The 72,089-nt window shown below is 40.6% G+C and overlaps 1 long non-coding RNA gene across 1 annotated transcript; it reads left to right on the top strand.

Moving 5' to 3' along the window:
- Positions 1–5,019: 5,019 nt before the first annotated feature.
- Positions 5,020–54,824, top strand: LOC136881083 (uncharacterized). Its single transcript, XR_011018712.1, has 3 exons — positions 5,020–5,062; positions 12,513–12,770; positions 54,460–54,824. It is a non-coding gene; the product is annotated as an uncharacterized lncRNA (long non-coding RNA).
- Positions 54,825–72,089: the final 17,265 nt, after the last annotated feature.

Consider the following 72,089-nt stretch of genomic DNA (forward strand, 5'->3'; position numbering starts at 1 on the left):
GGTAAGTTCTATTCTTACTTCACCTGTTGCCTGTAACTAATGTAAAGGCATTTATAAGTATATATCTCCCCTAATCTACTAGCGCAATTGTTCCTTGATTAGCCTACTGTATTTACATCAACTTCGACTGCATCAGTGCTGCCTCTGTGGATCAGCGGTAGAGTGTCGGCCTCCGGATCCAAAGATAGCGGGTTCAAACCTGGCAGAGGTAGTCGGATTTTTTGAAGGGCGGAAAAAAGTCCATTCGACACTCCATGTCGTACGTTGTCGGCATGTAAAAGATCTCTGGTGACACATTTGGTGTTTACCCGACAAAATTCATTAAATCTCAGCCATAGACGCCCAAGAGAGTTTCGGTTTACTCGATCTGCCATCTAGTGGGGGCCTAGAGTAAAACGGAACGTCGAAATTGACGAGCAGACAGCCAGATGGCGTCAAATTGAAATGTCTGCACACGGTAGCTGAGGCCATACGATTATTATTATTATTATTATTATTATTATTATTATTATTATTATTATTATTATTATTAACTGCATCAGTAATATCTACTTCCTGTTATGTCAGAAGATAATTTTGAACACTGTGGAACCCTTAGTCATAAGCAGTTGGCTAAATAAATTATCATTAGTGCCTGTCTATGTTAAGGCGACACTCCGGAGATAAACATCGATATTTTGATCATTTTGGTGAAATTCTTTTATGAGTGAAATTGAAAGGATTGAGTTTCTTTTTTCTTGTCACGAAGTTATTTCGCTGAATCAAACAATTTATCATTGTAAAAAATCTTTGTTTGCCAGTTGTAATTTTACAATTAAATCCCATTTTTCTCCAATAATATTCTGCCAAATGTAACAAAATTTGTATTGTATATGTATCAGAACTATATTAAGAAACCTGCGTACGGAATTTTTGATCGCAGAATTTTTTCAAGTAGTAGGGATTTTAAAGTAAAAACGTAAAAATTACACGAACTTTAATACGATATCTCATTATATAAATTACGTACAAAAATATCGATACGTAGTGCTTTTAAAAGAAACAATAACGTGTTAATTAAATTTCATGAAAAAATGGAATTAAAAATTTCAAAATCAAAAATTTGTTTTGTAAAACTATTAATGTCCGCCTCTGTGGTGTAGTGGTTAGCGTGATTAGCTGCCACCCCCGGAGGCCCGGGTTCGATTCCCGGCTCTGCCACGAAATTTGAAAAGTGGTACGAGGGCTGGAACGGGGTCCACTCAGCCTCGGGAGGTCAATTGAGTAGAAGTGGGCTCGATTCCCACCTCAGCCATCCTGGAAGTGGTTTTCCGTGGTTTCCCACTTCTCCTCCAGGTTCCTAACTTAAGGCAACGGCCGCTTCCTTCTCTCTTCCTTTTCTATCCCTTCCAATCTTCCCTTCCCTCCACAAGGCCCCTGTTCAGCATAGCAGGTGAGGCCGCCTGGGCGAGGTACTGGTCATACTCCCGAGTTGTATCCCCGACCAAGAGTCTGAAGCTCCAGGACACTGCCCTTGAGGCGGTAGAGGTGGGATCCCTCGCTAAGTCCGAGGGAAAAACCGAACCTGGAGGGTAAACAGATGATGATGATGATGATGATGATAACTATTAATTTTATATGAAAAAATGTTCGTCATATCTCTACTTTTCTGTAGGTGACATTCCCAGAAATTTTCGTGAAAACCCATGCAATAGGTAAAAATATCTTATTACCTCCGCAGTGTCGCCTAAGATCACTGTTCATGTTAAATGGGGCGCACTGATGCCAGATTTTCTGCATGTACGAAGTTGTGACAAAACCCTTACACAGATTGTTTTTAGTGAATAATCTCGATATATCTGACATATCCATTTGTTGTATATAATTATGTCCTAGACGCAACTACACTTCAGTTATTTAGGCATGGTGCGTCAAAGTTCATTACTCTCTGTCTAACCTTCCTGTGTCATCATGCGAGAATTTTCGAGCAGTATTTTACTACAGCTCTCTTCTTATATACAATTTATTTTTCAGAGAAACACAGTATTTTCTACCAGCATCATCAATCAGCCCAAACGATAATTCTCCATCCACTTTGATCGTTGGTTTATTTATTCATCACATGAGAATTTAAGTGCAATAACACATATTTGCACAAATATAAAGTAATTGTGTAAAATTGAACTTGTGAAATATTCAGTCATAAATCATTATTACACCATCAGAAAGAGAAAAATATTTACAAGCCCACGCGATCATTCTAATAGTTTTGTCACTGTAGATTACTGGGAAATATACAAAATATCACGGAGTTAGAAAAGGACTAAACTAATTCGAGGACATACGAGGGCTAGGGAGAGGCAAATACTACTTCTACATCCATGCTCTCTTTAAAAGTACAGATGCATTGTAGTAGTAAGGGCGAAATTATCTTTCAGGACGAAGAAATCGGTGGTGAAAGTTATCTGGGGTGTGCATATCATTGATGATTGAGTGAAAAAACGTGGTATTACACCGGTCGCTGTCCGCCTCCATAACGTAATGGTTAGTGTTATTAGCTGCCCGGGTTCGATTCCCGGTACTGCCAGAAATTTTAGAATGCCAGGAGGGCTGGTATGTGGTTGAAATGGTATATGCAGCTCATCCCCACTGGGGTTGTGTCTGAAAAGAGCTGCACCACCTCAGGATGAGGATACGAGTTTACTTACTTACACCGGTCGCTCCACATAGTGTCGGCTACGAGGTATTATCCATGTTTCTGAAACAGGTGGATGATTTATACGTTATAGCAATATCTTTTGCGAGATATTATCCTGGACTCGAAATGTTGTGGAAACTTTAACCCGAATAGCACATCCATTACGAGGTATTATTCCAGTACCTGAATGTTGTGGGAGGTTTATACTTGAGCATAACATTGAATTCGAGGTATTATTCCAGTCCCTACATGTAGTGGGAAGTTTAAACCTGAACAACATATTCATTACGAGGTATTATTCCAGTTTCTAAATGTAGCGGGACTTATCTGAACAACATATCCATTACATGGTATTATTCAAGTCCCTACGTGTAGTAGGAAGTTTAAATCTGAACATCATATCCATTACGAGGTATTATTCCAGTTTCTAAATGTAGCGGGACTTATAAATCTGAACATCATATCCATTACGAGGTATTATTACATTATCTGAATGTTGTGGGAGGTTAAACTTGAGCAGCATATTCAATTAGAGGTATTATTCCAGTCCCTAAATGTTCTAGGAGGTGTAGTCTCAATAACATATCCATTACGACGTATTATTCCCATTCCTAAAGGTTGTGGGAGGTTTAAACCTGAACATCATATCCATTACGACGTATTATTCCCATTCCTAAAGGTTGTGGGAGGTTTAAACCTGAACAGCATATCCATTTCGAGATATTATACCCGTCCATAAATGTAGCGGGACTCAAACCTGAACAACATATCCATTGCGAGGTATTATTTCCGCCCCTAAATGTTGTGGAAGGTTTAAACCTGAACATCATATCCATTACGAGGTATTATTCCAGTTCCTAAATGTAGCGGAACTTATAAACCTGAACAACATATCCATTACGAGGTAATATCCCGGTCCCTAAGTACTGTGAGAGGTTTAAACTTGAACAGCATATTCAATTCGTGGTATTATTCCAGTCTCTAAATGTTGTGGGAGGTTTAAACCTGAGCATCACATTCATTAAGGGCCATTTTCTCCAAATCGAGTTAAACCTGGTATAAATTAAACCCGTTTAACTTTAGTACTTAGTTTAAACTTGCGTCCATTTTCTCCACCAATTTCTGACACTCGTTTAGTTGAAACGGGCGAGCTGTCGTTGGCGCTAACGTTAGCTGCACTGAAGGAATAGTCGAAGGCATGGTCGATTGGAATTGGCCAATCAGAGCCAAGTAATTCAATGACCGACATTTTTGTAATAATATCAGCTGTTTGTGGCGAATTAATGCTATCGTACGTAGTGAATAAAGAACAAATTCGGCGGGATATTAGCTTTACTGATAAATAAATTGTTTACATTTGTGCGAAGTGTTGTGTCATAATTTTACCTATTGCTGTCTACAATTTCTTGAAACGCACTTTTATTTCTTATTTTTCTCTGTCATACTTTACCATAAACAAGTACCGTGGGCCTAATACGTGTCTTTTGATGTCTGTATTGTCTTACGGAACACACGGGGACGTTGAAATATTAAAATCCTCGTCTTTCAGCAATAGGCCTACGGTATTCCTTTCCTCAGAAAATCAACATTTATGTGAACTTGAAGTAAATAAATTCCAAGCATTCTCGGGATCTATCTCCTATTAAAATCCATCGCCCTCGGCCGGGATCAATCTCACAAACCTTGGATCCAGCAGACAGACCACTTGATTCCATATTCGTTTATAACATAACCATGTTCGCGATATGTCGTACTGTATGCACAATACTCTTCTCCCTATAGCATGTTGAATACGCCACACACACCCAGCCCCCGAGACATTGGAATTAACCAATTAAGGTTCAAATACCCGACCTGACCGGGAATCAAACCTGGGACCCTCTGAACCGAAGGCCAATACGCCGACCATTCAGCCAACGAGTCGGAAACAACCTAAATAATGAAACAAGAAGAAGCTAACATGTTAACTGGACATGGGTCCATGAACGCTTTACTTCCATATCAGACTCAAGTTCTACAACTCTTAATACATTAATCGTGGGAACACACAGGAACAGAACGTGCCACACGAAACTCATTAGTATATGAATAATATTCAAAATGCATTCCGCTAGGATTGATACTTGGATCCAGGAATACATCAGTACACCCGGGATGCAACGCAAGAGTGGAATATTTTTTTAAATTTTATATCAGCTATTTTGTCCTCATTTCCCCAGTTTTCATTATTTTTATCTTAATTCTTTCAGGTGACTGCCGAATTGCAATGGAATGAAGAAACAACACCCCTAAATGCTACCACCTCCACTACTACTACTACTACTACTACTACTACTACTACTACTACTACTACAGAAAGTACTACAACGCCTCCTTCAAGGAAAGGTTTGTACTTTGAGTGTTTAGATTGTTAGCTCAAATAACGAACGTTGCCAAGGAATAGAAAAGTTGAATGCCCTTTGACCTTATACCCCAATACCCAATGTTAATGTTTCATTCATCATCGAGAAGATGGCATACAGGAGAATCACAACTCAACGCTTAGTTGTTACATAACTGAACTATACAAAATAGCCTCTTTAACACCATGAATGGGAGGGGTTCCATCGTTGAATTCTTCTGTGCTTTCGTTTGGGCGAAATTGACAGGAAGCTGTGAGCATCTCAAGTAGCATTCTATTGTGGGCAAACATGTCAACACACTCAATTGAGCGACCACAGATTTTAACGTCAATGATGTGAAAGCATTTGGTAAAATAGCAGTTTTCATACGATTCCAAATTATGGAGAAAATTTTTGTTCAAATTCTTCTAAAATCTCCCGCTATGTACCGTGGTGTGCAGCTAACTACCGTGTGGTAGCGGATTTCATCGCTAATAGCGTTAGAGCCATTTCCAATCAGAAGTGTGTTGGCACACTGTAAATACGGTAGCATGATGTGACTACTAGCTGTGATTTCAAGACTTTTTGTTCCGAACTTACGTATTACTCTATTTTGTATTATAAAGAAACTAGATATGTATTCTATTCATGAATTCATTTATTTATGCCATAGATGACTCACAAAATATTCGTCCATTAAAAGCTGGCCCACAGGTCTAAAAGAGGCATTTTACCACTGCCCTAGGGATAGGACTTCCTAGCTTCAAAAGTGAAAGACCTACTAACCATTGGTACTTCTCAGAAAACATACTTGAGACTGATGTCATTCCTCAACTCCACCCACACCCACACACACATCCACACACCAAGAATTAACAGCAGCCGTTCAACCAAAGAAACCTTCAAATGGTAACCAGTCAGTTGAAGCAAGGTCTACTTGCTGAGGGTAATGACTACCTTCATCAGTGGGAATGGATACCACTGCATTGCCTGCACATTCCTCAACGGCCACCTGCGAAACTGATGGATTGGCCGCGCTGGAAAAAATCGCCAAATTGTCTGCATTTAATCCCCATGTTAAGGGGTCGAACTGTTTGTTTTTTCCTTCGGGGTGCGTGGTGTACGCACCTCCACTTCCTGGAAACATGGGTTATCTCGAGAAACGCACCGAATACGCTGCGAAGTGTCCGGTCAGAGCTAGATGTTTGCCGAACGACAAGTAGGGAGGACCCCGGGAGAACGGCTTAATATGGGATGTCGTGTAACTGTAAGAAACAATGTGTGCCAAAGAAAACCAAAAGTACATATTGTACCTGTCCAAGGCTTCAGTACATAAACAAATTACAGTGGCTTATCAACATGATATTGGAATGAAGCACCTCTTATGAGCTTCGAACTCAGCCCACTATCGAAGTCTCATCTCCCCTTCTCGAATATTACGCTAGCTGAGCCGGAGAACATTACGAGTTGAATGGACCGTCCGATGGGGCGATAATCTTCTAATAACCTCCATAGTAGGGGAGTCAGGAATCCTGGCATAAGCTCCCGATTCATTTTATTTACCAGGTATCACTAACAGATGAATTATGTCTGTTCATCCTCCATGGTCAACATAAGACAGTTTTCACTCATTGATACCGTCTACATGATTTCTAACGACACTCAAAATCACACTGTACAGTAGTCGAAATTCACATCACATCATATAGAACGACGCATCACTGCTAGTACACGACCTGGCAAATCGAAGCGGGATGTGCTACATAGGACTATTACCATTAATTCCAGTACAACTTTGAAATGCCTCAGCTCGTATACTTCTTTTTTACAATTGGCTTTACGTCGCACCGATACAGATAGGTCTTATGGCGACGATGGGATAGGAAAGGATTAGGAGCGGGAAGGAAGCGGCCGTGGCCTTAATTAAGGAACAGCCCCAGCATTCACCTGGTGTGAAAACCGGAAACCATCTGCAAGGCTGTCGACGTTGAGGTTAGAACCCACTAATCTCCCGGTTGCAAGCTCACAGCTGCGCGCGCCTAACCGCACGGCCAACTCACCCGGTGCTCATATAGAATCGACCTTACGACCTGTTCATATGTACTTTGGGTGTTCTTTTAGGGTGTACTACCCATGTTCCCAGTACTTCCTGCACATTTCTTTAGACCACGCATAACTGACTTATTTATTTTATTTAGCGTATGATGAATACAATATTATATGCAATATGTACAGCAACCATCTCAAGTCATAACTAAAGTTCCATATCAAAAGTTGAGAGCCAGAAAAGAGCTTCGATTGAGACACAGTGTAAGTCCTCTATGGAGTCTCTATAAGTATGTAAAGGCCCTTCAATGAAAATATGCCAGCTTAACATCGAGGCCATAAGCAGAGCAAAGTGTGAACACTTAGCAATCATTCTCAAAGAACATCGCAGTCATAAATAACTCAAACAATATTTTTGGATTTTCTCAATATTTACCTGCATTTTTAGGAGATCTTGTGCTGACCAGTATTAACTCCATTGCGGCTGTTTTTTTAATGTACTACCGACCTCGATAGCTGCATTCGCTTAAGTGCGGCCAGTATCCAGTAATCGGGAGATAGTGGGTTCGAGCCCCACTGTCGGCAGCCATGAAAATGGTTTTCCGTGGTTTCCCATTTTCACACCAGGCAAATGCCGAGTCTGTACGTTAAGGCCACGGCTGCTTCCTTCCGTTTCCTAGGCCTTTCCTATCCCATCATCGCCATAAGACATATCTGTGTCGGTGCGACGTAAAACAAATAGAAAAAAAATTAAATGTACTGGCTGCTCAGAAACTTGCTCCGCAATATGTTGGTCTGCCGCACTTGGCAGGCTCATTCACAAAGTGAAAGAAAATTCACAATATGTATGAATGTTGTCGCACGTTTCATCAGTAAAACTTTTAAAAACGACCCTTCCCTGTTCCGAACACAGTGTTACTCGTATCATCGTGCTCTCTTGTAGTCTCTTTTTTTAACACTGTATTCGGGAGATAGTGGGTTCGAACCCCACTGTCGGCAGCCATGAAGATGGTTTTCCGTGGTTTCCCATTTTCACACCAGGCAAATGCTGGGGCTGTACCTTAATTAAAGCCACGGCCGCATCCTTCCCAGTCCTAGCCATTTCCCGTCCCATCGTTGCCATAAGACCTATCTGTGTCGGTGCGACGTAAAGCCAATAGCAAAGCTTTTTAACACTGCTAGTGTGATAGTTGCTGTTGCTGCTGGATATTTACATATAAGGCCATCCTGTTAGCAAGTAATGTATAAATTTGATCGCGCAAATAGCCCTTCAGGTTTAAATCGGACGATGTGGCGGCGAAGCACGGTAAACCAAAATAACACAAAAAAACTGTATACGTAAATGTAATATATTTAAGCGAAATCGTAACTTGCGCTTCCCACTGCGCGATCCACTCGCAGTCATGTGTCTTCTGAGAGGGTGTCGATGCAATTTTCTTTATAAAAATATATTACCGATACAAAATGTTACTTGTATAAAGTTCTACAACAACAGTGGTTTTTCCACCGTTTTCACTTTCCCCTAATCCTTATGCCGTATCCTCAATGGACGAGTTGGTCCTTGAAGTGCACTGTTCTCTGCATTCCGGAGGAAACTGTAAACAGAATGTCATACATGTGTCTATTGCTGTTAGAAAGCGCAGCGATGATAATCGTCAAATGTGTTCAGAATCCCTGTTAGTTCGTCAAGCGTATTACATGGCTGTTCTATTGCTATGCACCTGACTATACTGAATGGGTAAGCGCTAGAGATTCTTTTACCCTGAGATATGTCCAGAGCTCGCTCTCTCGCAACGTTTCTACAAATTCAGTACCAGGTTAGTATTCTGTTCCTGCAACTTTCAGTAACTTAACCGACATTATGTTGTTGCGTCTAGGTGTTTCGAATTGCATCCGACACCCTGCCCCCATAAGTGCTCACAAATTGGCTTAGGGTCGCGATCAGTCCGTGCTATGGATGGTATTATAAACTTATCGGCCTACAAGCGCAGGAGAAGGGTTTCAGCTAGCGACAACGACTGAGAATCAAATATCAGCTGAAATAAAAAATGTATTACCTCTTCGTGATGATAAAAGAGACACAAATAAACATTAATCCAAATTAATACTTAACATCATCATGTCCGCAGGACATTGTCGCAAGAATTAAGAGTTGGTCTGAAAATTCCCTTGAGATTTTTGTGAGTTATTGTGTTCAAAGCATGACCGACTACAATTATGATAAATAATCTTGCCACGACTATGCACGTACCAGACAAGTGATTTGGTAGTTCCCTTTGCACGAACTTCATAACACAAACGCTATGCAGACCTGAGTGGGGCCTATATCAAATATCAACTAGCCGAAACCCGTCAAAACATGATGGACAATGGGGTAAATATAATATACTGAAGGATTTCCAAATATAAGAACTTTTTTAAAATTAATTTTTGGCAGTATTGCAAACTTTAATGTAACGACAAAACTTCGCACTCTTGAAATTGCAGCATTTGACATGCCTGAAAACTGGCTGAGCTAAACTGAAACCTGCTCGTTCCAGTGTTTCCCCTTGAGATTTTCTCATCGTGATACAAAATGCCAGGCGAATTGAAAATTGCTGTCACTTGAAATAAAATTGGAGTGCTTTATTTGATGGAGATAAATCACCTCGAGGGATAATAGCTCTCTGCGTATTTCGAATGTACACTGCACTGATCGACCGTTGGGAATCAAAATGGTGGCTACTCCTATAAACGCTAATTGTACCGGGCGGTACACCTCCACGCCGCTAATTCAAACTTTGCGCCAGTTGAAACTCCTCTGCTGTAGGAAGTCTGAACTTTATCTACTGTATTAATTTTCAAGTTTCTCAGAAGATGTCACTACTTGGAAATTTTGAAGTTTCTGAACTGGGTCGTTTTCGACGTATTTTTGTTTTACCTGTAGTAAGAAGTGTGAACTTTCTCTTCTAGAGGACACTACTGAAGAACTACAATAGTGCACCCTAGTGCGAAGTGAAAGAACTGTTTTTTGGAGAAATTTTTATTTCAAAAGTTTGTTGCTTGTTAAATTTCTTTCTGTTATTGTTTAAGTTAGCTGTATAACCCTTTCCTTCCCCTTGTTTTGAATTTAGCCAATCCCGAATTTCTTTAATTAATTTATAACCAATCAGGTGTATCTTCCCCAGAGGGCATATATTGCTTAACCCTAGCCAATAAAGTTTTTGTGGCAGGGTGTTCTCATTCCTCAAACGCCTCGAACTTTCCGCGAGAGTATATAAACTGCTGATTTTAGGGTCTCCGGGCCACTTCAGTACCATCTTTCAGTGTGTAAAGTACATAGCAGGGGGCGGGAAGCGCCTCTTTCTTCGGCCAGCAGTTCAACAACAAGGTAATGGCCGTTTAATAACTTCTTTTCTTGCTAGCTCAGCAGTTTAACTCTCGGGGCGGGTCCGAAGCTTTTCCACCATGTAACTTTTCCCTAAAATGTAAAGACTCTTAGTATCTATTCTCTTTTAAGCTACATATTGGGATAGAGAGTGCTTAACCCTCTCGAGCTCCCACTCATATTGTTTTGAGATGAACTTATTTTTCACAACCGATTGTTCCTTAACGTAATGTAAATGGTTTCTTTCTAAAGTCACTTCTTTAGTATGGGATTAGCCCTTGCATTAACGGCCTAGTGCCAAATAGGTTTTAAACAAATGCATTAGGAGTGCAGATCGCCTCCTCTCAAGTTGGTATTTTAGAGGCCATCTAATTAACCTTTTCTCACTTAATAGGCCTCAGTAGGTTGGGTATTTTACCCCTGTGTTTATGTCCTTAGAGGACAGCTTGAAGGTGGAATTTGGTGTGGCCTTTGACAGGCTTAAATTTTGAGAGCGAGTTGCTCTTTCTTGAAAATTTTGTTTTCTGCGCGCCTCAAGGAGGCTTTACTGTGTAATTAGGAGCAAGTGCTCCTGGGTATGAATGGGGTTTTCTGCCCCTCTGTTGAAACTTGTGTTGGGGTAAAACTGGGCTAATTGCTCAAGAATTGTGAGTTCGGGGCTCGAAGCCCAAATCCTGTAAATACTGTAATTGTACTTTTGTTGCCTTGCTACTCTGTACCTGCCATTCTTGTTATTTCTGAATTTAAAAAAAAATATAACCTTGTTAAATTTTAAATTAACTTTAATTTCGCAGTTTGAGACCCGTTCACCCCCGCACCTTCTTTCACCTCTGCTAATCCACCAAATCACGGTAAAACTAATAATTAACACGAAGCCTTAAATTGAAGCAATTAATCATTAAGCCTCTGTATTTTTAAGCGCTTTAAGTGCGAAATGGTCTACGGTTAAAACAAGCAATCTTGACATTTGCATTGATTTGTTGGGGCACGTCAAGGATTTCATTAATATACTTGAAAGTTGCTCCAGGCTTACTTTGAACACAATATCGAAAAAAACAGAATAAAAAATTGGCACAATAGCAGTTTGTTCGTATTATGGTACAATACTTCTGGTTTCCATGTCAGTAAATTATGACACGAAGAACCGACGAACTTTCCTAACTACCGGAGTGTTACATTTACGACATGGAGAAAAGGACTTTTACATTTTTCCAACATCACTTCAAGTTAGCAAATATAGGGAGAGCTGCAAAGAGACAGTAGCATTTCAATAAAGAGATGAAGTACACTAAAGTTTCAATAGCTGTACTGTACATTTTCTGCCAAGATTGCAGGCGAATTTGAATCCGTCTCTCACGACAGCTCCTGTTATACCGTACACGGGTCTCATGTGGCATCACTGATGTGTTGCTGTCCAGCACCATAGTTTGGGCAATTTGTGCACTCGTCGATGATGTCAATAAAACTCTGTGCCATGCTAATAATGTGTGGCCATTATTACCTTTCTACCTCCAATATTCCGTGAAGAATTGCCTCGTCAAATGTTAACGTACTTTTGGGTCACCCTGTAAAATAGAGTACGTCACTGGTCATTGTTAATTCAAAAATTGATATTCTGACTTTCTGACTTCATGTCACACGTTCTACTAACCAGATAATTCAAATGGAAGTAACGAAGTCAGTGTTAGTCAAGCTGTTTTGCAATGGGGTTCCAGAGTTCGCTCACTAGAGATAATATACCTTCTTCGCCGCCTGAGGGCTTGTAACTGAATCAAGCCACTCTTTCTGCCAAGGGGCTTACCTCGTTCGTTCCCCTCTACAGCCCTGCCCCGGCTTGGACCACACTTCTTAGCGCTCCACGCTTCCAAATCCCGCGAACTTCCCCACACACTCTCTCGTGTATCCATTAATCCTTGGTTCATGCCCCTGTCGGATATAGTGTATCATAATAAAAGCTGCAGGCTAGGTAGGCAACACTTTCTACTACGAACTATGTATCCGAAGCACCCTGGTCGTAATATGTATCGTCTTCTGTTCATAGATTACTGCGCTTTCTACAATCCTCTGCCCGGCATTCAACATCGCTATCTCAGACTGCACAATTTCAAGAAGAATTGGGACGACGCACGTAAGACTTGTGAATTGGAAAATGCTTTCCTTGCTGTGCCCCGCTCTGGTTGGGAGATAGAACTGTACATGGACCACGTGAGCCGCCTGGGGTTGGCCGATGGGAGATATTTACATTACTGGATTGGACTGAGAAGAAATTATACAAATGATCCATTGACGACATCACAAGGTGAGAACTCATAATCACTTTGAAATCATCTACAGGTATAGAGGCTCATGTCTCTCAAGGTAATAGACAATTAAATATTTTTGAGGTGTACATGCCTGGAAAGGGGGGCGCTTACGCCTGACGTATTTGAGCACCTTCAAATAACATCGGACCGGGCCAGGATCGAACGTGCCAACTAGGGCCCAGGTGCCTTAACCTTTAAGCCACTCATTTCGGCTGATACCATAAGGCAATCAGCTATTGGGACCTATTGGTAATAGGGAGGTACATTCAGCGAAACATGATGGCCTATGGAGCGGTGATAAGGGAACAGGGAACTGGAAATCAAGTAGGGATAACATAAAATTGTTAGTGTTGAACTGTAGAAGTATTGTAAAGAAAGGCATAGAATTAAGTAATTTAATAGATATATATTTACCAGATATTGTACTAGGAGTTGAATCATGGCTGAGAAATGATATAACGGATGCAGAAATTTTCTCACGGCACTGGAGTGTGCGTCGTAGAGATAGGATAGGAATGGTGGGAGGGGGAGTGTTCATTATGGTGAAAGAAGAATTTGTAAGCTACGAAAAAGTTAAAGATGAGACACATGAAATTCTAGGTGTAAGGCTCATTTCTAAAGATAATAGGCAACTTGATATATTTGGAGTGTACAGATCGGGAAAGAGTAGCACTGACGCGGATTCGGAATTATTTGATAGGATAGTCGGCTATGTGGGAAACGACATGGAAAGAAATGTGATTGTAGCGGGAGATCTGAATTTGCTAGATGTCAATTGGGAAGGAAATGCGAACGACAGGAAGTATGACCAACAAATGGCAAATAAGTTAATATGGAAAGGACAGCTGATTCAGAAAGTGATGGAACCAACCAGAGGGAAAAATATCCTGGATGTCGTGCTGATAAAACCAGATGAGCTCTATAGGTAAACTGAAGTAATAGATGGTATTAGTGATCATGAAGCTGTTTTTGTGGTAGTTAAAAATAAATGTGATAGAAAGGAAGGTCTTAAAAGTAGGACTATTAGGCAGTACCATATGGCTGATAAAACAGGCATGAGGCAGTTTCTAAAAAGTAACTATGATCGGTGGAAAACGGTAAATAAAAATGTAAACAGACTCTGGGATGGGTTTAAAGAAATTGTTGAGGAATGCGAAAACAGGTTTGTACCTTTAACGGTGGTAAGGAATAGTAAAGACCCACCTTATTATAATAGAGAAAAAAGAGACTAAGAAGGAGGTGCAGACTGGAATGAAATAGAGTTAGAAATGGCTGTGGAAGTAAGAAGAAATTGAAGGAACTTACTAGAAAATTGAATCTAGCAAAGAAGGCAGCTAACGATAACATGATGGCAAGCATAATTGGTGGTCATACAAATTTTAGTGAAAAATGGAAGGGTATGTATCGGTATAAGGCAGAAACAGGCTCAAAGAAGGACATTCCAGGAATCATTAATGAACAAGGGGAGTGTGTATGCGAGGATCTTCAAAAGGCAGAAGTATTCAGTCAGCAGTATGTAAAGATTGTTGGTTACAAGGATAATGTCGAGATAGAGGAGGAGACTAAGGCCAAAGAAGTAATACAATTTACATATGATAACAATGACATTTACAATAAGTTACAAAAGTTGAAAAATAAAAAATCGGCTAAAATTGATCATATTTCTGGGGATATACTAAAGACAATGGGTTGGGATATAGTACCATATCTGAAGTACTTATCTGATTATTGTTTGGTCGGAGGAGCTATACCAGATGAATGGAGAGTTGCTATAGTAGCCCCTGTGTATAAAGGAAAGGGTGATAGACATAAAACTGAAAATTACAGGCCAGTAAGTTTGACATGCATTGTATGTAAGCTTTGGGAAGGCATTCTTTCTGATTATATTAGACATGTTTGTGAAATTAATAACTGGTTCGATAGAAGGCAATTCGGTTTTAGGAAAGGTTATTCCACTGAAGCTCAACTTGTAGGATTTCAGCAAGATATAGCAGATATCTTGGATGCTGGAGGTCAAATGGACTGTATCGCGATTGACCTGTCTAAAGCATTTGATAGCGTGGATCATGGGAGACTACTGGCAAAAATGAGTGCAATTGGACTAGACAAAAGAGTGACTGAATGGGTTGCTATATTTCTAGAAAATAGATCTCAAAGAATTAGAGTAGGTGAAGCTCTATCTGACCCTGTAATAATTAAGAGGGGAATTCCTCAAGGCAGTATTATCGGACCTTTATGTTTTCTTTTATATATAAATGATATGAGTAAAGGAGTGGAATCGGAGGTAAGGCTTTTTGCGGATGATGTTATTCTCTATAGAGTGATAAATAAGTTACAAGATTGTGAGCAACTGCAACGTGACCTCGAAAATGTTGATAAACGCGGTTAAAAGTCAGGTCGTGAGTTTCACAAATAGGAAAAGTCCTCTCAGTTTTAATTACTGCGTTGATGGTGTGAAAATTCCTTTTGGGGATCATTGTAAGTATCTAGGTGTTAATATAAGGAAAGATCTTCATTGGGGTAATCACATAAATATGATTGTAAATAAAGGGTATAGATCGTTGCACATGGTTATGAGGGTGTTTAGGGGTTGTAGTAAGGATGTAAAGGAGAGGGCATATAAGTCTCTGGTGTACCCGATGCATTTACTGGACGTATTAAAAATGGCGCCTACGGAAGGTAGAGGCCAGCCTAGGCAAAGAAATGTGTAATAGGGTATCGATATTGATATATGCTAGAAGGCCATGACTAACTTAAACCTACCACTATGAAGGCGGTGTACAATGGTGTAGAATCGATAGAATTGTTTTTTTTTTAAATAAGAAGGATCAAACAGATTATTATAAAAACTGACTTAAAAAATTGACGTGGTAAGGACAAGATATCCAGAACATCGTTCTCAAAAATAAGCAATATTTGCAATATCTAACGTGAAATTTTAAGCTGAGAGGACAGAAATAGTGAACGAAACGAAGAGATAAACGTTGAAATACCGTAAAGTGGGAATAAAATCCAGAAGCTTTGAAAAGTCCCTCCAAATACTTAGACGCAGTCATTTGGAAACAAGAAGTTGATTGAGACGTGAGAACTCGAGGTTTAGCTATATATTTAGTGGAAATAATAGCAAGGACAGCCTAAATAAAGAAGCAATCACTATAAAAAATATATATATTGTACCAGGAAGGCCTAGGTCCTGGTCCATATTAGTTGAAAGAAATGTTATTTCCAGCATTAAAGATCCGACCGACGTACGAACATCCATGTAAAGAATGTTCCAGTATGTGCCAGACCCTACGAGTACGCTAGGCGGAGTCAAGTGACGTCACCTGTCGCTCGAAGCTCACCTCCCCTAGAGATATTTCTCGAAAGAATTTTTCTTTTAACAGCTTTTTAACACCTTAACCAATTTCAACGGGACAAACGCTGAATTATAGCAAACATCATAAAAGTTAATCCCTGTAAATTTCAAATTAATTCATCAAACGGTTGTTGAGTTATAACAATTTAAAGTCTCAACGAAATTACGTAATTACGGTCACATGGCCGAGAGAGAGCTGCCACCCCTCCCTGCGCTGGTATCTATATATGTCAAGGCCAGATAGCCCGCAAACCAGTGCAGTACAGTACAGTACCGTACAAGGACAAGCAGACAACTGTGTGAGTGAGATAGTGAAGAGACCGGCCCGCGTACAGTATGTTCGCGCAGTCACGGTAGAAGTACTTTCGTCGTATCTCCAGAACGCGAAATTCTACCGCCGATAAAGGACGTCGCACTGCAGTTAGTATGTCGCGTCGCGATTACAAAATAATCCTAAAAAGACATTTAAGACTGTAACACGAGTGAACTTATTGGAGTACAAATATTAACTATTTCATTACGTGTGGACTTAGGCAACGTCAAGTAACATTAAACTTCTACAGAGCCTAATACTTAAGAATCACCAGAACTTATTTTTTTTCTCGAGTATTGCATTATATTTCTTTATTCACGTCACATCAATATTTTGAATGAAAAAGTAAGAACTTTTCTGAGTTAATATAACAGGATTAGCAGAAAATCTAACTTAATGACTGTGTTCACAGACTGTGCTTATCGACTTGCTTTCTTTTTTTTTTTTTCTTCAAGTGTGAACTGTGTGATTAAGAACGTTTCAATAACGACTGTAAATAGTATTTAGTACAGAAAGGACTGTGATTCTTCATACGCCATAAATAGTGTTCAACAGTGTAAGTGATAACCAGTCGCACTAAATGAATTTTCGTGTGCGAAACTCAACAGTTCCAGCTGTCATCACCTCATCGGGAACGTCAACATCGCCGATCCTGATTCTACATGGAACATTCCAGATGTCCATCTTTCGACATTTGGTAACAACAGTTCTTGTCATAAGTGAGTAACAAACTGACTAAACTTTTTCATTTATTTTGAACAGTGAAACTTCAGTGTCGCGTGTGAACAATTTCCATAATTTCTCAAAAGTGATAAATTTAATTTCAATTTCATTTCTCGTAGAAAGACTGTAGGATTTCAAGTGTGCTGTATAACGAGATTGACGAACTGAGAACTGAAAACTTTTAATAATTTCTCATATCCATTTACCATTATAAAAGTGTGCTTAGGTTTAAAAAGACTTTAGGTGGAAATTCACACATATGAAAGACTTTGAAACCAATGATATTTATGCCTTTTTTTTTTCAAGAAGATTATTTTCAACATTTAATTTCAATATAAATTTTGAGTCAACAATCATACCGCAGGGTGAGAAATTAATAAATTGTTTTGAAAAAAAAAATTATTTACCATCTATTATTCGCTCTGCGAGACTATCCTTCTCTGTATCGGCTCCAAAACCCAGTTCCACTCCCTGAGGTCCTACTCATGCCCTTTGCCCACAACTTTTCCTGGTACAGAGAGGATAGTATAATAATAGATGGCGCCGCAACTTCAAGGGCACGATTTTGGAGCCATACTATAATAATAGATGACATCGCAATTTCAAGGACTCGATTTTGAAGCCGTGCTATAATAATAAATGATGCACTTGCAATAATCGCAACATTCAGGGTTCGATTCAAGTCATTATATCTCGAGCACAGGATTTGACTGCAAAGAATTTGTTTTATTTGACTTATTCGAATATTCCGGAAACATGGATAACATACTTGCAGCAATCGAAGCTCTCAGGCTTAGCATTAATGATCAGAATGCTAAGATTGATAGGTCTAATAACCAGATAGCACAAATGAACACACAAATAGAGCGAATTAATACGCAAATGGTAGAGTCTAATAACCAATTGCAGACTCAAATGATCGAATCTAATTCCCAACTACAGGCTCAAAATACTCAAATTCAACAACAAATGCAGGCACAAAATACTCAACTTCAAGCGCAGTTAACTGAGTCAAATAGTAAGGTTGAAGACTTAACTTCTAAAATTGACAGGACCTTGGACACTAAGTTTGCTGAAGCGGATAAAGTCATTAACAAAAGACTCACTGAATCTAGTGCCCTTATCGAGCAACGATTCCGTGAAGCTGGAACTCGCCTCGAAAAGAAACTTACTGATTCTAGTGCACAAGTCGAAGCTACATTGAAAAACATGCGGGATCAGTTTGTTGAAAACTTAGAGTCTATTAAGGAAGAAATAAAGACAGAGGTCGTCAAGTCTTTAGACAAAGATCTTAGAAATGTTCTTCCTTCCGTTCAAGCATTTTCTACTGAACTCAAAGATTTACGAACTGAATTTCAAGAATCCCATGGTAACATCTCACAAACTCAAGCAAAGTTAGCCCAGGTGCAGGAAACCTTGCGAGATGCATTAAAGAGCGACGTGGGTAAATTACGAAGCGAGATAGGATTAATTAAGAGCACGCAAGGAGAACTCGACAAGCGTATTACAGGACAGCTAGATAGCACGCATACCCAGATAGCTGCTTTCTGTAAAGACGTACAAGTCATTAAAACTGACTTGAGAAATGAAATAAAAAGTTTAGACACCTCAATTAATTCTAAAATTAAAAATTTGTCCGAAGAAATGAATCAAATTAAACTTAAAGAACATACAACTGACGTCACAATTCCTGGTTCGTCGAGGGAAATACACAACACAACAACCCTTATTAAAGTACCAGATGACAAACCAGTCAAATTTTCAGGACGTGATGAATACACTGCTCGAGAATTTTTGTTAAATGTCGACGATTACCTGGAGGAAAATAGGGTAGAGGACGATAGGAAACTTCGAGTAGTATCCAAACTTCTAGAAGGACGGGCCTTATCATGGTTCATAGCTTTTAAGAGCAACTTTAAAAACTATGACGACTTTAAACAGGCACTTCTTAAACGCTTTTGGGATTCAGAAAGACAGCACCTTGTAAAGATGCAACTCTACTCTAGCAAATACAATACTTCAGTCAATACTTCCCGATATTCAGATTACTGCCTAATGCAATTAAAGAAGCTCCAGTTTTTAGATCCACCTTTGCCAGATATTGAACTTATTCAGATCCTGACACTTCAATATCCGCCTCATGTGCAAGAAATACTAGTCGCTGCCAACATTAAAACATTGGAGCATTTTGACGCTACTTTGCGTAGGTTAGATACGGCTAATACCCAATCTAGTCCGAAAACTAACAGGAGTCGAGAAGTAAATACGAATTCTGCGGAAATAAAACCGCCGGAGAGAGAGGAACCCAGGACACGTGAAGAAGGCAGATTAAGCCCTACTAACCCAACCAGATTCCGGAATTTTAGACGTCAGAGGAATCAAGATAGACACCCTTACCAACCTAGGAATACATGGAGACAGCGCGAAAGCACTCCTGAAGGAAACCGTGAGGCCAGACGACGAGAACTCGAAAGTAGATGGAAGGACACACGGGAATACATCAGGGAGAGAAACCGTAATCCTGATGAGCCTGGAGCTACATCCCTGGAATATCAACGTCAATTCGGACCAAGAGAACAAAGATCACCTGATCCTGACCCAACAGGCGCTATAAAAAAAACGCCGATCTCGCAATAGGGAGATTGACTACAGAACACGATGAGGACGAAACGTCAAATTATTGTACTGCTGTTATCAATTACTGGCATATTGACGATTCCGAATTACTATTCGAAGACGCACAAACACTAAGGCCAATTATTACACGTTCATTACCTGTCATAACAGTACGCACAGGCAACCTACAGGTGATTACGCTCATCGATTCTGGAGCGCAAGCTTCTTTAATTTCTGATAAGCTTGTAGACTCGCTTAAAGATCAGAACAATGTTTTGTTATTACCTGCAGCTCAAATTAAAGTAAGAGGGATAGTTCCTGATAAGATTGTTAAATGTAAATCCCAGGCATTTTTAGAGTTTGAAATTAACAGTCAGATGTTCGAACACATATTTTTGGTAGTATCACGTCTTAACTTCAACTTAATACTTGGATCAGATTTTATGATCAAATACAAAGGAACCATTGACTATGATGCCAACCTCGTAAGATTACAGAATAATTCCGTAGAACTACAGCTGGTAGGACGAGGTGACCTGGAAGTTCAAGAGAAGGAAGCCCGTTTTGAAGCAGCCGGTGGTGACATTATTAAGCCCGCTGTGAGCGAGGTTGCGCCAGCCGTAGCAGAAAGTAGAAAGGGTGACCAAAGTGAGGACGATGCAGAGTCCATATTCAATGAGAACTCCATTATAGGTCCGGATTATATAATGTCAATAGCCAGTGTGGTTGAAGACCCGGAAATTAAATTAAAATTGGAGGAGGCTAAAAATGACGTTCTACAGAAATTTGCATGTGTATTCGATGATAAGCCTGGAGAGATAGCTGACTATGAATATCATCTTGATGTAAATGACTTGTCTCCTTATCAGAAGAAACCATATCCCGTCCCGAGAAATATCGAGAAGAAGTTCGTAACTTAATTCATAAAATGACAAATGATGGGATAATTTCGCCTTGCGTAACTAAGTACTTGAAGCCATTGGCCATAGTACGTAAGCCTAACGGCAGTATTAGAATTGGACGGCACTTTCGAGGGTATATATAACTCAGCCAATTTAAAACAATATGTACCACAGGAAGAGTAAAGCCTGGAAAAGAAAATCCTGCGTATTTTCTTTTCGTCCAACCAAGGGGAAGATGTACCAGGAAGGCCTAGGTCCTGGTCCATATTAGTTGAAAGAAATGTTATTTCCAGCATTAAAGATCCGACCGACGTACGAACATCCATGTAAAGAATGTTCCAGTATGTGCCAGACCCTACGAGTACGCTAGGCGGAGTCAAGTGACGTCACCTGTCGCTCGAAGCTCACCTCCCCTAGAGATATTTCTCGAAAGAATTTTTCTTTTAACAGCTTTTTAACACCTTAACCAATTTCAACGGGACAAACGCTGAATTATAGCAAACATCATAAAAGTTAATCCCTGTAAATTTCAAATTAATTCATCAAACGGTTGTTGAGTTATAACAATTTAAAGTCTCAACGAAATTACGTAATTACGGTCACATGGCCGAGAGAGAGCTGCCACCCCTCCCTGCGCTGGTATCTATATATGTCAAGGCCAGATAGCCCGCAAACCAGTGCAGTACAGTACAGTACCGTACAAGGACAAGCAGACAACTGTGTGAGTGAGATAGTGAAGAGACCGGCCCGCGTACAGTATGTTCGCGCAGTCACGGTAGAAGTACTTTCGTCGTATCTCCAGAACGCGAAATTCTATCGCCGATAAAGGACGTCGCACTGCAGTTAGTATGTCGCGTCGCGATTACAAAATAATCCTAAAAAGACATTTAAGACTGTAACACGAGTGAACTTATTGGAGTACAAATATTAACTATTTCATTACGTGTGGACTTAGGCAACGTCAAGTAACATTAAACTTCTACAGAGCCTAATACTTAAGAATCACCAGAACTTATTTTTTTCTCGAGTATTGCATTATATTTCTTTATTCACGTCACATCAATATTTTGAATGAAAAAGTAAGAACTTTTCTGAGTTAATATAACAGGATTAGCAGAAAATCTAACTTAATGACTGTGTTCACAGACTGTGCTTATCGACTTGCTTTCTTTTTTTTTCTTCAAGTGTGAACTGTGTGATTAAGAACGTTTCAATAACGACTGTAAATAGTATTTAGTACAGAAAGGACTGTGATTCTTCATACGCCATAAATAGTGTTCAACAGTGTAAGTGATAACCAGTCGCACTAAATGAATTTTCGTGTGCGAAACTCAACAGTTCCAGCTGTCATCACCTCATCGGGAACGTCAACATCGCCGATCCTGATTCTACATGGAACATTCCAGATGTCCATCTTTCGACATTTGGTAACAACAGTTCTTGTCATAAGTGAGTAACAAACTGACTAAACTTTTTCATTTATTTTGAACAGTGAAACTTCAGTGTCGCGTGTGAACAATTTCCATAATTTCTCAAAAGTGATAAATTTAATTTCAATTTCATTTCTCGTAGAAAGACTGTAGGATTTCAAGTGTGCTGTATAACGAGATTGACGAACTGAGAACTGAAAACTTTTAATAATTTCTCATATCCATTTACCATTATAAAAGTGTGCTTAGGTTTAAAAAGACTTTAGGTGGAAATTCACACATATGAAAGACTTTGAAACCAATGATATTTATGCCATTTTTTTTTTCAAGAAGATTATTTTCAACATTTAATTTCAATATAAATTTTGAGTCAACAATCATACCGCAGGGTGAGAAATTAATAAATTGTTTTGAAAAAAAATTATTTACCATCTATTATTCGCTCTGCGAGACTATCCTTCTCTGTATCGGCTCCAAAACCCAGTTCCACTCCCTGAGGTCCTACTCATGCCCTTTGCCCACAACTTTTCCTGGTACAATATATTACGCATAACCATGATAAATTCATATTTTCCAGAATCGACGCATATTGTCTACTGTGTTCCTGAACAGATGATGGCTTGCTAAATCGGCATAGACCAACCTGGAGGGAGATGTCATCCTGGCTGTTAAAACCACCCGACCCGTGTGGAGGAGGTCACTCTACCTGAGATACCAGTGGTGGAGATCCTGCCCAATTCCCAATCCAAGGCCTACGACCAGACCGAAGAGCAACTAAGGCCCGAGATATTGAATGGCGAGCTAAGTAATAGTATTAAGTAGTATAATTTCTTATGTAGAGTATTACCAGTATATGCAATAGATCTGAATAGCCTAAGCGTGAGATAATTAAGTGTGCTGTGAATATAAGACAGTGCAGTGTGAAATATTTTAGACGATATCTTGTGACAGAATGGTAACGTGTTTACTACATTATTTTATCCAAGGATGAAGGAATACGATTTAAAAATGTGACATAGTGTAACAGCTGTTTTCAAAGAATCCCGGTTAGTTAGAAAGATCCATGAGTGATATAATACCAGTCAAACCCAGTTACGTCACAGAGGGATGCATGTTTGAATTGGTTAAGTTAAATTACCATACTCTTTGCTGTGTGAATATATTGAAAGAATAGACACTGAATTTGGGGTTATATGTTGGATTGTATGACAAAATGCGTTTTGAGGAACGAATTCTGCGCTATTGAAGAGATACGTATCGTTGTGTTTAATTAATATTGGAGGTTAAACGCGGTAATTATAGATGTTAAATGAATTAAATATGGGTTGAATTGAAGGTTAATAATGAGATAATGGAAGTGTATATGGTATTTTAAATGATATATTGCGCAGATTAACAGGGAGTAAAACGTATATGATTTATATAATGTGCGATGTAGGAGCACATGTAAAGCGTCTACGGAATATAAGTATGCCCCAGGAAGGAACTATAGCAAGGTATGGACAATAAAATTACGCATATTTTAATGAAGTGTGAAAGTGGTTTGACAATAATAACAACCGGTAATGGGTAAATGAATACATGATTGTATCATATTCTGAATGAATGGTAATTGCGTGGAAGATCAAACTTGTATGCAACTAGTATGATAATGTAGTGTTGAAATATCTTTGTGTAGGCATTTGCACATCTATATATGAAAAATGCTTATTGGCTATGTGTATATTGAACTGGAATACGTTACATAAGAAATTATCTAGCTAGAGTAGGGAAATTATTTGAGATTTACGTAAGATATCATCGATGTTTTGTTAATCTGAAATATTATTAGAGCGAATATTTAGATAGGAGCCGTAATTTAAGTGGCAATCGGACCGAGAAACTTAGTGCGTCATTCAATATTTCATTCTCTTCACTGTAGTCTGCACCAACGAACTCAGATAATTTTCAATGTAACTTAGGTCACTGATATTTGTATTCAGGACACTTTATTCAAATTCAGTTCATTTCCGCGATAACTTGAACAATGTTATGGTTGTATTTTTTGATGAGGGTGTATAATTAACACCGTGAGTGATGGAATAACTTATTGGTATACCAAATTTTGACCATGGTATGAAGACTGTGATGTAATATACTTAAGTGACCAGATGTAAATTTTAATAGGAAGATGAAACACAGCAACAATTCCTTTCAGGAATACGCGACCCAAAATGTTAAGATATGTAAACTTAGTTTAGGAGTAAGGCAGCGCTGACCTAGAATATTTGATTCAGTAATTAAAATATTTATTTATTAGGTTGATAATTGGAAGATTATGAGCAATATTTGACATTAACCATTTCTTTCGCGAATCTTGATAGTTTAATAAATGTGTTTCTTGATTAATTTTTATATAATGGAATGAGTTTTCATTTATAATGGTAGTCAGTAGTTGTACTTAGAGAGTAAGGTTCTCGTTATGCGGATATGTTGTTTTTTTTGAAAGGTTGACTGAAGTTTACGTTCACAAAATCTACTACTGAGCGTTGAATTACGTAATTCTGAACCGCGTATGATACCGTTACTTTCTCTTTGAACACACGTTAAACCAAAACATAGGAGGCATGAATACCCTGAGATATGTAACTGACTAGTTGGGAAATACTGTGGTTACCCTGACCCGTAGGGTGCACTGGTAAGACCCCAACTACAGTATGGTTCAAGTGTATGGAACCCTCACCAGGATTACCTGATTATAGAACTGGAAAAAATCCAAAGAAAAGCAGCTCGATTTGTTCTGGGTGATTTCCGACAAAAGAGTAGCGTTACAAAAATGTTGCAAAGTTTGGGTTGGGAAGAACTGAGAGAAAGATGAAGGGCTGCTCGACTAAGTGGTATGTTCCGAGCTGTCAGCGGAGAGATGGCGTGGAATGACATTAGTAGACGAATAAGTTTGAATGGGGTTTATAAAAGTAGGAAAGATCACAATATGAAGATAAAGTTGGAATTCAAGAGGACAAATGGGGGCAAATATTCAGTTATAGGAAGGGGAGTTAGGGATGGGAATAACATACCAAGGGAGACGTTCAATAAATTTCCAATTTCTTTGAAATCATTTAGAAAAAGGCTAGGAAAGCAACAGATAGGCAATCTGCCACCTGGGCGACTGCCCTAAATGCAGATCAGTATTGATTGATTGATTGATTGATTGATTGATTGATTGATTGATTGATTGATTGATTGATTGATTGATTGATTGATTGATTGATTGATTGACAGAAATGGAAGTTATTCGAGCGGCTGGTCCCAATTTACCGACTCATGATTGGGAAGACAATGTAAGTAACAGAAAGCGTGATGAATAAAAGGAAAATATGTTGATCTGTGAACGTCACCTGACTGAGAAAGTGATGGAACCAAGTATAGGGAAGAATATTATCGATGTGGTACTGACAAAACCAGAAGAACTCGGTAGAGAAACTGAAGTGAAAGATGGTATAAGTGATCGAGAATCTATTTCAGTCGTAATCTATACAAATACAGTTGTAGGAGATCCGCTGCCTGTAATTTCGTTTCATTTGCCAATTGTTAAGATATTTATCCGTTCTACTTCAACTCACGACCGAAACAGTGGTTTTCAGCTTTCGTGTCTGTTTGTTTGTCCGTTTTTTCCACCACCATGGCGAAACGGCTGGATAAATCTCAAAGACATTTCGTATTTAGAGTCCACTCATCCATTGGAAGGTTCAGATATTCATATGATTGAAAAATCACCGAATACCCTGGATATTTACTGTAAAAACCAAAACAGTTTTCTTCTATTTTTCTCATACTAACGATTTCCTCTAAAGTCCGTGGACTATATGTTAAACATCTAGTAGGGGAGCAGTGGGCGTTCAGAACACATCACCGCCACCGACTCCTCAGAGGCCTCCTCCACCACCTCCTCCTCACGCACTCGGGAGAGCCCTCCTCCGCCGCCACCGCCACATGTTCTCGGAAGCGGCCTCCTCCTCACACCGGCTAAGAGCGCGACCCTTACCTCACATCCGCCATCTTGGAGGAGCTTAACCTAACTTTTTATGCGTAACAGAGCTAGCCTAACTTCACGGAGGGGCTTAACTGCAGTTTTACAGCCGGCTGCCCTTCCTGACGCCTAAGAGCGTGAGCTTAACCTTACATCTGCTATCCTGGAGGGGCTTAACCTAACACAAGACAGCAAGCTTAACCTCATGGAGGGGGCTTAACCTCAGTTTTACGGCCGGATGCCCTTCCCGACGCCAATTGCACAAGATGGCGGCTATACATGACTCCTTATGAGACGCCTTAAGGGTGCTTGCGCAATATGGTGGCTGTAAGATGGCTGCTATACATAGGCTCTTATGAGACTCCCTTGGGATGCTTGCGCAAGATGGCGGCTACAAGTTGCTGGCTATACATGGCTCCTTATGAGACACCTTAAGGGTGCTTGCGCAAAATGGCGGCCGCAAGATGGCTGCTGCTCTTATTATACTCCCTTGGGATGCTTGCGCATGATGGCGGACACATGATAGCGGCTATACATGGCTCCTTATGAGACACCTGAAGGGTGCTTGCGCAAGATGGTAGCGACAAGATGGCTGCTATACATAGGCTCTTATGAGACTCCCTTGGGATGCTTGCGCAAGATGGTGGACACAAGATGGCGGCTATGAGACACCTTAAGGGTGCTTGCGCAAGTTAGCGGCTACAAGATGGCGGCTATACATAGCATTTTATGGGACTGCTTAAGGGTGTTTGCACAATCGTGCTGCTATCTTTAGCTACATACCTTTGAAATGTGGTGGCGGCAATTTGAAAAATTCTACGTGCTTTTTTTGACAGCTGTTATGCGCCATCATGCAGCGCAAACCTTAGTGCTGCACTCTTTAGCTACCTACCTTTGAAATGTGGTGCCGGCAATTTGAAAAATTATATTTGACAGCAACCATTTTTAATCAACAGAGCATCGTGCTGCTATAACTTTGAAATGTGGTTGCGAGCAAATTCCACATAACAGCTGTCATCCGCCATCTTGCTTCGCTAACCTTAGTGCTATCCTCTTTACGGCACTGCTGGTAATTTAAAAAATTCCACGTGCTTTCTTTGACAACTGTCATCCGCCATCTTGCATCGCAAACCTCAGTGCTGCCATCCTTAGCTACTACCTTTGAAATGTGGAGGCGGATAATTTGAAAAACTCTTTTTGACAGCAGCCATCTTTAATCAACAGAGCACCGTGCTGCTATACCTTTGAAATGTGGTGGTGGTGATTTGAAATTCTATTAAGCTGCTATATTTAGCTACATACCTTTGGCATGACCGTGACGTCACGACCACGTGCTCTTGTTGGGAAACAAAGCCACGTGCGTTTTTGATAGCTGTCTTCTTGACGGACCCTAACCTCACTTTGAAGGACAATAGAGCATCGCTAACCTCATCGCTGCCAATTTACGGCGCTAAACCTCAAGGCTGCCACTTTATGCATGTCGTAGCGCGGAATTTAAATTCCTACAACAGAATACTGCTGCCATCTTCAAAAGTTCAGTGTTTCAAGCACTTAAAACTATCAAGCAGATACTGATTTCTGTTAGGAAAACGCAACTCATTGCACCTCGGGGTTTTTATTAGGTAATTCTGATAAGACGTGGCCCTTGGGTTCCATTCCTTGTTATGTGTAGCTTTTCTTCAGTTCTGAACACAAAACCATTTACCAATAAAGATCAATTTGCTACACTTAACAAAGTAGAAGCGTTCTTACTGATAACAATCGCTGAGTGTGTTGCTGCTGTTAAAAGTGTACCTATTTCAGCTAACCCTTCCGGGAGGAGGAGGTGGGCGTGGTGAGGCGGTGGAGGAGCCCTTTTGCCCTTTACCCCATTAGCTCTTTAGCCCTTAAACCCATTACCCCTTTAGTCCATTAGCACTAGGAGGAGGAGGAGAAGGAGGACGCAATCAGGAGGAGGGGGTGGAGGAAGAGTCCTTTTTCATCCTTTTGCCATTATAATAAGCCCAGATGCCCTTCCTGACACAAACTTTACAATGTAAGTTCCTCAGCGAGAATCATTGTCTTTACAACTACTTACACGGTTTTAGAGTGTAAAACCCGGTGCCGGCACATAGCCTACTCCTGTCCAAGAAGCCTGCACAAGGCTTAACGTCTCCATCCGACAGATGAATCACCATGAACATCTTGTACCCGCAATCATTCTCGCTACTTCTGTTACTTTTCGGGAGATAGCGGGCTCGAACCCCTACTGTCGGCAGCCCTAAAAATAGCAAATGCTAGGTAGGGTGGCTAGCCGCTGCTAGCCCTCTCCTGCACGATCGTCAGTCTTCCTGCAACGTGTAATTACATGAAACATAAGGATATGACCGGATGCCCTTCCTGACGGCATAAGTTGGCAGGATTTGAATCGCGGTATCCATTATTTTATTTCTGTAAGTGTCTGACTTGCGTGTATGCAGGAACAAGGTCGTGCGTATTTTTTGCTGAGATAACATGCCACTTCCGATCACGTTCTAAGCAAGCAGAAACTCACAGTACTGCGTCCATTTAGTCTTACAACTTGGCTGTTTGAATTGGCTCAGTTATTATTCCTGAAAAGGAATATGTATTGTATAATAGCATTTTTCTCATTATCTTTCTATAATCCAGATTGTTATTAGTCCACATCACCTTTGGTCCTGGTTAGTCTGGAGAATTGAGGTTCTACTATACATAGATTGTAATCTTACTAGGTGTATAGTCAAAGATATACAGCATTACCTGCGATCCTCGGGCACTGAGCTGAGTCCCCCTGCCTGTTATCTTGGAGAGCGTGAACGGGATGTTGAGCTGAGTTGAAGAATTAGTCATCGGCCATTGAGCTGAGCTAATATCTACGGGATTTTCTCCTGCCTATTAGCGACCTCTTACGACTAGACTGTGCCTGGATCAAACCCGGAAACGCTAAAGTGCCAGAATTTACCCCTCAGAAGTTATGCCTGCACGACCGCACTAGGCTAGGATTGAACCTAGCAACGCCGAGGTGCTAGAACTTTGTCCCTCAAAAATTCTTCCGAGCACTTTCAGACTAAGCTAGAATCGAACTCGGAGACGCCAAAGTGTAAGACTTTAGTCCCTCAAAAGTTCTACCGACATAACGTATACTAGACTAAGCCAGATTCGAACCTGTTATGTTATAATGCTAGCGCTTCTAAGCTACACAGCCCTGCCCGGCAAGAGAGAGCAGGCTGCCGCTGTTACTTTTTACGCAGGCTGTAGGCGAGCAGTGAACTTTGTACTGGGCGAAACTCGCTGAAGCATCACATTCCGGCAATGTCCATGTGCTAACCGAATTGATGTAGCTTGTGTGAGTGTATGCTTTCAAGCTCACTCTAATACAACGCTTTAGTAAAACACATCCCCGATTTTTCTCTTGTTCGGAAAGGACGTACACATCGGTGCTAGAACTCTACAGTCTGCTTATTCGAAACCCGGTGCTGGTAAATACCTGATAATGCGTGAACTACACTAGGGAGCGGCTAGCTGCATCCCCGCTCCTACCCCTGTTTTACAGCCGGATGCCCTTCCTGACGCCGCAGGACAGGGATTCGACCGGTTGCCCTTCCTGACGTAACAAAACCGTTTTTTGCTAAGTCACTACCGTTTTGCTTGCACGAGAGCATGTCAGATGCAAGTCATGCTAAGCAGCATTCGCCTAAGGCTGTAGCTGCTTCAACATGCTTTAACTCGAATCCTAAAACAGATCCGTTGGATAGGGACCATCAACAAAGGAAATAGCGCATAACAATTTTTTTTGCTAGGGGCTTTACGTCGCACCGACACAGATAGGTCTTATGGCGACGATGGGATAGGAAAGGCCTAGAAGTTGGAAGGAAGCGGCCATGGCCTTAATTAAGGTACAGCCCCAGCATTTGCCTGGTGCGAAAATGGGAAACCACGGAAAACCATTTTCAGGACTGTCGATAGTGGGATTCGAACCTACTATCTCCCGGGTGCAAGCTCACAGCCGCGCGCCAATACGCGCACGGCCAACTCGCCCGGTACATAAAAAATTGCCTGCGTAAAGTAGCAAGCATATGGATTCAGCTAGCACTTTGTTGATGGTCGGTGTAAAATTGCCCGCTACCACATTTCAAAGGTACGTAGCTAAAGATAGCAGCTTAATAGAATTTCAAATCACCACCACCACATTTCAAAGGTATGTAGCTAAAGATAGCAGCACTATTGTGAAAGCACCCTTAAGCAGTCCAATAAAAAGCTATGTATAGCCGCCATCTTGTAGCCGCCAACTTGCGCAACCACCCTTAAGGTGTCTCATAGCCGCCATCTTGTGTCCACCATCTTGCGCAAGCATCCCAAGGGAGTCTCATAAGAGCCCATGTATAGCAGCCATCTTGTCGCTACCATCTTGCGCAAGCACCCTTAAGGCGTCTCATAAGGAGCCATGTGTAGCCGCCATCTTGTGTCCGCCATCTTGCGCAAGCATCCCAAGGGAGTATCATAAGAGCAGCATCTATCTTGCGGCCATCATCTTGCGCAATCACCCTTAAGGCGTCTCATAAGGAGCCATGTATAGCCGCCATCTTGTAGCCGCCATCTTGCGCTAGCATCGCAAGGGAGTCTCATAAGAGCCTATGTATAGCAGCCATCTTACAGCCACCATATTCCGCAAGCACCCTTAAGCCGTCTCATAAGGAGTCATGTATAGCCGCCATCTTGTGCAATTGACGTCGAGAAGGGCATCCAGCCGTAAAACTGAGGTTAAGCCCTTCTATGATGTTAGACTTGCTGTCTTTGTTAGGTTAAGCTCCTCCAAGATAGCAGATGTAAGGTTAAGCTCACTCTCTTAGGAGTCAGGAAGGGCAGCCGGCTGTAAAACTGCGGTTAAGCCCGTCCGTGAAGTTAGACTAGCTCTCTTACGCATAAAAAGGTTAAGCCCCTCCAAGATAGTGCATGTGAGGGTAGGGTCGCGCTCTTAGGAGTCAGGAAGGGCATCCGGCTGTAAACTGAGGTTAGGCCCATCCGTGAGGTTAGGCTAGCTCTCTTACGCATAAAAAGTTAGGTTAAGCCCCTCCACGATGGCGGATGTGTGGTTAGAGTCGCGCTCTTAGCCAGCGTGAGGAGGAGGCCGCTCCCGAGAGCATGTGGCGGTGGTGGGGGAGGAAGGCTCTCCGGAGAGCGTGGGGAGGAGGTGGCGGTGGAGGCCTCTGAGGAGGGCCGGTGGCGGTGGTGGGTTCAGAACGCCCACTGCTCCCCTACTACGTCTCTGCATTTTAAACAAATTCTGTTACGTACATAATTTTGCTCACACTTCAAATGACGCAAAAAATACTATTTTTGGCGAGTTTCATGCTTTGCGTTCAGTGAACGACAGATCGACAACGAACCTACCGGTTGCCATGGCAACGTCTCTGGCTCCTTTCTAGCAGGGAAGTAACATAGTGCCATTTTCAACATCATTCCTATAGACTCGTGGTTGTTACTTAGGCAGAAAGAGAGACATCAAGCTGCCATTCTAAGAGATATTTGCGGAATGCCGTTGGAGGTTGAAGTCGTCCTCGAATAGCACTAAGGGGAGCTGTTAATATTTGAACAGTGCCGTGGAGTTTAGCCTATTATTTTACACCGTAAGGTGTTTTCTAGCATTTCTATAATATATACTGTTTTTTCTTCTAATGCTGTTTTCCTATTTCACTTCTTGCCTCTGCCTGGCATATTTAGGCTTAAGTAATGTAGTAATTCGATGAGTACCAATAAATAAAATCATGAATAATAATATATAAATAATTGACATTACTCAAAAACTTCATAAAATACTTAAAATAAATTAAATTAATAAAAATATTTAAACGAAATGTCCGTAGTATGGGCGCCAGAGTTCACCAGAATGGATCCCTCGAATTTTCATAGAGCATGATAATTCTTTATATCCCAGGGCGTGTACATAATGCTGCGTGCCGGTACATCTGCTGCAGGCCTTACCTAACTTCCTGAAAACGACTAAATAGGTAGGAACTGCACCTAGGTTCATCAATAACTCCGCTGAATCTTAATAGCTAACTATATTCTTATCAAAAACCGTGCATGAGCACCTCATCAACACACACTATTATACATATAATACACACACAAAAAATTGCTGGAAGACTCCATACTTACAACAACAACAATAATGAATACAGTGGGAAAACGAAAGCGAGAACTAAGCCACCATTTGTAGTTAGTTCGTTGAACAATGTACATATATGTATATAAGAACCCTTCACTCTCTCTATATCAATACGACTTGCCAATTCTCATAATCGACATTTATAACATCACACAGATACTGTACCTCGTAATACAGTGTTCACAGACTTTAACACTTGTTGTAAAGATATATACATTTGAGCAACACACGCTTGTCGAACCTGAACATAAATTATGGAAAGTCTGAGATAGCTTTCACCAACATATACTGCCAGGCCGCCAAAAGTGCTGCAATACTTAATTTGTCTATCAACCACTTTCCACGAACATAACAAGACTACGTTCCACGAACGTTTGAAGTCCAGTTCATTGTAGCCGTGTCACTCCAGTACCGTGTATCAGCACCACTTCCTTCTCGTACAGCGTCAGCACTCCTTCTTGTCCGTACCGAGTGTCTGTTGTAGTTCCTTTCCGCTGTAATGTCCAAGTTTATATTGTACCCTGATGAGATAGGCCCTAGTTCATGATTTGATTTTGATATGAGAAATACAGATATATTGGAATATTAAATAAATACAGTGTCAGTTTTGTGTGGACGGGAGAATTTCAACATGATCGCGACAGTCCGGCGCCACGGTAAGCTTGTCATTAAGGGGAAGAAGGTTTCCTGGTCAAAAGATAAGAGGATTAAATCTAGAGCTCACAACAACAGAATAATTACTACAAGGAAGTGAAAGAGTATATATTTCGGACCAAGGGCGAGCAAGATGTATCACCAATACCGAGAATATGACGTACGGGTTTTGTCCACGCCCGAGGCATTTGGTGTGGCCACGTTTCACAGGGAGAGATTTCAAACTAACCAAAGCGGTGCTGACCAATGAGAAAATTTATCGTAAGCCCGCAGATGAACCAACATAAGAAAAACTCAGAGTGAACTCCAGTTAGCTTCTCCGATAACAATAATTAAATTATTCCAACCACATGATTGAATAGAGGGGATTTTTGTGATATCATTCCCATGTTGATTAATGGTAATCGTAATAAATTAAAGTATTGAATTCGTGGAAATGACCCACGCTATCTCGCCATTGGTCGAGATGAGCACGCCATCAGGGACGCCGAGTTAGCGCGCGAAAGGTGGAGGACAGAAATTAAGTGATATTTCCATGATCACCGAACGATAGGAGTTCAGAATACGACACATGAATGTGTATCGCCAGTGTATTAAGTAGGATAAAGCAAGAGATCCAAATCCACCTGCATATGCCGATTTAGGAAACCAACCCCCCTCTCCAGGAAGTGACCGCGGATGACCCCGGCGGGAAATCATATCGTCCATAAAAGTCCAGTAGCAGACCTCACATCACTCAGTTCTTACCAGCACTCAGTTCTTACCAGTCACCAGTCGTTATCGGTCACCAGTCGTGTCAGTCGTAATGAAGTAGTTGAGACTCTGACACGTTGACTCTGTAAGTCAGTACCTCGGGACGCATTCGAAGTCAGTTAGAGCTGAAAGTACGTGAATTATTAGGAGAATGTATACGAACAGTGAAATTATCCATAGTACCGAGTGTGTATAATCAGTACAATTGTACGTTGAATTTAATGGATGTCATGTGTGTAAATAATAAATAACTAACGGAACGCCGATAGTACCTTTGGAAGGCAGTGTGCGGAGCTTGAAGTAAACACCTCAAGATAGACGGTGAATAACTATCCGAGCAGGGAATTATAGGAGCTAGGCGATGATCAAGACGGCTTGAAAATAAACCAGGAAGTGCCGGTTGAAGACGCGATACGCGCCGGTTCAAATGAACGACATTTCGCCGTAATGTGTCACGACGTGTGTTTCGGGCGTATATGAAGAGTAGATTGTGCGAGTGTCATGGGTGTAGGAGCACCTATAAGTGTTTTTTTTGTTATTAATATTTTTGTGTAAAATAGTGTAATAAGGTATTAATCATGGGTAGTCACCCAGAAGTGTTTTATTGTGTCAAATTTGTATTGTGCGACATGATGAACGAGTAAATCACTATGGGGCCGTAAAGCCTATATCTCCTCCGCTACGAGACAATGGAATTCTACACAGGAATGAGTACACAATTTTGATATTTAGGGGATGTTATCGCGACTAAACGGGGTTCAGTGTAAATTAATTATGGTTACTTAACATGGTCCGCTTCCCGAGTCCATGATTTTTATTTTTTTGGTTAGACGGACGAACTAATTTATATTAACGTAATAATGGGTTAGATTAATTAATTTGAGTAATTGTTTGTTGTATATAATGTAAATATGGGATATATTTCTTTCAATTAATGCATGCTGTTTGTAATACTTTGAATTAAGTTCATTTCAAGTGTTAAATTCTTTTTTTGTGCTAACCCATTTATTTGAATTTCATTCACTGCGGTGATCATTTGTATTTTAATTAGGAATATTTTCTATTAGACATCCAGATTATGAAAGAGCCAGAGTACGTAAGATTTGTGTTGCGTACGGAAGGTCATTAAAATACTAATAATAATAATAATGTTTGTGAGTTGACAAAGGAAAGTAAAGTAGTAATAATAATAATAATATTTATGCGTTTGCGGGTTAAAGTCTAATAATAATAATGACAGTGCTTCGTGAGTTAGCCAGTGCAAATATAATAATCAATGTGGAGATGACATGTAGCGTTAAAGACTTTCATTCGCGTAGTCAGTTTGATTTTACGTAAATTTTTGATTTTTACGTTTTTGGACTTTATTTTTACCATTAAAAATTTTTTTGTTTAAAAGCAATAAAGGCACGTGAATTAGAATGGTCACGATATGTTAAAAGCCCAGAATGATTTGAGCCCATATTTAGAGTTGGAAGTCATGAGGGACGAATATCCGGCGTGAAATAAATTGAGCCGTATTGTTTGTAATGATGAAATAGATGAATCTCAAGGCCTAAGATGATATAAATGCATATGCCGCTGTTATTAGTGGTAGAATCCACGCACCGAGGATTATTTTATGAATTAAATGTTTGAAGAGTTCCGATGAAAGGAAATGGACTTCAAATTTGAAGGAATAGTTTAGCAATCGCCGGCATTGGAGGTATTTGCCCAGCCGCGATGTGCCATAGGTTGTGAGAGGTGTCTTGGGAGGACAGGTGTCCCCATTTAAAATTAACGGCAGTACGAAGTTGAAGGTACGGTCCCGAATACCGTGTGTTCCCGACCGATATAAAGCAGATATTAGTGGTTCATAACGGGATTTAACATATGTGACTAAATTCTAAAGAGTGGAAATTAAAATATCATCTTTCCATTTTTAATAATAATAATAACAATAATCATGCTCCAAGTGAATCTTGTCTTAAATCAAGTGCTTAGTGCCAAGATAAATCGGAATTGTAAAAGGGGTTATGCGTTAAACATATTAAGAGTGAACTACCGTGTAACAGGCGAAATAAAGTTTTTTTAAAAAAATAATAATAATAATAAATATTAAGAACAACTACTTTCTTTTTTTTTTTGAAGAATTTACTTTTTTTATTTTGGACATAATAATGATGTTGGGAGTAGAAATGAACGATTTGAGATTTTTAACTAATAATAATAATAAATCAAATATTTGAAGAAGGAGAAGAAGAATAACCAATGAAGCGATATTTTTTTATTTTATTTTGTTGATGAGAATAATAAGAGCGAGAAGTTGAAGTATGATAGCGAGGATGATTACGGGTTACGATAATCACGATTTCCACTATTAATAATAATAATAATAATAATAATAATAATAATAATTTATGAGGAAGCTGATCATTATATTGTGCGGATAAATTAGGAGGAAGAACGACCCTTTGTTTGAAACGTCGGCAAGGGCTGGCATATAATCATCCCGGATGACAAATGATAATAATCAAATACAGGATTATAATTGAAATTAATGATAATAATAAATTAATTGATGGTAGTCAAAGTATATGCTAATGATCAGATAAAGAATGGTAATGATATTATCTAATAATAATAGGAGGATATGCTAGGGACAGTCATCCTGTGTCGAACTGCTCCGAACCACATGTTGGGTTTTCACGGAGCGATTGTCAGCGGTAGATACGTAAATAACCCAGGGTCAGAGCAGAGTAATGAACCTTTCCGTACGTCTTGTCGTATTGACAAGTGTAAATATTAATGGAACGGCAGGTACGGGCTAGGAAAAGCGGCGGCCCGAAGGGGCTGGATGAAGGTCGCATTAAGCGAAAGATACCAACACCAATTAACGATATCTCGCCAAGCTTCTTTAATTACAAGTTCGGAAACTTTAACTGCTTTAAAAACATCAAGTAACAACAATTTACAATTAAGAGGATAATACCCGTATATACATTCAGAATTATTACAAAACACTAATGAGGGAGCCAGCCCTCTCTACCAGGTACAAGTTCACATGCATGCGTGAAGGGTTTCGCTTTGCAACTTTCCGAACATAATATGAAAGACCTTCTAATATTACAATAAGGTTGAGAATAAATTAAGCATGGCCTTCCGAATTCTTAACCAACGCAACGCCCGAAGGCACATAGAGAATCCGTAGTGGATTACAATAACGTAGAAAAGCAACACCTACTTAACCCCACAATGGAATGTTTCGGCCATGAAAATACTTTCTTTAAACTGAATCAAACACATCAACTAGAAATCTTAAATAAAGATCGAATCCAAAGCACAAAGTTCCTATCATTACACAGTGACAAGCCTCGTTTTTACCTCAGGCACCTTAAATTTCGACATCTTAAGGGGACAGTACAATAGCAAGATCCCTCTTTCTCTCTTACCTCCGCGCTAGCGTGCCGGGTTCGAGGGGCTAGAAGGCAAGCCCAGGAGATAACAGACTGCTCAGAGTGCCAACAGCCGAATCGCCCGGCCGGCCGAGGAGAACGACCGCGAGCCGAGCAGCGGTCACGTGGACCGAAACTCCCCTCTAGAAGAGAAGGGAGTTGCAGAGGGGCGCGAAGCAAGAGAGATAGAGAGAGCTCGGAAGGGAGGGAGGACTCTTCAGGGCGAGAATACTTCTACATTTCCCTGAAGACATGCGGAACGGGCAAAAATACATTTATTCCATAAGAGGGGCAAGGATAGGAAATAAAATACATGTAAATACATCAAATTACACAATACATCGTACAGCTTGCAAGCACATACACTGTAAAAACACTGGAGAAAGATAGTCTGGGAGGGGGATCACAGTTTACACGGTTCAGATCCTCCCCGCCTAAAAGCCGACGCCGGAGAAGATGAGAGTAGACCTTAAAAATATAATATAAATGCAGTTCTTCTAAAAAGAGTTCCATGCAGTTGGAAAATACTCCCAGTTCAAGGAGAATACATTCCCAAAATCACTTCAAAACTTCAAATTCAAATTTGAATAGAAATGCACATAAAGAGGTTCTGTGCCTTAAAAATTTCCTGTTACTAGGAGCAGACTTTTGTAGAATAACAAGTGGACTCGGAAGAAGGAATTTGAGCCACACCAAAAGTTCATAAGCGGCACAGGAACTTGGCGAATAAGTGACAGCGACGAATTTCCCACTCGGTCCTTCACATAGCTAGGTCGCAGCAGGTGAGCAACCAGAAAGAGTTGTGCGCCATAAGAACAGATAGGCACGAAGATAGGGGCTCCGAAGGCGTAACATGGTCCATGAGGAGCCGAAAAACAGGTCACAGCCAGGGCAAGACGTACCAACAGCTCCACCGAGGGGCCCTCTCAGAGAGCTCGGCAACAGGATGCACCAAATGACTGGAAAAATAACAGAGCCAACAGAAGTCTGTCCTTTTGCACTTTTCAAGGAAGGACCGGGGGTAGGTCGACAACGCCAGGCCGCATAAGGACCCGGCAGCAGCGCGGAGGTAAGGCGGGAAATCAAGAAGGGAGGGAGAGAAAGGCCGGAAGGGGCGTGACGTAAAAGGAAATACAAGAACAATTAATCAAAAGATACCGTTTAACAATGGTAAACATTTTAAAATACAACAAGATATCATCCTTAACTAAGGAAACCCTCCACAAGTGATTCGAAGCGAGGCGAACTTGGTGCAAATGGCACCGACAATTTAGGCAGGCTTGACTTGAGAGAGGTGGACTCTAAACACCCTCTCCGCCACGGGGTCCCTCAGGAGCAATGTGACAGGAGTCAAAAATTTAATGACAGTACAAGGCCCCCAAAAGCGGGGGGAGAGCTTACTCGAAGGTACAAAATTCTTCACAAAAACCTTATCACCGACGGCCAGGCTGACAGGTTTCCGCCCCTGATTGTAACGTTGCTGCTTCCTTAAATTAAAGACCTTAAGGTTAGCCATAGCACGTTTCCACGTAGCCCTAACATTAGGAGGATCGATATTCTCCGGCAACAGATCATTTATATTCCACAAATTTGACAAGGGTGAGTTAGGTATGAAACCAAACATGAGAGAAAACGGGGAGGACTTATGCGCCTCATGAACAGCAGTATTGAAAGCATAGGTTAACCAAGGAACAGTCGTATCCCACCTCCAAATATCTTCATGATGGAAGGCGATAAGCGCAGAGCGCAAATTACGGTTTACCCTCTCCGCGTACGACGGCTGAGGATAGTAAGCAGAGGTCGTAACGTGAGAGATAGAAAGGCCGAAACAGAATTTTTTAAAGCAATTGGACGTAAAAGCCCTCGCATTATCGGAAACTAAAACTTGACAAGGCCCAAACGAAGAAAAAATGTTTTTCAAACACCTTACCGTGGTGTCAGCAGTAGCAAGCTTGGTAGGAAACATCCAGGTAAAGCGAGTGAAAGCATCAACACAAACAAGAATGAACCTATTACCATCCCCTTTCGATTTGGGGAGGGGCCCAACGTAGTCTATAAACATACGCTGCATAGGGCGAGTAGCTTGAGAAGAAGATAGAAATCCGACCTTAGTATTCAGCGGTGGCTTGCTAATTTTACAAAGCTTGCAAGCTCTAACCAATTCGCGCACTTCACCATCCAATCCCTTCCAAATGAAATTCTCACGGATTTTCTCTCTTGTTTTAAAGACCCCGAGATGGCCCGCAAGGGGAGACTCATGAAAATATTTAAAAATCATGGGCACGAGAACGGCAGGTACCACCACCTTCATCCTTTTATCATGGCGAGCCGTACAACACAGAACTCCGTTCCGTAACTCGTAGGGAGCAACCGGTTTACCTAGCTCTAAATCTTGGATGATGGGTCCCAAGTAAGGGTCTTCTCTTTGAATTTTTCCAATGTCATGATACAATATGGGGGTATCTGACAGAAACGCCGCAGAAATCGGCAGGGCAAGGGACTCAACAGCAAAGGGTTGATCATCTTGAACCCCCTCGGGAGAGTACATACGGCTTAAAGAATCAGCCAAAATATTATCCGACCCCCGGATGTGGCGCACTTCGAACTGAAATGCAGAGATCCTGATCGCCCACCGGGCCAAACGGCCAGTTCTACGAGGACGACCCAGAACCCAGCTCAACGCCTGGTTGTCCGTTTCAAGTTGGAATTTAACGTGCTCTAAATACATCCGGAACTTCTCGAGGGCAAACAACACGGCTAAACCTTCAAGCTCGTACACCGAGTATTTAGATTCCTGGGCGGACAAGGTCCTGGATGCATAGGCAATCGGGCGTCTGCCAAATTCTGACTCCTGCAACAACACCGCGGCGACAGCGGATGCAGAAGCATCGGTTTGGACTATAAACGGTTTAGAAAAATCGGGCATGGCAAGAATAGGCGCGTTGGAGATGGCCAACTTAAGATCTTCAAAGGCGGCCTGCTGAGAGGGTCCCCAATCAAATTTAACCCCTTTCCGACGCAAGGAGTTAAGCGGGCTGGCACGCTTAGCGAAGTCCGGAATGAACTTGCGAAAAAAATTTATCATGCCGATAAACCGTGCTACGCCTTTCACATCCTTAGGGGGGGGGGGAAATTCACGAATGGACTGGGTACGAGAGAGGTCCACGGAAACACCGTCAGGCGAAACCACATGCCCAAGAAAAGACATTTGGGGCCTCGCAAAGGAGACCTTAGAAAGCTTGACGGTAAGGCCCGCCTCCCGAAGGCGCATCAACACTTCCTTAAGGTGCAACAGGTGCTCCTCGAAAGTTTCAGAATAGACCACAAGGTCATCCAGATAGTGATATAGGTAGTTAAATTTAATGTCCGAAAACAGCTTATCCAGAAGCCTAGTAAGAACGGCGGCGCCCGTCGATATGCCAAAAGGGACGCGCAAAAATTCATATAAATTCCAGTCTGTGGCAAATGCCGTCACATGCCGCGACTCAGGAGCCAAGGGGATCTGGTAGTAGGCTTGATTTAAATCCAAGATAGTAAAATATCGAGCCTTCCTAAACCAGGAGAAACAGGAGTGTAAATCGGGGAGCGGCACGGACTGCAACACAATTTTCTTATTGAGGACCCTATAATCCAGGACAGGCCTGAACCCGCCCTGAGGTTTAGGGACTAGGAAGATGGGCGAGGAATAAGCGGACGTAGATGGTTGAATAATCCCCTGGTCAAGCATCTTATCGATGGTCTCCTTGAGCGCCTTCATCTTAGGCGGGGACAAACGGTAAGGTGGAATCCTTACTGGAGTTGAATCAGAGAGTTCGATTTTATACTCCAAAAGATTGGTCACGCCCAATTCCTCAGAAAATACGTCCGAAAAGGTGTCGCACAACTCCCTCACACTCCGCGCCTGATCCTCAGGGAGATGGCTAAGATCACATACCATCTCCTCTTGAGGGGACGTAACCGACCGGAAAGAGACAGAATTAAATGAACCAAGGGGAATCTTTACCGATTGAGAGAATCTGAACCAACAAACCCCCTTTTGTAGGTCCAGAACCAATCCGGAGTAAGAAAAGAAATTTGTCCCAAGGATTACGGGACATGACAAATCCTTGGCTACATAAAAGGAGAACTTCCAAGAAAAGTTAGACACTCTAATTTTACTAGTGAAGCTACCTATAATATCGACCATAGAAGAATTGGCTGATACACAGGAAACAGAGACAGGAAGCAAGTCCGAAAACATACATATAGCTTTATGTGCGATATACCATTTCTCGCTGACCAAGGAAACTACACTCCCCGAGTCCAGCAAGGCCGATACAGGCTCGTTCCCCATTTCAACCTTAATGAAGGGAGCACTACCTTTCAAATCCGCAGAAATCCGTAAACACTCGGGCGGAAACGTATCACATAAAGGCTGAACAGAAGCACAACGAGGGCTGTCATCAACTGGCGGACCGTGAGGGACGGAAGCCCCCTTACCTAGTCAGCTTGACGCTGAAGTTCCAGCACAGTTCTTCGCAAAATGACCCGGACGCCCACACTTAAAACAAGCCAAATTGCTACTCCTATTAGGAACACTGGCATTAGCCGACGTGCCCACCGGGCGACGACCAGGAGTCCTAGTGGGACAACGGTTCCGCAAATGATCGCGTGATCCACACTCATAACACCTTCTCAGGTCTGCAGGCTTTCTGGAAGCGGGAGCGCCGGATACATAGGGCGATGAAGGACTACTTCCCGTACGCAAGGTGTCCGCATGACGAACTCTTTCCGCGGCGACGACCATTGCCTCCAACTCCGAAAAACTGCGGGGATGGGCCGCGAAACACAAACAAGAACGATACAAGGGGTTTATGCCCTCAACAATGGTCGAGACGATCTGCTCTTCTGAAAAATGGAGCGCGAAGACCCTGGCGTAATGTTTAATATCCAAAATGAAATCAGCCAACGACTCATCATTACGCTGGACTCTGAAGTAAAATTTCTGCACAAACGAATTTAACGCCCTAGCTGGAATAAAATGCGTCAATAAGTGCGCGTGGAATTGCTGAATAGTTTCCTGTTCCTTAATGGCCTTAACAATCCTATACGACAACTCACCACTCGCTAAGGGATAGATAATCTGCAATATATGAGTATGAGAAATTCCAAAAACCAGGGCATGGTCCAGGAATTCGACCAAGAAACGAAGGAAGGCTACAGTGTCGCTCGCCGAATTGACAGAGTAGTATGGGGCCCCCTTCAACATTAGCGTTAATGGATGAGGAATATTGGAGAATATAGACACATTTGACGGTGGGATAGATTGCAAAGGTTGCTGTTCTTGCTGTTCTCCAACCTCTCTATTCCCTATAGGTTTATCCGAATCATCTCCACCTACCACGGAGACCAAAACAGGTTTGGTTTTGCCTGCCAATTTCGTCAACCATAAGTCAGTTTTCTCCAACGAGCTAAGCGCTCTACCTTACAAGTCCTTGATTTGGGTCCTCAATTCATCCTTTAACTCCAATGACAAAATGTCCCTAATACGCTGAACATAATGCGTGAGGCGACCTTGAACTCTCCTCAACTGATGACTAGACACTACGTCGCTTTCCAAAAATTCCATAATTGAAGCAATATCAGTTAAATTAGTATCAATCAAGGACGCGGCACTGCCCACCTCGCCATCGGTATAACAGGGTACAACAACTGGCTTATCTAAGTTGGTTCGTAATAATGCTTCATCGTTCTTGACCGTACCTCGAGATTCAAGATTCCGAATGGTCAACTCATACAGTAATTCTTCCTTTCGGAGTGAGCCCGGATAAGCTACATCTCGAGTAGACATTTTGATAACTTAAGGGACAAAATGGGGCGCAACGTGGCGGAGGGACACCGAGAGACCCCCTCCCAAGCGATCAAGTACATTTACTAATACGACACCAGCCCCATACAACCCACGCTCAGCTACCAGCTGGAACGGCAGGTACGGGCTAGGAAAAGCGGCGGCCCGAAGGGGCTGGATGAAGGTCGCATTAAGCGAAAGATACCAACACCAATTAACGATATCTCGCCAAGCTTCTTTAATTACAAGTTCGGAAACTTTAACTGCTTTAAAAACATCAAGTAACAACAATTTACAATTAAGAGGATAATACCCGTATATACATTCAGAATTATTACAAAACACTAATGAGGGAGCCAGCCCTCTCTACCAGGTACAAGTTCACATGCATGCGTGAAGGGTTTCGCTTTGCAACTTTCCGAACATAATATGAAAGACCTTCTAATATTACAATAAGGTTGAGAATAAATTAAGCATGGCCTTCCGAATTCTTAACCAACGCAACGCCCGAAGGCACATAGAGAATCCGTAGTGGATTACAATAACGTAGAAAAGCAACACCTACTTAACCCCACAATGGAATGTTTCGGCCATGAAAATACTTTCTTTAAACTGAATCAAACACATCAACTAGAAATCTTAAATAAAGATCGAATCCAAAGCACAAAGTTCCTATCATTACACAGTGACAAGCCTCGTTTTTACCTCAGGCACCTTAAATTTCGACATCTTAAGGGGACAGTACAATAGCAAGATCCCTCTTTCTCTCTTACCTCCGCGCTAGCGTGCCGGGTTCGAGGGGCTAGAAGGCAAGCCCAGGAGATAACAGACTGCTCAGAGTGCCAACAGCCGAATCGCCCGGCCGGCCGAGGAGAACGACCGCGAGCCGAGCAGCGGTCACGTGGACCGAAACTCCCCTCTAGAAGAGAAGGGAGTTGCAGAGGGGCGCGAAGCAAGAGAGATAGAGAGAGCTCGGAAGGGAGGGAGGACTCTTCAGGGCGAGAATACTTCTACATTTCCCTGAAGACATGCGGAACGGGCAAAAATACATTTATTCCATGAGAGGGGCAAGGATAGGAAATAAAATACATGTAAATACATCAAATTACACAATACATAGTACAGCTTGCAAGCACATACACTGTAAAAACACTGGAGAAAGATAGTCTGGGAGGGGGATCACAGTTTACACGGTTCAATTAAAGTAGCTTTTGAGTTAATGAACTCTACCTGGTGTGTTTGTGAATCTGGAAATAATAGGCTAGAGTTTGTCCGTATTATAAATTCCCGTTTTTTCGAGGCGATAACATTTTCTACGGTGGGTGTCCGGCTCACCAGAATGTACATACCGGAAGTGTCTCATGTCCAAACGGAACGAGGAGACGACAGTAAAAAGTTACTGTCGTGCCTTCGTCACCGAAAGAAGATCTCCAGCGGTGAAACGTCCAATCATACGGCTGTGAATTCGATCCCCAGTAACCAATTGGGACGAATTCACCAGATGTTTTACACTACCAGAGTAGTGAGGTAAAATCCAAATATTATGTCATTTATTTTTCAGGATTAAAAGTGTCCCAATGTAAATTTGTCATCATGTGTAGTATGCAAAATAAGTGAATAAATTGCTCCTCATTGCAATTTCAATAGGAAACAGCTTCCATATCTTTTCATTGTAGTTAGTCCAGTATGCCCATGGAATTTAAGTTGTCACTTCCCAGTCCTATTGTGGAGTCAGAATTTTGTATCCATGAATGAGTCGTCCCCCGTAACCTTAAATTTTCATGCCCCGTTCATCCCTGTGTTCATTTGATGCGCCGATATATATATTTTTTGATATAAATTTTTTTTATTCGTTTTCGAACTGATCACCCCTGAGATAAATGCTAGTCTGGGACTCAGGAGGTGGGCGGGTGCATAATGGCGCCCAACGTAAAAGGGCCTATTGCATCATGTTTGAGCAACGTGTGACTTTAAATTTTTTTACGCAAAAAAAAACAAAAAAAAACATCCGAACTTTTTTTTGGTTGTTGTATTAACTACGATATCATTAGCGACCAGCTCAGTGCCCGATTTCATTATAAATAGGCCCAGTTGTTTAACTTCAATGTAAACCCAATCGGGATATTTAATTAAATTTTGACCGCATCACGGTTAAGTTAAATAGTGGTTTTTGATATGTCAAGTAGTAATTCATGTTAAAGTAAGGTTAGTTTCGAACGGGGCTAGACTTGATAATTATACAAGAGTAGTTTATTGCTATAAAGACTCATTAAATTAATAATTCCCTATTCTATGAAATTAAAATTTATTGTGATCTAGTGAGACTCCACATAAATGTAACTATCCATGGGCAGGAATTTTATATAGGCAAAATTTATTAGGAATACTGTATTTGGTAAAAATGTGACTGAGAACCAGATTCAAGTATTAATAAAAAGATAATGGAACTGTGTAAGTTAAATGTAAATTATTTCAAGACAGGTGACTTCAAGTTTTTTTATCGTGGTATTATCGATTGTTGTTGTTGTTGGCATAGTCTGGAGTGACTAATGATATGAATTTCACTCATAATAAGCACGTGATGGCAATTAATATGCAAATTTGAATTACGTTATATAAATTATTCGCTATGTGAAAGCGAAAAAAAAAATTGTTTTGGTTTTGAATTTGGAAATTTAAAAATTCTAGAAAATATTAACGAGGATATAACCGTATGATAGGGCCTAGACCCAACATTGTCGTAATCGTGTGCGATAGGATAAGAGGCTGATCGGCCCTCTTTTCTCATTTGATATAATGTCAGACGAAGGTGGGGAGCGTCCCCAAGGTGAACAGTTAGAAGGACAGGGAGAGGTGAAAGCTCTCACTTTGGAAGATTTGATGCGAGTTTTGGCTATAACTACGGAACAAATTCAGGCCGCTAATGTTTCTACTAAACAGGAACTGACATCTATAGTTCAGGCCGCTAATGTTTCTACTAAACAGGAACTGACATCTATAGTTCAGGCCGCTAATCTTTCTACTAAACAGGAACTGACATCTATACTTCAGGCCGCTAGTGTTTCTACTAGACAGGAACTGACGGAACAAATACATGCCGCTAATAGTTCGTTAGAAATTAAAGTGGACAAGGTGCAGGCCGCTAGCGTTTCTTTGGAAAATAAAGTCGATATGGTACAGGCCGCGTGTGAATTTAATAAAATAAAACTCACAGAACAAATAGCTGAGGTTCATGCCGCCAGTATATCACTAGGACAGGAATTACGGGACCGAATGACCCAAGTCCAGGAGGCGTGTCATTTCGCTAAGGACGAATTGAAAGGGCATATCGACTCTTGTATTATTAGTGTCAATGAAAAGGTTGACCGATTCAGGGATGAGGCGTTACTAGAACGTAACGAAATTAAGGAGAAATTAAAGGCCAGTATTCAGGAGATTTCAGCTCAGAGGTTGGTCGACCGCGAAGATTTAAAGGCGCACATCGAAGAGGTGAGGGGTGAATGTCGCAAGGAAAACGATATCATCCGAAGCCACGTGGAAAGTAAAGGTGCACATACTGCAAGTACTTTGGACAGGCACGAAAAGGGAATCGATGAGTTACGAGGTGAAACTGTTCGTACCCTAGTACTAGTAGCCGGTCTCAGAAATGAAATTCAGGATATAAAGACGAATTCGGAAGATCGTAGCCGTAGACTCACACAGTGTGAGGAGGCAAATATAGCATTGTTCAGAAAAACTGATGGGTTGGCGGAACAAAGCCAAACGATCGCTGACACAGAGGTCAGAATAGTGGAACAATTTAAGGTTCACACGGGGCAGAATTCAGTGTCCAAGCAAATGTCAGACAGTAATACTGAAAGGCTGGATGAGATTAGAAAGGATCTGGAACAGGTCAAGGCCAGGTTAGAACAGCCAGGGTCAGTTCAGGACTTCCATCTCCAGTACCGAGAGTTCGAGACCCCAGACAATCAGGGCTTTCATAAAAAGGAAGGCATGTCACAAGCTGATACGACCGGACTTAAGTTTGAAGTTGGAGACGGATCGTCATCATCATCGAATGCCCTTCCGACATCTGTGGTCCACGTCATCAAAATGTCAGACGACAAACCACCTAGATACGACGCTCGAGGACATATAACCCCTAAAGGCTTCATCCGCGAGATCACTAACTATATTAGTGAAAATAAAATTCCGGCGGAGCGGCAATTACGAACTGTAGAGAAGTTTTTGGACGGAGCACCTGCAATGTGGTTCAGGGCCTTCTTATACACATTCGAGGATTTCATAGGATTCCGACAGGCGTTTTTGCAAAAATTCTGGAGTATCCAAGAACAGCAAGATCTTAGGTTGGAGTTGTATTCTAGACGTTATTCAACATCGTCCCCAACTAAATATTCAGAGTATATCGTATCCCAATTTCATAAGATGCGGGAATTAGATAATCCGGTCAGTGAGACAGAACTCATTAGCGCTATCGGGAAGCAGTTACCATTTGAGGTCCAACGGATGATGATTGCGTCGAATATTCAGACTGCAGTGCAAGCGGAAGCTTTGTTACGTCAATTAGATCAGACCACGTATCACTCTAACCAGAGGCAACCCAGGCCTAGAGAGCAACAGATAAATAATGTTGAGAGGCAGACGGAAACTAGAACCATCAGTACTAGAAGTCAAGGAACGAGTACCGATCCAGAACCCAAGAGGATGTATGATCCAGGATGGAGACCTCGACAATGGAATCACGGAGGAGGATTTGCGGAAGGCAACTGGCAAACGAAGCATGTTAAATTCCATGACGAAAGGGGACACCGTGGATATCGCAATGGAAGGAGCGAAACTCAGCCGTACCACCGAAGAAATCAGAATAACCGAAGGCCTTACACGGAGGAATACCGTAGAAATGGGGAGGATCGACACCCAGAAACCCAGCAGTACCTCGATGAGCTGAAGAAGAGGAAATGGAAGGAGGCAATCCAAAATCATGACCGAAAGGATGACAAGCCATGTAGTGTTTGGGACCGAGACGATGGGAAACCATACATAGAGGCGACGATACAAACTATGGAGGAGTTACATCAGGAGACCAAGCAATATTTAGAAGACAAATGGAAGAAGGAGGCAAATGGTGGTCGCAACGGGGAAAGGAACGCGCCGTTGTCACATTCTCAATATGGTAGCCAGCTAAATCCAAACGCCCCTAGATTCGGGGACGAACGACAACTCGGTGCTAGGAGGAAAACGACAGAGTTTCAATAAAGCAGAGGACGACCAAGAAGAAGATGAGGACGAAGGAGAGGATGATGAAGAAGAAGACGGAAGAGAAGAAGTAGTCCAGCTGATCCATAGGCAAATAGAAGCAAGACCATGCCCAGAATGCGGAGAGATCGACAGTGATGTCCAAGAGTTTGTTAACAGGATCCACCTGATTCAACGAGAGAATGAAGAATTGAGACTCAATAACCAGAATCTGCGGGACGAGATCAGTCACCATTGAAAAGGAACGAAAGCAGTAATCAAATCATGATGAAAGTATGATGCGGATATAAAAAAAAAATCTCATGATTATCACAAGATTTTTTTTACCGAGCAACGGGAAAATGTACCCTGATGAGATAGGCCCTAGTTCATGATTTGATTTTGATATGAGAAATACAGATATATTGGAATATTAAATAAATACAGTGTCAGTTTTGTGTGGACGGGAGAATTTCAACATGATCGCGACAGTCCGGCGCCACGGTAAGCTTGTCATTAAGGGGAAGAAGGTTTCCTGGTCAAAAGATAAGAGGATTAAATCTAGAGCTCACAACAACAGAATAATTACTACAAGGAAGTGAAAGAGTATATATTTCGGACCAAGGGCGAGCAAGATGTATCACCAATACCGAGAATATGACGTACGGGTTTTGTCCACGCCCGAGGCATTTGGTGTGGCCACGTTTCACAGGGAGAGATTTCAAACTAACCAAAGCGGTGCTGACCAATGAGAAAATTTATCGTAAGCCCGCAGATGAACCAACATAAGAAAAACTCAGAGTGAACTCCAGTTAGCTTCTCCGATAACAATAATTAAATTATTCCAACCACATGATTGAATAGAGGGGATTTTTGTGATATCATTCCCATGTTGATTAATGGTAATCGTAATAAATTAAAGTATTGAATTCGTGGAAATGACCCATGCTATCTCGCCATTGGTCGAGATGAGCACGCCATCAGGGATGCCGAGTTAGCGCGCGAAAGGTGGAGGACAGAAATTAAGTGATATTTCCATGATCACCGAACGATAGGAGTTCAGAATACGACACATGAATGTGTATCGCCAGTGTATTAAGTAGGATAAAGCAAGAGATCCAAATCCACCTGCATATGCCGATTTAGGAAACCAACCCCCCTCTCCAGGAAGTGACCGCGGATGACCCCGGCGGGAAATCATATCGTCCATAAAAGTCCAGTAGCAGACCTCACATCACTCAGTTCTTACCAGCACTCAGTTCTTACCAGTCACCAGTCGTTATCGGTCACCAGTCGTGTCAGTCGTAATGAAGTAGTTGAGACTCTGACACGTTGACTCTGTAAGTCAGTACCTCGGGACGCATTCGAAGTCAGTTAGAGCTGAAAGTACGTGAATTATTAGGAGAATGTATACGAACAGTGAAATTATCCATAGTACCGAGTGTGTATAATCAGTACAATTGTACGTTGAATTTAATGGATGTCATGTGTGTAAATAATAAATAACTAACGGAACGCCGATAGTACCTTTGGAAGGCAGTGTGCGGAGCTTGAAGTAAACACCTCAAGATAGACGGTGAATAACTATCCGAGCAGGGAATTATAGGAGCTAGGCGATGATCAAGACGGCTTGAAAATAAACCAGGAAGTGCCGGTTGAAGACGCGATACGCGCCGGTTCAAATGAACGACATTTCGCCGTAATGTGTCACGACGTGTGTTTCGGGCGTATATGAAGAGTAGATTGTGCGAGTGTCATGGGTCTAGGAGCACCTATAAGTGTTTTTTTTGTTATTAATATTTTTGTGTAAAATAGTGTAATAAGGTATTAATCATGGGTAGTCACCCAGAAGTGTTTTATTGTGTCAAATTTGTATTGTGCGACATGATGAACGAGTAAATCACTATGGGGCCGTAAAGCCTATATCTCCTCCGCTACGAGACAATGGAATTCTACACAGGAATGAGTACACAATTTTGATATTTAGGGGATGTTATCGCGACTAAACGGGGTTCAGTGTAAATTAATTATGGTTACTTAACATGGTCCGCTTCCCGAGTCCATGATTTTTATTTTTTTGGTTAGACGGACGAACTAATTTATATTAACGTAATAATGGGTTAGATTAATTAATTTGAGTAATTGTTTGTTGTATATAATGTAAATATGGGATATATTTCTTTCAATTAATGCATGCTGTTTGTAATACTTTGAATTAAGTTCATTTCAAGTGTTAAATTCTTTTTTTGTGCTAACCCATTTATTTGAATTTCATTCACTGCGGTGATCATTTGTATTTTAATTAGGAATATTTTCTATTAGACATCCAGATTATGAAAGAGCCAGAGTATGTAAGATTTGTGTTGCGTACGGAAGGTCATTAAAATACTAATAATAATAATAATGTTTGTGAGTTGACAAAGGAAAGTAAAGTAGTAATAATAATAATAATATTTATGCGTTTGCGGGTTAAAGTCTAATAATAATAATGACAGTGCTTCGTGAGTTAGCCAGTGCAAATATAATAATCAATGTGGAGATGACATGTAGCGTTAAAGACTTTCATTCGCGTAGTCAGTTTGATTTTACGTAAATTTTTGATTTTTACGTTTTTGGACTTTATTTTTACCATTGAAATTTTTTTTGTTTAAAAGCAATAAAGGCTCGTGAATTAGAATGGTCACGATATGTTAAAAGCCCAGAATGATTTGAGCCCATATTTAGAGTTGGAAGTCATGAGGGACGAATATCCGGCGTGAAATAAATTGAGCCGTATTGTTTGTAATGATGAAATAGATGAATCTCAAGGCCTAAGATGATATAAATGCATATGCCGGTGTTATTAGTGGTAGAATCCACGCACCGAGGATTATTTTATGAATTAAATGTTTGAAGAGTTCCGATGAAAGGAAATGGACTTCAAATTTGAAGGAATAGTTTAGCAATCGCCGGCATTGGAGGTATTTGCCCAGCCGCGATGTGCCATAGGTTGTGAAAGGTGTCTTGGGAGGACAGGTGTCCCCATTTAAAATTAACGGCAGTACGAAGTTGAAGGTACGGTCCCGAATACCGTGTGTTCCCGACCGATATAAAGCAGATATTAGTGGTTCATAACGGGATTTAACATATGTGACTAAATTCTAAAGAGTGGAAATTAAAATATCATCTTTCCATTTTTAATAATAATAATAATAACAATAATCATGCTCCAAGTGAATCTTGTCTTAAATCAAGTGCTTAGTGCCAAGATAAATCGGAATTGTAAAAGGGGTTATGCGTTAAACATATTAAGAGTGAACTACCGTGTAACAGGCGAAATAAAGTTTTTTTAAAAAAATAATAATAATAATAAATATTAAGAAAAACTACTTTCTTTTTTTTTTTTTTGAAGAATTTACTTTTTTTATTTTGGACATAATAATGATGTTGGGAGTAGAAATGAACGATTTGAGATTTTTAACTAATAATAATAATAAATAAAATATTTGAAGAAGGAGAAGAAGAATAACCAATGAAGCGATATTTTTTTATTTTATTTTGTTGATGAGAATAATAAGAGCGAGAAGTTGAAGTATGATAGCGAGGATGATTACGGGTTACGATAATCACGATTTCCACTATTAATAATAATAATAATAATAATAATAATAATAATAATTTATGAGGAAGCTGATCATTATATTGTGCGGATAAATTAGGAGGAAGAACGACCCTTTGTTTGAAACGTCGGCAAGGGCTGGCATATAATCATCCCGGATGACAAATGATAATAATCAAATACAGGATTATAATTGAAATTAATGATAATAATAAATTAATTGATGGTAGTCAAAGTATATGCTAATGATCAGATAAAGAATGGTAATGATATTATCTAATAATAATAGGAGGATATGCTAGGGACAGTCATCCTGTGTCGAACTGCTCCGAACCACATGTTGGGTTTTCACGGAGCGATTGTCAGCGGTAGATACGTAAATAACCCAGGGTCAGAGCAGAGTAATGAACCTTTCCGTACGTCTTGTCGTATTGACAAGTGTAAATATTAAAGTAGCTTTTGAGTTAATGAACTCTACCTGGTGTGTTTGTGAATCTGGAAATAATAGGCTAGAGTTTGTCCGTATTATAAATTCCCGTTTTTTCGAGGCGATAACATTTTCTACGGTGGGTGTCCGGCTCACCAGAATGTACATACCGGAAGTGTCTCATGTCCAAACGGAACGAGGAGACGACAGTAAAAAGTTACTGTCGTGCCTTCGTCACCGAAAGAAGATCTCCAGCGGTGAAACGTCCAATCATACGGCTGTGAATTCGATCCCCAGTAACCAATTGGGACGAATTCACCAGATGTTTTACACTACCAGAGTAGTGAGGTAAAATCCAAATATTATGTCATTTATTTTTCAGGATTAAAAGTGTCCCAATGTAAATTTGTCATCATGTGTAGTATGCAAAATAAGTGAATAAATTGCTCCTCATTGCAATTTCAATAGGAAACAGCTTCCATATCTTTTCATTGTAGTTAGTCCAGTATGCCCATGGAATTTAAGTTGTCACTTCCCAGTCCTATTGTGGAGTCAGAATTTTGTATCCATGAATGAGTCGTCCCCCGTAACCTTAAATTTTCATGCCCCGTTCATCCCTGTGTTCATTTGATGCGCCGATATATATATATTTTGATATAAATTTTTTTTTATTCGTTTTCGAACTGATCACCCCTGAGATAAATGCTAGTCTGGGACTCAGGAGGTGGGCGGGTGCAATATAAACATCCGCTTCTCCCTTCCTCTCAGATGATACGCCGCGATAGATCCTCGCCAGCCAATCATGGTAGATCCTCTTGTCAAGATCATGCCCTGAACTACTTCTTGGTCTCATGACAGAAACAAACTCTCTGGTGTTTTACATGAGCCATAGAACTGTCCTAGTACAACAACAAGCTCAACTCATCAGACTGGGATGCCTGCATGAGTCATACAAATTACCAGAGTCCAATATAGCAATGTTTCCCCAGTACAAAACAAATTACTCATACCTACATATGTGGATATCTCCCAGCTTACAATATAAATGACAAAATATACAATTGAAATACTGATGATAATAATAATAATACTCATAATAATAATAACAATAATAATAATAATAATATATCGAATACAGACAATAAATCTCTCACTTCTACATATAGTGCGAGGGTGTGATATATGTACTATCACAGTAATAACATCATAAATCATCATCTTATCTGTTTACCAAAGGATCCCTGCGCTAAATTTCTCCTCTGTTATTGCCTTCTTAAATCCGTAACTCATATCATCACAATTTAGTGAGGGACATTTCATTTTCCTATATATCCACTCGATATTTACGTATTTGTCCTATCCGGCTGTCCTCAGTTACAGTCCTATTTTCTATTTATTTCTACATTCTTAACTCTATTACTTTCTTCCATAATTACTTTGTATGTATGTGAATGTCAATCCCGAAGCCTGGACACTCTTTCTTAAAGGAAAAATTCCAAGCTGTTCAAATTTATAATATTTTTGCTCCGAAAAACATCTAAATATGGAGGCAATTTTCATGACTGTAACTGCTGGCTAACCGGTAAGTCGGATTACACAATCGCTGCTGTATTTGGAGAGATCTTCAACTTTGGTCCTTTGACTTATTGTCCTATCTCGATTCCTTATATATTACAAGGCGCTGCATTTCTCTATTTTAATCACATCTCTCCAACACGATTGTGCATGGCATTACAATAAAGACTCTCCGTCACTGTTGCGAATGGCAGTTACCAAGTGAGCCTGCCGTCGAATTAGCAACTCCTGAACTCGCTTGTGAATAGCAGTAGGAAATGTGGACTCCCATTATCATCAAAACTACACCAATGCGCACCTTACATCGGAAACAATGTATGGCGTTTTCCCTGTTTTGTTTCTCGGACAACGCTAAAAGGCTTGCAAAATAATATAATTTTACTCACTGCGTGTACAGTAATTTGCTTAGTAATTCGTATACAAGGTAGAGTACTGTAGCGAAGAAAAGGTACATTTGCTAGTTCTCTTATATTTTCATGGCATATTATATCATTATTATTATTGTAAGGCTACTAGTATAGTCAATTATATTTCCATATTTCATACATTTGACGTCTCGATAATATGAGGCCTTTTTATTAGTACTAAGGTGGTCAGTAGGGACATTATATCCATGCTGATGCCAACAGAACTATTATTCAATTCAAATGAATTTGTTTCAGGTGACACACTGACGTACGAAGAACTCAACCTATCTTGTTCTAATTGTCATTCTGCTCGGTCTAGTCCTGGCTGCTGGTGTTTAAATAGTGGAGTAATTATTCCTAAAAATTGTGTTCAAGAAAAGTTCTCCTTCCTTTGCGAGAAAGAGAATTGCCGTTAAGGAAGAAGACCGGGACTGTTTGGATCTAAATTATTATATCATTCAGCAGCAAACATGGAACACCAGAATCATCAAGAAATAATGTCATCGTTATCACTAAATAAATGCCTACATTATGCATTATAAAACATTTATTTCACATTAAGTTTCCCAAGATATTTTAGAAACAATAATTCCAATGTATACTACTAAAATAAAAGCACAATGAGAAATGTATAGTTATTTTTCGAAATATACCTTGACTTGTAATAAAATAAATTATTATTATTATTATTATTATTATTATTATTATTATTATTATTATTATTATTATTATTATATTTACCTTTATTAATAGTGGCGAAGTTAGGACTCATGGTCCTCTCTTACACATAACCACACTTTTTAGAATTGTACATCTATATATATATATAAAGCAAGATGTCCTGACTGACTGACTGACTGACTGACTGACTGACTGACTGATAATCAACGCACAGCAAAACCTACTGGGGATAAATGAAAGAAAAATTTGAGGACATGTTCCTACCATGGTGTAGATGCGCACTAAGAAAGGATTTTCAAAAATTGCTATTTTAAAGGGGTGAAAAGGGGTGAAATGTGATTTTATATTTTTGTTGAATATCTCCGTTTTTGTGAAAAAATTGTACTTATATTCATTCAAATATTTCTCTTCTTATAGCATAAATACTATTTTAAAAGTAAGTTTTAAAATTCCAATTTTAAAGGGGTGAAAAGTGGTGAAATATGGTTTTACATTTGTGTTCAATATCTCCGTTTTTGTGAAAAATATTGTACATATTTATTCATTCAATCTTCGAAATCATCTCAGTAGTACAGCAAAAATCTTGCATTTCTTGCAAAGTCAACGGAAATATATTTCTTTTCAAGATTTTAAATTTCATTTAATAGCGAACTCTGAATACACGTGAAACTTTTCAATTCCGGCCGAAGCCGGGACGGGAAAACACATCATTTACGTCTTACATTTCTTACGGAAGTTGATGAACGCATGGGATTGGCACGGTGGCTAAATTCAATGTTAGTGCTGTAATTATTTTATGAGATATAGCTGAGTAGCTCGCAGCAGATAAGTGATGACGATGGAGGAGAATATTGGGTATACACATTATAAAAATATCCCTGGTTTGTTTTAAAGCTACGGGAAGAATTTTTAATGAAAATGAAATTTTGACAGCGCAAACTGAATTCCATACAAACCTATTTTACCAGCACGTACATTAAAATATTAGGGTTTTTAATGGAAACTAAAATAGTATGAAGTATGAAGCTTCTGACGTCTATATACGCTGACTGGTCAAAAACTCACGAAAAGGGGTGTCCCATTAGAAAATATGCCGTGTATGACCCCTGAGCGTTGCTCCTAGTTGCGGCGTAGCTGAACAGTTTGTCACAGGCACCAGTGTCGTGAAGATGGCAACACGTCGCGAGTTAACCGACTTTGAACGTGGGATGATCACTGGGGCACAGCGAATGGGTAGTAGCATTACGGAGATTATACGCGAATTCGGGCTGCCGAGGTCAACAGTGTCGACGGTGGAACTTCATTGTCGCAGAGAGAATGGTACCACCCGCGTAAATCGCCGCACGGGAAGACCACAGGTGTTTAACGAAACATACTGGGCGATTCACGGGCTACCACCCAATTGAATGTTAGGATTCGGGGAGCCATTTTTACCAGAACTGTAAGCAGGCAACTGCATCGCATAGGCTTCACCAGCCGACGACCAACTCGTGTCTCTTTGCTGATACCTCAACACAGAGCTCAACAACGTACATGGAAGCACGAACATCGGCAATGGACCATGAAACACTAATGGCGTGTGGTATGGTCCGAAGAATCCAGGTTTCCGTTGTATCGAGCTGATGGGAGTAAAGGAGTGTGTCGTATGCCCCTATGAAGCTAAGAATCCTGTGTGCCAAGAAGATTGTATCTAGGTGGGAGGTGGCTCTGTTCTGGTCTGGGCGGCGTTCTCATGCCCGCAATTAGACCCAGACATCCATCTACAGGGAGCTTTGACAGATGCACGTTATGTGGACATTCTTTCAGACCATCTGCATCTCTTTCTGGCCCTAGAGTACCCAATTGGAGATGCCATGTTTCAACACGACAATGCGCTCTGTGGTGGCACGCAGGTGGTTGAAGGAGCACTCCAGTAAAGTTACGACCATGGATTGGCCCTCCAAATCCCCCGATCTTAATCCAATCGAGCATTTTGGGGATGCTGTCGATGCCGGTGTACGCTCCATGAACCCCGCACCAACTTCACAAGACCAAAAGTGAGTAGCAGTGGAAGATGCGCGAGTCCCGAAACCCCCAGAACGATTGCAACACCTTGTAGAGTAGATGGCTCAACGTATCGCTGTTGACCGCTCGGGGAGGAGCAACCTGTTATTAATAAGTAGGCACTAAAGTGATAAGTTCACGTTAGTCGTTTCTAAATCCCATCCGAGCCGCAGAGGAGGACGTAAACATCTCACCCGTAACGCAGAAGTTCGCTTTCAGTCGTTTTCGGGTAAATAACTATCACTCACACAAACGATGAAAGAGCCGTATTCCTGTTCAGTAACTCTGATATTCTAACGACCGAGCTCGATACCTGCAGTCGCTTAAGTGTGGCCAGTATCCAGTATTCGAGAAATAGTGCGTTCGAACTCCACTCTCGGCAGCCCTGAAGATACTTTTCCGTGGTTTCCCATTTTCAAAAAGTAAATTCTGGGCTGTACCTTAATTAAGGCCATGACCACTTTCTTCCCACTTCTAGCGGTTTCCTTTCCCATCGTCGCTATAAAACATATCTGTGTCGGTGCGACGTATAGCAACTTGTAAATAAAAAGATATTCTAATGTCTTAAATGATAATTTACAGAGTTTCATTGCAATCACATCCTTCAATATGCCACGCTCCACTTAAGAGTGCAACAAAATATTACTCTTGATTAAATATGTATATATTAACTTACAGCTGATTGACTTTTAATAGTATGTTCAATATACCTTTCGTGTTTTAGGCAACGTGTATAAGACTTTCCAAGTGTTTATATTAATTTAAGCGATTTTCTGTGCAAATTTTGTTCATAGTAAGTAATATCTAGCATGGTACATAAAAGTATTCACATGTGAATTTGTTATCACCTGTTATGCTACGCATATTAAACTGAAGTGCGGTGGAAGTTATCCTCCACATGGAATCCATCAGTGCCTAGCAGAAACTCTGAATGGGAGGATGATGCTCACGTTGCTATTCACAATAACCTGATCCATCAAGAAAGCCAAAACAAGTTACTGTTTCTTCAAAACACGTCAATGGAGAAGTACGCATCAGCTAATTTACAGCATAAAGTATTGTCCTATTTTTGATCCATAATGTAAAGCTATGTATTTCCTTTCTCACACATTTTAACTAAATACCTTTCATTTACTAATACTACTAAATGTTTTCATTCACCCCTAAAGGGGGAGGACCGGGTGAGTTGGCCGTGCACGTAGAGGCGCGCGGCTGTGAGCTTGCATCCGGGAGATCGTGGGTTCGAGCCCCACAGTCGGCAGCCCTGAAGATGGTTTTCCGTGGTTTCCCATTTCACATCAGGCAAATGCTGGGGCTGTACCTTAATTAAGGCCACGGCCGCTCCCTTCCAACTCCTAGGCCCTTCCTGTCCCATCGTCGCCATAAGACCTATCTGTGTCGGTGCGACGTAAAGCAACTAGCAAAAAGAAAGGGGGGAGGCGGGTCTGTTAGACGGTGTCTCCGTCTCTAAGGCCAGGAGATTCGTATCGGAGAAGAAATGTTGTAAAAGTGAGCGAGTTGGCGGCCGTGGCTTATTCTAGGAACTGTCCCGGCATTCACCTGAGTGCAGGAGCATGGAAAACCACGGAAACCCATTCTCAGGACAGCCGATGATGGGTACCGCCACCTCTCTGTCCCTGGAATACAGAGCCCAGGCCCCTCCTCTGCCCGGTTGGCCGGTCGGAGTGCACAGCTGTCGGACCACAGACTAGCCGTGGCTAATTGTGGGTAGAGACCCACACGGCAACCGCCGGCCTCATAGTATTTCTTCACTATACATATGTCTACATATACTGCCCTTGGCTCTGAAGTCTATTGTGCATAGGCACCAAAGGGTAGAACTACATAGTCTGCCTCTATTGACTTATGCCACTCGGTTGTATTTAATTTTCTCAATATTTATAGCTATTTATTGAATGGAAATGAACATTATATAACATTTATACGATTACTAGAAACTAAAAACTGGCGTGTGTCTGTGAGGCATCGATACACATGGTACCATTGCAAAATATTTTTAATACCATACAGTCATAAATCCTTTTACGCAGACCTGATATCAGTATGAATCACAGCAAAGAAAATATATTATGATATATCATAATATTATCAACTGATTTCTTTCAATTCGTTGTAACTATTTACAGCAAATTTGTAGGCAATCGTGTGCTCTGATGCACTGACAAATGTATCCAGAATAAGCCTGATGCTGAAAGTGTTAAAGAAATGATTTCAGTACGTATTAAATTTAATAAAGAATAATGTAATATAGGTAGTTAATACTAAGAGTACCGTCCTACATTCTGCATTTCATTCGATCACAATTTGTTGCTGGTCACCACAGAAATGTCCACAGTGTTATGTTATAAAGTACCCAAGATTTTAAAAGTGCGGAGACTGCTGCACCTACATATAGTTCACTCTGATCACGGTCCAGTTCACCTTCCATGATGGCATCACAAGAAACAGCACAGTTGAACTTCCTTCATCACCCGACGTCACCATCATCACATAACGGGTGCCAAGTGATTCGTTACACTGTACAAGAATTAGCTGCCATTATTTGTACCGACATGCAAAGGAAGGTTGTACTTCATCCTAATCCAATCTCATCCGTAAGAGTAATAATACGCCTCTAATTTCGTAAGCGTACTGGTAAGCGAGCTACACGTGCAGACTAAAGCGGTGTTTACATTAGCGTAGTACACGCTTGCACAGAAATGGTGCGCCGATATAAACAAAGCATGGCGTCCCCCCACATTCACTCTTAACGCATTGCTGAACGCAGACAGCCTGCTACAAGACTGTTGTAATTAAAACTATGGCTTCAAAAGTACACCTTCAATCCCTTCCCTCATTTTCAGTACTGGAATGGGGCACTGTTGATTGTTCATGTCGGGAAATCATTTTTGTGCATGGGTATACCACAGCTGCTACAGGCGTAAAATTAGGCTAGCCATGATCACGCTTCGTGTAAACAATGGGACCGGGAATCCGCAGGTGTGAACAGAAGCGTCACCTCTGCAATCAGGCGTATTAAGTAATGAGCGAGTTTGAACTTTTTTCACCTCAACGCAGCGTACTCACAGCAGGTTTGCCAGTATAGCCAGTATCTAGATCTGGCAATTTCTAACATTGCTCTTGCCACAAATTTTAAAAAATGTCACTAATAGCATCTTGGCCTATTTCCTTCCCTAACTTCTCCATTTCTAACTTTACTTTGGGGGTATTTAATGCGATTTTCAATGCATTTTCAAATTTCAGAATTGCTAGTTTGAATATTTTCTGAAATTCAAGAACTAATCCTTATGTTAATGATAATAAATATATATGAACAGCCCAGCAAAACTCTGATTCAGCTTCTTTCACATGTTGGTCTCCTTTGTCTGCATAGCGTATCGTGGTTGTTCAGTTGAGAGAATGAATTAAAAAGGAAAATATAAGAGATAAGTGTGTAAATTTTACAACAAAAATGTATATAAATTCAAAATCGGCTGCCTGAGAACATCGAAATCCTCCGGGAAAAACAACAGCTAAATGTGAATAACATCTTAATAACAGTTGAAGAGAGGTTTTTTTTTTTTTTTTTTTTTTTTTTTTTTTTTTTTTTTTTTGCTTTACGTCGCACCGACACAGATAGGTCTTATGGCGACGATGGGACAGAGGGAAGGGTTAGGAGTGGGAAGGAAGCGGCCATGGCCTTAATTAAGGAACAGCCCCACCATTTGCCTGGTGTGAAAATGGGAAACCACGGAAAAACATCTTCAGGGCTGCCGACAGTGGGGTTTGAACCTACTATCTCCCGAATACTGGATACTGGCCGCACTTAAGCGACTGCAGCTATCGAGCTCGGTAGTTGAAGAGTCAATCACATATTTAACTTCAGGATTTAACAGGAGTATTGACAACATTGAAAATCGGTGGAGGAATATGTTTCAAATAAGTTCTCCATGACTTTTCTTCATTCATATTCAGAAGTCGAGTGTGCGTTCAATCAGGTAAACCTTCTTAAACACAAACGAAAACAAGAGTCAAGGATTTGGACTAAGCCCTGGTTGTCTTTTTCATATGAGTTCCCATCGGAAGTTTTTCGACTAATTGGAATAAGCAGTGCAGCTTCAAAAGATAGCAAACTTATTCCGCAATATCCATCGCTGCTGGGGATCTTCTTTTAAAACAAGGGAGGTGAGAAGAGGAATGGAGTGGCCGTTAGCCAGATCAAACGGGACCACTCCTTTGGAAGCGGCAGCCGTATTGTTCGGCACCACGGCTGGCTGAGAACCAGTGTGAGCTAGTTGCTAGTCATAAGTTTGTATTCACCCAGTGAGTTACATGCGACAAGTTGCCTGCTGATATTTCAGGCGTTCGAATAAGACATTTATTCAGAGTGCAAAATAAAAAGATCCAGTGAACAAAAACTGGACAACATTTCACCAAAGTTATGCAGTTCAAAGGACAATAATGCTCACAGTTGGACTGTGATTCTGTGATTGCAATGCTTCTTCTTGTCAGTTTAGGGTCCGTGATCGGCTTGAGTTTGATGAAACTTTCAGTTTTATATGTTACAATGTTGTATACAGTGTAGTATATTATAATCAGGGGCTTTGTGCCTGAACAAGGAGAAAACACAGTTTTAACCGCATTCTCCTTATTCAGTAGCGCGCGATTGTGCCGAATTGGCATGGCATCAAGGGCTTCCCCATTCTGCGAAATCGACTCACTTTCTCCACAGGCTAGCTGTGGTGAAGTCTCTCAATTACTCTTCTCACCTCCCTGTTTAAAACTAAACACAGGTATTTTCTCAAGTTCCCGTGTAGAACGTCTTTCAGCAAAGGTAAAGCTGTACTTTTGTTTAGCTATGAGAATGTAAAAAGAATATTTTTTGTAAAGTAAAAATGCTACAAGTGACTAACTAAAATAACAATTAAGGAAAAATGTTTAGGAAGTTCCAAGGTATCGTGCTCAATATCACTTTTTGTCATGGTAGCCACGTTTTGTCTCAATGCTGAGAATGAAGACGACACAAAATGAACCGTTATCTTTTCCTTTGCAAACGTCGGTAATATGTCAGCCCTGCCAAAATAATATCAGTGATGTCTTTAAGACAGCCGTTTTCTGAGGTAATTGTAAATGTGTAGCGTCTGATCTAAAGGTGCTATTTCAACCTTAAGAATGTTGTGGGAAAATAGCAAGAAAGGTAATAAAATATAAATCACCTGGAACATGCTCGCGTTTGGTACAACTTTTAACTACTATTATGCATGTGGACTAAATATTGCTTTATTTTTTGGAAGTGGAAGTAACACCATTTGAACACACACTCCTCAATTGTAATTTTACTGAGTTTGTTATTGATATTAAATATAAACATTACTCAGGAAACTAATTCAGACCAGTTATGTTTCCTTACACTGTTACAATCACTGCATGAACGTACTCTGAAACAAAAATATTCCAGACCAACTCGAGTCGAAAGTACTGTGTACTGTCCTGTAGTCCACTCAGATGGCTTGTATAGACCTGAACCCTAGCCGTCATCAAATTAAATATAACGACTAGTTGCCGTCGTAGAAATGACAATCCTGAGACGGACATCTGACCAGACACTGCATGGCCATATCACAAATGACGAAGTTCGCAGGTGACATGGAGTGCCACTAGTCGCTGGAAATATCACAGAAAGCCGTTTATGATGTTACAAGCTTGTTCTGCACATCGAATGGAAACTGCAAAGGTGGGAAACAGTAGTTTCGCTTTGCAAAGTAGATGAGAAAGGGCTAGCAGTAAGCATTGGCTACACATTCTGCAGCATGATCTCTAGTTGAAAATGCCTACACCCTGATCAGGTACACAATCGTGTGAATTGGCGACAGAGAGCGAAAACAGCGAACTCCGACAGCATATGGAACAAAGAGAAAAGGTAGAAGAAGAAAATACACACATACTTCTTCATTTTAGACTATTAAACATTTCAAATTTCAGTCTGGAAGATTCTGTGAATTAACACGCCTCCACAATCATCTGCCTGTAACTACCTGAGTTGCCTTGTACTGTCACATTCCTCTTTAAATCATTAGAAACTGAGTCCAACCATCGTCGCCTTGGTTTATCTCTACTCTCTTACCTCAATCACCGAGTTCATTATTCTATTAGGTAACCTATCCTCCTCCATTCTTCTCACGTGACCTCAGCAGAAAATCCAACCAGTTCAGTCCTAACTTAGGCTTTATCCACTTTATTTCCCACTATTTTGTACCAGATATCGTTAGCTCACATACATTTCACTGAAGTCCTGCAAATGCGTTGTTTAGAACAACATGTTTTTCGTTCTCCCGGCAAAATAGTAAATTTTAGCTAGGACCGATTCAATTGCTTGACACGTAGGCTTCGTGGGGTGACATCACGAATTGTACACCCACCATCATTAGAATTTCGGAAGATTAAGGATCTGGTAACGTTTGGGCGAATATTTTGGCCAACCCCGAGCACGGAGAAGAGATAAGGGAGGGAAAATGTAATCGTAGGGCCTGTTAAGTATTTAGATAATAAAATGACTGTGTTTTTCTTAAGCCTCAAAAGGTACGGCACAGGGACAAATTAATGAAGAGGATGGATGTTGACGATAAATACACAAACAATTAAAACAAATGCCATAAAACACCTCAACTTGTGAAATAACGGGCTACACGCCCTGGCATTATTCAAATATTAACAGCCACGCTTAACAGTATTCGAAGACGATTGTAACGCCCTACGGGGTAAAGCAAATATCCTGCAGAATGGCAGTTTGAATCCCCTTTCTCCCTGTATCGAACGCACCAGGAGTTTACACCGATGATGTCGAAAATAGCATTACGATACTTCCCTGCTAGCAAGAAGAATGAGACGTTGCCATGGCAACCGGTAGATTCGCTGTCGATGTGCGCGACTCTCCGTTACTCGAGGCAGAACATAAAAGTGGTACAAAATATTTCCTCCTTCATTTAAAGCGTAAACGAAATTATGTACACAACACAAATGACTTAATATGAAGGGACGTTTCATGTATACTCTACAGATTTGACAGCAAATCAACAGTGTTTGAGAAAACATGGTATAAAACTTTTGGTCTTCCTATAATCCCTGCAGTCCATCCAGTGATTTTTAAATAGAATGCATATTAAAACCTGCTCCTGGAGGAGTAAACTGTACATAAATACGAAATACCCTGTCCATGTGATTTTGGAACAAACACACACACACACACACAGACAAAGAGAAACAAAAGCTAAGAACCACTGATATGAACTCGAATTGACTTAAAACGGATACATATCTCAAACATGGCTAAATAAGCAGACAACGCGCAACCTTCAACTATATTGGTACAGATTTATATTTCTTGGTTGTGTAATAGTTATTCTGTTTCTTTACGCACAAATCGACATCAGAATTGGTCCGATCAGATTACTCGTTCACTCACATTAGCGGTTCAAATCAAAGGTTTGCGGCGCATCTCCCTCCACAGCAATGCGATAAGATTTTCTATGAAGCGTGCTGTCCAAAGGGAGATGTATGTAATGCTACATTTACGTTTAAGGTAATTGCTATGTATCCGAGAAAGAAATTAGCGTGAATCTCACTCTCAACTAAAGGTCGCTTGAGAAATCTGCAATTAAGAAAAACTCTCGAAATAAGTAAACTCGAAGTCATTAATGTACACTGATATTAACAATAGGATTCCATAGAAATTTCTCAGATGGATACATTAAAATGCACTTAATTAACGGAAATTGAATTTAAATGGAAATTCGGTATGTTACTATTACTTTCCAACTATCAGCCTCGTTAGCTAAATGTTAATAGTTGTGGCTTTCGGTCCAGATGATCCCCGATTCAATTCCCCGCCGGGACGGGAATTTTAATCGCGTTTGGTTAATTCGTCTAGCTCGTAGTTGGGTTTACGTAATCGACTTAATGCATTTTTCAATTACATTTTACAGATCATAGCACCAATCTCCAAAAAGCAGTTAATAATGAATACATCTCTCCACATAGAGTTGGCATCAAGAAGAGAATCCGGCCGTGAAAATGGGCTTAAGGACATTAGTCCACATCCAAGAAAACGGGAGAGGGAAAAGCCTAGAAAGAAAGGAAGAAAATTTGTTATTTTCTCTTTTTTGCTACTGGCTTAACGTCACACTAACACATCCAACATATTGGGTGACGGAAGGAGGGTAAAGGTCAATTATTGGGAAGTAAGCAACCGTCGCCTTCATTAAGGTGCAGGTGTGGAAACGGGAAACCACAAAAAAGATCTTCAGGTCTGCCGACAATGGGATTTGAACCTTCCATCTTCCGAATGTAAGCTTACAGCTGCGCCAACCCGCTCGGTGAGTACCAATTAACATTACATTGTTATCATAATTTTGGTGATGTTAGAATGTGGAATACTTCTTGTAAGCTGACGCGATTCGAACCCGCAATCAGTTGAAGAGTTAGATATGGAGGGCAGCCATGATCTACTCAGTATATAGCCGTCGCCTTTGTTAAAATTATTCCGGTTTTTAGCAATGATTGTAGGTAAAAATATTTTTCTTTACAAGTGATAGTTGATTCAAAAATGATTTTATGGTCAGTATGTATGGCATTTTCTGCCACAGCAGACTTCTCTGGCTGGCAAGGACGTAAGTGCGTGCGATGTTCCTTAAACGTCATTGCTCTCTTTCTGCATGTTTGGCCAACATAAAGCGATCCATAGGAGCAAGGAATCATACATATTCCTGTACAGTATAAAGCAATAGGAACATTAACAGATCTTAAACAATTGTCTATATTGATATTAAGCTTAAAAATGGTTTGATATTGTGCCTTCTGAGAATATTGCCAATCGTATCCGTGACAGATTGTACATATGGAAAGAAAGCCAGACTCAAAGGATGAGAATCACGCCAATGCTCGAGCATTTCTGGTTAGGAACTCAAGTACACCGTATAAGTTATCCTACTGACAAACCACCGCTCCTCGGCTCCTAAGAGTTTAAGCACAGCTCGCTTTTGTCGAGGATGCTGGAAGAGGACCCATGGAGATATCTGTTAGTATGGGTGGGTTTACGGTAAATTGAATGACCTGAACTTCTATTTGGTTTCCTAGAAACAAAAATATCCATGAACGGCAAACATTTTCCACGTTCAGCCTCCATGGTTAGTACCATGAACTTTCCTCTCCACCCACTATTCCTTAATTTTCTTCCTACTATTTCCAGGTCTCACTGTGGTTATCTTTAGTAAAGGTTGTTAGAATTGGTCTGCCATCGATAGTTGAACGGTCGTTACTTCTTTTAGTTTTATGCCATGAATATGTGAGATCCTTCTCTATCGCTTTAACCACAGATTATTATTATTATTATTATTATTATTATTATTATTATTATTATTATTACGAAGTTATCCGTGGAAGGCAGGGGTGAAAGAAGGTGCGGTCTGGAATGGGTCTGACTACAAGTCTTAAAGATGAATTTAAAATTTAAATAAAGGTTATATTTTCAACAGATAACAACATTTAACAATTTGCCCTAGGTGAAATAACAAAGAAAATCAGGTACAATGCAACTTTACATAAGAAGGCACAAGTTAAGGGGTCTTTACAAATTCTGGGCTACGAGCCCAAATTCGTCAATCCTTGAGCTCTCAGCTCGCAACTACAAAATACCAAAGGGCGGAACGCCCCTAATTACATGGAGCACTAGCTCCCAGCAATCAAAATGTCACGCCTCCCCGAGGCACCTTTCAAAATACCAGAAAGAGCTCACCCGCTCTCAATCTTTAAACGGACTTTACTACAAACTGTCCTCAAGGCACACTTACAAAGAAACAGGGGTATCTCGTACCCATTCTGCCAGGCCTTAGGTTAATTTTAAATAGCCCAAAACACAAAAGGAATGGAGGCGTGAATTAGCACTCCCAGATACACATTTAAAACCTAGGTGGCGCTCGGCTGATTACACAGGGGCTAATCCCAAGCTAGGGAGGTGACTCGTATGAGAAAACTTTGACACATTAAGAGAAGAAACGGTTATGAAAACGTAGTCATCTCAACTTCAAAATGAAGGGGGGCTCGAGAGGGTAAAGCACTCTCTATCCGCGCTTTAGAGTTAAAGAGATTTGTAGTTTTTACATAGACTGAAAAGGAATTTACATTTTAAAGAGATGGGTTACATATTAAAGGTTTCGAACCTTCCCCGCGAGTTAAACTGCTGAGCTAGCAAGAAAAGATGTTAAATGGCCATTACCTTGTTGAAGATCTGTTGCCCGAAGAAAGAGGGCTTCCCGCCCCCTGCTACATATCCACACGCTAAGCTAGATGTTATTGAAGTGGCACGGAGACAAGAAAATCAGCAGTTTTTATACCCTCGCGGAAAATTCGAGACCTTTCATGAATGATTAAGACCCGCCCACAAATGTTTATTGGCTAACAGCAAAAGTTACACACAAATCGATGAAGAAACACCTTATTGGTGGAAAATTAATTACAGAAATTTAGGATTGGTTAAATTCAAAACAGGCGGAAAGAAAGCGTAATATTGCCAACCCTCAAATGAAAGAACAAAATTTAGTAAAGACAAAACTTACGAATACAAAATTTCTCCAAGAAGGTTCAGTCCTTCACACCAGAATGCATTATCATGGTTTTTTTTTTTTGAGTAGAGACATCTGTTAGAGAATGTCCACACTTCTTGATCAACAAAAGCAAATCAAAAACACCCAGTGACATCTTCTGGTAAACAGTAGAGTTGATCCAGTTGTTACAGTTCAGAGTTTCTCCTGTAGAGGAGTTTCAATTGGCGCAAGATTTGAACTTGCATCGTAGAGGTGTACCGCCCGTTACAATTACTATTATTATTATTATTATTATTATTATTATTATTATTATTATTATTATTATTATTATTTGATTCCTCGGGGAAGATTCTTAATAATACTGTTCATAGCAACTATCTTCAGTAAAGGGGAATTTGGGGGTCAACACTAATTTTTCTGGTTCAAAGCTCGTGATCCTATTACGTAAAGAGAAAAACACATGCATAAGAAACGGCCTTTCATGACCTTGGTACCAACAGATTGCTCTGAGCATGCGCTATATATGTGTGGTCTTCCAGAGTAACTTTGAGTCTGTCTTCATCCGCTCGTTCCGAATAACGTCTGCAATAACGAGGTATGTCTGAACGTTTCATTCACTCAGGTCTGTCTGATGGCTTAAGTGTAGTCTGCTCTGCATCTTAGGGAGGTTCAAAATTCAGGTCTGGCAATAGATATTTATTATACAGAATAGAGTGTATAAATATTTCGTACATTTCCACAGTGAATTTAACGTTTCTGTCTAGTCATTCCATTGACTAAATATCCACTTCGCGAGTCCTCTCTTTTACGACTTAGACAATTGCACCGCCCGTGACTACTTCGCGATGGATGCAGAATCTTTGAATCTGTCTTTTGACACTGGCCAGGGCAAGAAATAGCTTCCACCATAGTCTCGGTCTCATGTAGGGCTGCGACAGTAGGGAAGGTGCTCAAATGTTGGTGTTGATGAGTGATGTCCAGAATAAGAAGTGTTGCCTGGCCCGTTCTACCGCAATGTCGTGAGAGTAACATACATTCTAGGGGTTGTGATGGACCGTACCGTTGTGCAGGCTACAGTATACTTGATACTCGTGTCATCAAGTTTGAAATCTAACACATTATCGCCGGAAATTCCGGGTTCTGACATTGAGACCACTAGTGCGTTTGTATGTAAGAAATAGGACCGGTCATGCTGCGACAGCACTTTCTATCTCAGTGAGGAAAGCAATGGTGAACTGCGTTACTCCTCATCATTGAGTGTACGCCTCATTATGGCGTCGCTACAAATTTTCTAGTGGTTTCCATTGATGATTTACTTTTGGTTATTTGTATTAAGTTATGTAATCTTTTGCTCAAGAAATATAAATGTCGAACGCCCATACTGAACACATGTAAAATGATAAAATTAACTGGTCATAATATTCGCAGTGTAAATGATATAGGTGACGAATAAAACATTATAGGAAAGAGTTAGGGAATATCTACAAAAAAACCTGCAATATGTATCCTTTAGGTCCTTATTCTGAAATATAACACACTAATATGTAAAGGAACATCAAGTCAGAAATTTCTTATGGCGACGATGGAATTTGATGGAAGCGATCGCAGCCTTAATAAAGGTACAGCCGCAGCATTATCCTTGCGTGAAAATTGTCGCAATCGTACAATTTCGCCATTACACGGTAAATCATAGAATTATGGATCTGCTTTTAGGCTTAGGAGACGAGAGAGTGAATACAGATTGTTTCCTTGCTCACCTCTTAGTAACCTCTTATGACGTGCATGGGGTACAGATAGTGGAGCTCTTGACTTCCCCGAGGGTATATAAATATTCCGATAAATCGAAAGAAAATCACTGAATCCATTGAAGAATGGCAAGGCTCACGAACTGTAAGAAAATGGAAGTATTTCTAGACCTCCTAATATAGCACCATTATTATTATTATTATTATTATTATTATTATTATTATTATTCTCCAGCCCAGTGATGTCGCCTATTCTAAGACCATGGGTTCGTTTTCCAACCAGATCAAGGATTTAAATTCTATACTGGACAGTAGAATGGGGTTCACATGATACGAGATTTTCTGAAGCTCTTAGTTACAGGAAGAAGGCGCACAGTGAGAAGATGACGCTACTGACATATGCGAACACTGGTTACTATGGTTAAAATGGTGTCGGGATATTGATGGACGCCAAGGCCAGAAATATATCCATGTTTTAATAATTGTAAGAATGCACTTCGTTAGTCAATAACTATGCAGTGGACTGCCAAGATTTGTGACCATCCATAATATCCTGCTACCGCAGTGGAACCCGCGGACTTGGAATCTTGGAGTCCCACACTCCCCATTAACAAATGGAGGTGGCTTATGATTGCTAGTGATTTGTGAACGATTCGATTGAAGTGCGGCACATTCTAGATAAAATTGTACTCTTTTCCACTAATCCAAGAATCAGGAGTGACAATCAAATGGTTCAAATTTGGTTCTTCTGATTGCAGAAACGTCAAGATGATGAAATACTGGGTTCTAATACTCACCATAGGGAAAGATATTTTCCCCATCATGTCTGCTACTGTGCCGATGCAAGAGGTAAGTAGACATCGTCATTTATAGGCAACGTGTACAAAGTTTTGCGATGAAGCGTGTATTTAGGCCTGGATCTACAGAATCACTGGAGCACACGTATTGGGGGAAAGGAATCAACCACATAATATATCTTATGGCTGGGAATCATCTGAAAACTTCGTCATAAAAAAGGAACTGTACCAAATGTATGACATGATGTTACCTAGCAACCGTACAGGCTGTGATGTGAAGTATTGATTAATGGCCATGACAGAGAGACATAGAGTAGACTGTTCTATCAATGAGGCCTCATCTCATCACACACTATAGAACTGATTACTTCATTCGTGGTAGTTTTATTCCCCGTACACGTTACCCCCTTTTTGACGTCTCAATCCTACGCTTGTCGATTCCACCATATGTCTCTCAAAAACGCTTCGTTACATGCAATAAATTTTTTGTCATCAATTTCAGTTCATATAGTTATAGAAATACATATACTCATTCGATTTTTCCCGAAAGAAATATTTCATACCAGTTTTCTTCTCTTTTTCTGTATGTCATTGCTAATCCGTTTACTCAAGGCTCGTATTCCTTTAGTAACTTTCAAGCACTTTATCCACAATATACTTGAAAATTATATTCTGTATTTTTGCATTCGTATCAGAACCGCATGGCGTAGCATGTCGCTGGGTGACGGACAGCAACAGCTTTGCAACAGCTTTCCTTCTAAATCACGGCAAGTTCTATTCTTATTTCTCGTGATACATGTAATTAATGTAAAGGCATTTCTATTTTAATTATATATCTACCCTAATCTATCAATGTAATTGTTCCTTCATTAGCCTACTGTATTTATGTCAACATTGGCTGCATCAGCAATATCCACTTTCTATTACGTCAGAAGGGAATTTTGAGGTCTTTGGATCCCTTGGTCATAAACAATTGGCTAAATGAAATTGTTCGTGTCAAATGGGACGCACTGATGCCAGTTCTTCTACACGTACGAAGTTGTGACAAAACTCTTACACAGATGGCTTTTTAGTGAAAAATCTCGATATTTCTGATATACTTGTTTGTTGCGTGTAATTGCACCTCATTTCCTAGGTTGAACGACACTTCAGTTATTTGAGCATGGTGCGTAAAGGTTCAGAGCGCTATTTCGTTGCACGCATTGTAATAAGTTATATTTTTTTAACTTTTAATAAAAATTAATAACATAATATAATTATGGGTGGAAGCGCGGTAACTTTTGCATGCTGTCGGATACCGATCTCTGGTTTGTTTTAAAAATTGTTTCAGAGATTTATAAAAAAATGTACTCTCTCTTACTCACCGACGCACAGCCAATTACAAAATAGTTTGCTCTCTGCCTAAACTTTCTGAGTCATCATCCGAGAATTTTCGGGCAGTTTTTTAATACAGCGTTCTTCTTATGTAATATTTATTGCTCAGAAAAAGATAGTATTTTTACCAGCATCAATCAGCCAAAACGATAATTCATGATCCATTTTATCGTTGTTTCTTTATCCACCACGCGATAAGTTACGTGCATAAATGTAGATTTGTGCCAAATATGGTAATTGTGTAAAATGGAACTTGTAACAATGATTTATGACTGAACATTTCACATTACCGGAAAAAGGAGAATATTTTGTATAAACCCACGCAATCATTTTGTTAGATTTGTCACAGTATATTACCGGGAAATAGGAGGTAGAAAAGGACGGTGCCAATTCAAGGACATAATAGGGTGAGTGAGAGGCAAATACTACTTTTACATCCATGCTCTCTTTTAAAGTACAGACGAATTGTGGTAGTAAGGGCGAAATTATCTTCGAGAATGAAGAACTCGGCGGTGAAATCAAATCTTCTTCTTCTTCTTCTTAAGACGCCGTCTCCGAGCGGAGGTTGGCGATCCACGTAACTGGCTCTGATCTTGACAGCGCAGAATGGAATGCCATTTCTGAAGTACAGCAGTGCCATCTTCGAA

This window comes from Anabrus simplex, chromosome 9, assembly GCF_040414725.1.
Source record: "Anabrus simplex isolate iqAnaSimp1 chromosome 9, ASM4041472v1, whole genome shotgun sequence".
NCBI lineage: Eukaryota > Metazoa > Arthropoda > Insecta > Orthoptera > Tettigoniidae > Anabrus > Anabrus simplex.